At 42.0% G+C, this 55,272-nt stretch overlaps 1 protein-coding gene across 2 annotated transcripts; it reads left to right on the forward strand.

The window, feature by feature from the left end:
* The first annotated feature begins 6,498 nt into the window (after positions 1-6,498).
* Positions 6,499-48,932, forward strand: LOC307171459 (lysozyme g-like). Of its 2 annotated transcripts, none has more exons than XM_079893072.1 (5): positions 6,499-7,122; positions 7,206-7,325; positions 7,503-7,628; positions 47,791-47,929; positions 48,381-48,932. In XM_079893072.1, exons 3-5 carry the CDS (start codon positions 7,620-7,622, stop codon positions 48,515-48,517), a joined length of 285 nt encoding a protein of 94 aa, XP_079749198.1. In that variant the 5' UTR covers positions 6,499-7,122; positions 7,206-7,325; positions 7,503-7,619; the 3' UTR covers positions 48,518-48,932. The 2 variants fall into 2 exon arrangements, with proteins under 2 accessions (XP_079749198.1, XP_079749197.1); XM_079893071.1 differs by lacking the exons at positions 47,791-47,929; positions 48,381-48,932 and adding exons at positions 27,238-27,301; positions 27,836-30,902 and having other exon boundaries at positions 7,005-7,122.
* The last annotated feature ends 6,340 nt before the right edge of the window (positions 48,933-55,272 follow it).

A 55,272-nucleotide genomic window follows, 5' to 3' on the forward strand; every position in this document is an offset into this window, starting at 1 on the left:
CGTCTCTTTCCTCATCAGGGACCGGTAGGGCTGACAGGGAAATGACCTGCGCCCTAAACGGTGTGTTGAGGGATTTTGGAACATAACCGTGCTTAGGTTTGAGTATAACCCTTGAGTCATTAGGCCCAAATTCCATGCACGTCGCGCTCACTGAGAGCGCGTGCAAGTCCCCTATGCGCTTCACTGAAGCGAGAGCCAGCAGAAACACAGTCTTGAAAGACAGATGTTTCAGATCAATCGTCTGTAAAGGCTCGAATGGGCCACCTTTCATGGCTTCCAGCACCGTAGAAAGGTCCCATATGGGGACTGAGGGAGGTCTGGGAGGATTCAGTCTCTTAGCCCCTCTAAGGAAACAGATGACTAAATCGTTCCTTCCTATTGACTGACCAAGCGTTGTTCTAGAGCAGGGGTTCCCAAACTTTTTAGCCCGCGACCCCCATGATAAATGCGCTGCTGCCCCGCGACCCCGCACCTCCCCCACCCCAGGGTCCAAAATTAACTTTTTGGCTCACCTGCCACGGGGACTGGTAGATGAAAACCAGCCAAGCATATTTTTTACGGCCAAAATAATAAACAGCCTTTTTTTTTTTTTTTTTTTTTAAGGTATAGGCCTATTATGTTGAATACAAACCTAAAAAAAATGTCCAGAGCAAAATTTGAAATGGGTAATAAAAAAATCTATATATATATTGATAAAAATGTGAGAATTATATGAAATATTACTATCATTGGGGTGAAATAGGCTACATTTTTTTTGTCAGTTTTGTTACCTGACTCATGTGGAAGGGAAGGCAGAACGTAACCTCTGTTCCCTGAGAGATAAGGGAACGAGTATTGTGTTGCAAACGCTATGGGAAAACTCCTTTTCTCGAGAAAAGAACGGCCATTGTGTGTAAAGCAGAAGCAGCCTGGCCAGCGGCGGAGTATGCACGATCCGCGAGTGCTGAAGACGTTCTGCACGGCTTAGATGTGTACGCAGCCTTTGCTCTCTAACTGCCAGCAGGACATAAATGGGCGGCGACCGCTTCTTCCAGTGGCGGGAGCTTTTTCCTCAGCGCCGTCAACAGATAGAGCGTTAACTGTACGAACACACCGCCGACGACTTGAGCTGCAAAGAAGCTCTGGCCGTCCTGTCAAGGACGCTTGTCAAAAAGTACGGGGAAGCTTGACGCCTGGCCGCTCTGAATAGTGAGTGCGCGCGCACGGCCGGGGCGCTCTCTCTCTCTCTCTCTGCTCGTTCTTAGAGGCAGAAGAGCGCGTGTGCGCTGCAAATTTCATATTTTGGTATGAACATTCACCCGCCAGTGTGGCGGATAGCCTTTTGAGATTTACTCGCCAAACAGAAAATCTACCCGGTGTGATAGCTTATGTGCGAAAGGGTTAAATTAATTGCAACAAAAATATATAGGGCCTATATATTTTTTCCACTTTTTTTTATAGAAATCATCTCGCGACCCCTGCGCCGGGGCCGGTGGGTCGCGACCCCCACTTTGGGAACCACTGTTCTAGAGAACGCTGCTATAGCCGCCACATAAACTTTGAGCGTGGAAGGGGTCCTGCCCTTATCCAACAGCTCTTGTAGGAAGGAAAGCACCTCCGTCACTCCACAGTCTGTGGGCACCAGCCCGAAAACACTGACCATTTCGAGGAGTAGAGACGTCTCGTAGACAGAGCTCTAGCCTGCATGATCGTGTTTAACACTCCCTTAGGCAGTTCAACATGTACCCGTTGATGGCCCAGACATGAAGGGACCACAATTCCGGGTGAGGATGCCAGATCGAGCCGTGGGCCTGAGAGAGGAGGTCTCTCCTCACTGGCACTGGCCACGGGGCAGTGCTCGCTAGCTGCATCACAACTGGGAACCAAGGTTGGTTTTTCCAGAACGGTGCTACGAGCAGTACTGAGCATCCTTCTTCCCTGATCCGCTCTATTACCTGAGGCAGGAGAGAGACGGGGGGAAAAGCATAGAGCGGGCGGCGGGGCCATACATGAGCCAGCGCGTCCCTGCTCTTGGAGAAAAATTCAGGGCAGTGAGCGTTTTCTTGAGACGCGAACAGGTCTACTTCCGCTCTGCCAAATTTCTTCCACAGCAGTTGGACTGTCTGTGGGTGTAGAGACCATTCGCCTGCCGGAACATTGTTCCAGGACAGTCTGTCTGGTCCTATGTTTAGGAGCCCTGGCACGTGCGCTGCTCTCAGCCAGCGCAGGTTGTGCTGAGCCCATACCAGGAGGCGTTCTGCTAGCCTGTGCAGGTTCCTGGACCTGAGGCCGCCCTGGCGATTTATGTAGGACACCACAGACATGTTGTTCGAGCGGACCAGGACGTGGCGTCCTTTTATTTGGGGACAAAAACGCGTCAGCGTGTTGTCTACTGCCAACATTTCGAGGCAGTTTATGTGCAGAAGCTTCTGACCACTGGCCGAAGAACGGTCTGCCCTCGAGCAGCGCTCCCCATCCCGAGGTGGATGCGTCCGTAGACACCACCCTCACCCTTGAGGAAGTCCCCAGGCTTACACCTGATTGGTACCAGTCGTCCGCTTTCCAAGGTTTCAGAGCTGTGACGCACTTCTGATTGACCTTGAGACGAAGCAGACCGGATGTCCACGCTCGGCGTGGGACTCGCGCTTTCAGCCAGAACTGCAGTGGGCGCATGCGGAGCAGGCCCAGCTGGAGCACTGATGATGCTGAGGCCATGAAACCCAGCATCTTCTGAAATTTCTTGAGCAGGACAGATGCGCCGCAGCGGAAAGAGTTCGCTGCACGCTGAATGTCTACCGCGCGCTGTGGTGATAGTCGCGCTATCATGGACAGCGAGTCCAGCTCTGTGCCCAGGAAAGATATCGTCTGACTGGGGGACAGAGAGCTCTTCGCCCAATTGACTCTGAGACCCAAATTCTCGAGGTGATCGAGTAAAATGGTCGTGTGCTCTATGAGCACTGAGCGAGATTGCGCTAGAATCAGCCAATCGTCCAAATAGTTCAGTACTCGCACGGCCCTCATTCTGAGGGGTGCGAGCGCCGCATCCATGCACTTCGTAAATGTACGGGGTGCCAGGGATAAACCGAACGGCAGGACTGTGTACTGATATGCCTGGCCCTCGAAGGCGAATCTCAAAAATCGCCTGTGACGTGACGCTATCTGTATTTGAAAATACGCGTCTTTCAGATCTATTGACACGAACCAATCTCCTCGGCGAATCTGCGCAAGGATTTTTCTGGTCGTGAGCATCCTGAACTGTCGCTTCACAAGCACTCTGTTCAGTTGCCTTAGATCTAGTATGGGTCTGAGACCCCAGTCTTTTTTCGGTACCAGGAAGTATCTGCTGTATAGCCCTCCTTCGCTCTGAACTTGAGAGAGAGGCTCTATGGCCCCTTTGCTCAATAGTTTCGCCACTTCGGCTCGAAGTAAATGTGCTACTTCTGTTTTTACCGTGGTCTCGACGTGCGCCGTGTAGCGGCGAGGGCGTCGGTGAAACTGCAGCGAATAGCCTCTTTTTATAATGTCTAGCACCCACTTCGAAACCCCAGGAAGCTTTGCCCATGCATCTGCATGAATAGCTAGGGGTTGAATACGAAGCGTTCTCCGTTCGCTCAGCGATGGAGAGGCTTCGGTGTGCTGTAACACAAGCGTCACGCCGTGACATTTGAGGCCGGGGGGTGCGCTGATAACAGCGGGCAGATTGCCCGCGCTCGACTCCTCTGCGGCGGTCAACCGAGAGGGGGAGGGCTGGGCGAGTCCCGTAGGAACTGTCATGTCTGTGTGTGGATGTGGGTGCGGGATAGCGGGCACATTTTCCACACCGAAAGCATTGTTCGCTTGAGTGAAGCCACGCTGGTTTCGTTTTTACAGAAACCGTGAGACATGCATAACGTAGTGTTTGTGGGCACTGGGTAGTGGGCACATTTACCACGTTTGATGCGCAATCGATCTGAGTCGATTTTATGTGCGCGAGCCCTGTGTGACGGGCTGTGCTTGTGTGTAGAGATGGGCACTGGGCAGTGGGCATTCTTTCTACACATAAAACACCATCGGCCGTGGCCGGGACACCAGAAAATACACTCTCTTGGGGATTTATCTGGGTAGCCGTGAAAACGGCATTTGTGTGCAGGCAAGCGGGCGACAGAACCGGCTTGTTGGCTGCAGAAAACACTGGACCAGTCACATTTGCTGGAACTGGACGAGCGAATAGCTTTGGTGAAAGTCCGGCCGCGGCGGGACTCGAACACCGTCGTTTTCCTAGGCGTGCTAGGACGACTTCGGGGCCTCTGGCTTTACCACAATCCTAGGCCGCGGGCCACGCATTGCGGGGCGGCGGCCGGATGAGCGAGAGCGCGCTCTCGCGCTTCGGGCCTGGCGGCGCTGCGAAGTGGCGGCAGTGGGCGGTGGCTGGGGCTGTGAGCTCTGTGCAGACGGTTTCGCACTGCCTGCTGCAGAGCTGGAGTGCTTCATAGCCTGTGACGCTTTCTGTACCGGAGGATCCGAAGAGGCCAGCGGGAGAAAGCGGGGCGTCGAGGAATGCGGTGCGCTCGGACTCGGCCATCTCTGAGAGCGTTAGCCACAGGTGCCTCTCGGTTACAGTGAGAGAGGCCATACTCCGTCCAATAGCCTGTGCTGCAGACTTAGTCGCACGGAGAGCGAGGTCCTTTCTCGTCCAGCTTTCGGAGGAGATCGGCCTGGAAGATCTGCAACGTGGCCATGGTGTGCAGCGCTGACGCAGCTTGCCCGGCGGTGGAGAAAGCGCGGCGGAGCAGGCTTGACGTTGTGCGGCAAGCTTTTGAGGGTAGGGCCAGCTTAGCGCGCCATCCAGCGGAGGCAGCGAATGGTATCCCCTGTTCTTGGCATCGTCAATTGCAGAGAATGCCAAAGAAACAGATGGACGCACTCTAGCTGAATAGGGGGCGTTCCAGGACTTAGCGACTTCTTCATGTAGCTCAGGAAGAAAAGGCGCTGGTTTGGACGCAGGCGAAGCGCGCTCCCCAGGCAGGAAAAAGCCATCCAGCCGGTTGTGAGCGGGCTGCTCGGGCGAAGACCACTCGAGGCCGAGGCTCGCCGCGGCCTGTGCGAGTACTCGCAAGAGCTCCATCTCGATGGACGCTCTCTTGCCTGACGATGTGCGGGCAGGGGGCGCGAGATCCTCAGAGCTCGCCCAATCCTCACTGCCTGACGCCAGGATAGAGCAGGAATCATCCTCTCCCAGCAGGGCTTCTTCGTCAGCGATGTCGACGGAAGTGGCGGCAGACAGCGGCCGCTGTCCGTCAGGAAGAGAGGCTGACGAAGCCGGTGAAGCAGGCGGGCGAACCGGCGAGCTTTGGCGGCTGGGGGAAGGTTCCGCGACCCGCTGGGCACGGCGCTTTTTACGGCGCGACACCGCGGCGGGCGGGGGAGCAGTCTCGGCGAAGAAAGCCAGGCCAGTCCTCAGAGTCGCCATGGGCAATAGCTCGCAGTGAGGGCACCCGCCGTCAGCGAGCGTGAGAGCTGCATGTTCCTCACCCAGGCAGGAAACGCAGATCACGTGGCGGTTCCCGTCGCTGAGTGTGGCTCTGCACGAGCCGCAGGAAAGCATCTTAAAACACACACACACAATACAGAGAGTAAAAGGATATAAGCGCCGGAAAGCGCAGCAGGAAGGCAAGGAAGGCGACGCGGCCAGCGACTTCAGTGACTTGTCCCGCTGAAGGTGCTCTCTCTCAGACGGCGCGGCTTCTCTCCAGCTCCAGCGATGTGTGTGCTTCACTTGAAGGATGAAAAATCAGATAATAGCTGCCTGTGAGCGGTATTTATAGGCCTAGACCACGCCCGTTTCGGCGGGATGTGACGCAGCGGGCGCGAAGCACCCTCATTGGGTCTGGCGTCACGCCAGGCCTCGATCGATAGGCTGCTGCAGTTGCCGCAGAGCAGCCAATAGGCGCGCGTGCTGCCTCGCCTATGTCTGTATGCTGCCGCAACGCGTTTTGCATTATTGAAAAATTAAGGATAATTTTTGGCTTCAATATCTCGCGGAAAAAGGATTTTCCCCTAGCGTAAGATATCTTACGCAGTACGAGAGACCTCTCGTAAGAGAACGTGAAGATTTCTACTTTACGAAAAGTGTGGTGTGCTCTGATTGGCCAGCTGACCCAGTGTGTTGTCATTGGTCGAACTCGAACACCTCGAGTCTGTTTTGGAAATGTAACATCCCTTACCATAGAGCTGGTAAGTCCCGCCCATCCGTAAAACCCCAAGCGTAAAACTTTTTGCTAAGGTCGATATTGTCCCCACCACTTTTGAAACATCTCGCGGCACGAATGTACCAATACAAATAAATAAAACATCTCCAATTAACTAACAGAGCATTCATTTTGTTCGTTTGTTAAATAAGAGGCGATCTATCGCTGAAATGTGCTGTTTTTGAAATCAAGTGCAGTGCTCGTTGCCGCTGCGATCAGTGGCGCATATGTTTGTTTGTGGCTCGCGCACAGTCTTCTCTCGAACGCGCGCTTCAGTCCGTTGTGGAGAGACTCTCTATTCGTTCCGGTGAAATTAAAAAACAAAATGCACACAAACGTTTCCCTGCCTGATATACAACCACTGGTAAATATCGGTTTTGATGAGGAAAAAAAAAACTACACGAGTGTGGATTAGAACCCAGAACCTCTGACAGACTTGGCAAAAGTTCTACCTCTAGACCATTTATATACACGTTTAATATTGTATTTTCAGCACTAACAACATATATTAGACCTCATTAAACGACAAATTAAATCAAATGTACTATTTAAATCGATTGTTGGACATCGTAATGTTATTGTACATCTGATTTATGATTTAGCATTGTGTTAGCAACGCTTTTTTTATTAAACAGTTTTATTTATTTACATTAGTAAGCTACACATCGTCTTTCAAAACATGACCTGCGCGAAAGAGAAAAAATAAATAAATGCGTCATTGTACCCAGGACTTCTGAAAATGCACTTCCGAATGCCTCTCTGTCTAGCACATTTTGCACAACCCACCCCTTTCTGAACAGACATAATGAAACTGAAGCATTCTTTGTTTCTTTCTGTATAGGCTAGTCACTCAGTTCTTCACACAGGATGAATCTGCAGGTCTCCGTCATTCTTCTTTTCATTTCTCTCACTGGAGGTACAGAAACAGCAAGTACTGAAATGCATTATGTGCTAATCATACTGTAGAGCGCTAACTTAATGTCTCTCTCTGTCTGTAAGGTTATTCTCTCAAGTGTTACTCCTGCGCATCTGCTTTGACGGATTCCTGTGAAGCAAAAGTGGAGATATGTGCAGCTGGAGTTTCTAAATGTTCGAGCACAAGGCTGGAACAATCCATCGGTAAGTCCAGTATAATGTGAAAATCTGCTGTATTTAATACCACTGATTTTCCAGTATAATGTGAAAATCTGCTGTATAAGTAATACCGCTGGAGAGAAAGTATAGGCTACTTGTTAACTGCAAATCTTGGAATTGTTTTATTATTTTATTATATGGACATTTATGTCTTTTTTACAGGTTCCACTAAGCTGTCCATCACAACTAAAGGGTGCGCACCTGAATGTGAACCAGGGACTTTAACGCTACCAACTGGAGGGACAGTGACTAAGAGCTGCTGTAACACTGATCTTTGCAATGCAGCAGGTATTGGCCTTTGTTTGATCATGCGCTAGCAGTTTGATTTCATCCACAGTAACTTAAAATCAGGAAATTATACAAACAATAATTCAATATGAACAAGTGATTGTTAATAAGCAGCACAATATCAAAAGTAGTCAAGAATAGTGTAAAGTTATACCTGCATGAAAAGGAGAAGCTTATGAATTAGTCTAGTACTTTCTAGTACTACTTTAGTCTAGTAGTTTTATTGTTTTAAAAAAAAACTGTGAGAAATTGATCAACAAGGAACATGCAGTTTTCATAACTATTGTTATCATTAGGGGCCAAGCCCCGAAGGGGCTATGGCACCTATTGTATCTGTTAGTTTTCTTATTATTATTATTATTATTATTCTTCTTCCTCCTCTTGAAGTCTATGGCAGCCCTATGAACCATACATAGGAAAATGATGAAATTTGGCACACTTGTAGTGATGGTAATGAAAAGTAATTGTAGCAATTTTTGAGTCTCTAGGACCAACTCTATAGCGCCACCAGCAGTTCAAAAATCCAACATTGAAATGGTTATAACTTTTGAACCCTTTGATCTAGAAAAATGAAACTTAGTACACCTGATTTATCTCATCATGCTGATCAGAACCAATATCTTACATCAAGACTCCGCCCATTACAGTAGTGGCCATTTTGAAAAGTACAGTATGCAGTTTTTTTGCTACTCCTCCTTCAAAATTGGTCTAATTTTGTCCAAACATGTACTCAAATGATCTTCGGACTGAGCCGCATAAAAGTACTGTCCCCGATTTTTTTGCTATATTGGAAAAAAAAAAGTTATGATGTCGCAAACTTAACGAGGTCGACCCAAAATTGGTTCAGAAGCTATAGCTCGGCCAAACTTTGATCAATCGAAACGAAAATTGGTACACTTCATCGGAAGCATGATCTGAGGTTCCATGCCAAAGTTGGGAACAGCGCCACCTACGGGTCATGAGATATGGAAAATGCATATTTTGGCCAATAACTTATGAACAGTTTGTCAGAAAATTATAAACTTGGTGTCTATCGATTCCTTGGGTCATGACAAATCCGTGGATATCGATTTTGCCATGATGGGATGTACCACGTGTCCGCCATTTTGAATGATGTCATAATTTGCAATATCTTTTAAACTATTTGAAATTTCTTCACCAAATTTGGTATGGATCATCATTAGCATGGCCCGAAGGTACCTGAGAAATTTGATCACAGCGCCACCTAGTGTTCCAGAGATATCATTGTTTTTTGAAAAAACGCTTATAACTTTTGCTAACATTGCTTGAAATTTGATTTCTTTATGTCAATATATTCCTTGGCTTATGCCGATTTCAACGATATCTCATATGTTATTTATCAACAATGTGACTGGCCGCCATATTGGAGTGAATGTAAAACAGTTTTTTCGCTACTCCTCCTTCAAAATTGGTCTAATTTTGTCCAAACATGTACTCAAATGATCTTCGGACTGAGCCGCATAAAAGTACTGTCCCCGATTTTTTTGCTATACTGGAAAAAAAAAGTTATGATGTCGCAAACTTAATGAGGTCAACCCATAATTGGTTCAGAGGCTGTAACTTGTGAACAGTTTGTCACAAAATCATAAAATTGGTGTCTATCGATTCCTTGCGTCATGTCGAATCTGAGGATATCTATTTTGCCAGCATTGGATGTACCACATCATAAGCTATATTAGCATTAAGTTAGCTTAGCATGCTAATCTCGTTAACATGATTTTGTGTGCTCATTCACACACTGAAGCCTCTCCTCTGCAGCTTTGTAAAACATGTCCTCTGGGTGGCGCAAGTGGTTCAACCATGCGTCATGAATCCCGAACCATTGTGGTCGTGGGTTCGAGACCAGTGTGGGGCGACTTTGAAATTGTGTATAAAATAATAATTTAAATTCCTTCCGGCTCTGCACTGCTGTTGGTGCTTAAATGCTAGCTGTGCTGCTGTAATTGATGTGCTTACTGTGCTTGATGTACATTAAATTTCTGATGTTTTGCTCTTCTGGCTCCGCATTGCGCTACAGCGGCTGTTGCTTGCTCTGCCTTGCAGGGCTTGGCCCCGTATTGCTGCTTGCAGCTATATTTAGGGGCCAAGCCCCGAAGGGGCTATGGCACCTATTGTATCTGTTAGTTTTCTTATTAGGGGCCAAGCCCCGAAGGGGCTATGGCACCTATTGTATCTGTTAGTTTTCTTATTATTATTATTATTATTATTCTTCTTCCTCCTCTTGAAGTCTATGGCAGCCCTATGAACCATACATAGGAAAATGATGAAATTTGGCACACTTGTAGTGATGGTAATGAAAAGTAATTGTAGCAATTTTTGAGTCTCTAGGACCAACTCTATAGCGCCACCAGCAGTTCAAAAATCCAACATTGAAATGGTTATAACTTTTGAACCCTTTGATCTAGAAAAATGAAACTTAGTACACCTGATTTATCTCATCATGCTGATCAGAACCAATATCTTACATCAAGACTCCGCCCATTACAGTAGTGGCCATTTTGAAAAGTACAGTATGCAGTTTTTTTGCTACTCCTCCTTCAAAATTGGTCTAATTTTGTCCAAACATGTACTCAAATGATCTTCGGACTGAGCCGCATAAAAGTACTGTCCCCGATTTTTTTGCTATATTGGAAAAAAAAAAGTTATGATGTCGCAAACTTAACGAGGTCGACCCAAAATTGGTTCAGAAGCTATAGCTCGGCCAAACTTTGATCAATCGAAACGAAAATTGGTACACTTCATCGGAAGCATGATCTGAGGTTCCATGCCAAAGTTGGGAACAGCGCCACCTACGGGTCATGAGATATGGAAAATGCATATTTTGGCCAATAACTTATGAACAGTTTGTCAGAAAATTATAAACTTGGTGTCTATCGATTCCTTGGGTCATGACAAATCCGTGGATATCGATTTTGCCATGATGGGATGTACCACGTGTCCGCCATTTTGAATGATGTCATAATTTGCAATATCTTTTAAACTATTTGAAATTTCTTCACCAAATTTGGTATGGATCATCATTAGCATGGCCCGAAGGTACCTGAGAAATTTGATCACAGCGCCACCTAGTGTTCCAGAGATATCATTGTTTTTTGAAAAAACGCTTATAACTTTTGCTAACATTGCTTGAAATTTGATTTCTTTATGTCAATATATTCCTTGGCTTATGCCGATTTCAACGATATCTCATATGTTATTTATCAACAATGTGACTGGCCGCCATATTGGAGTGAATGTAAAACAGTTTTTTCGCTACTCCTCCTTCAAAATTGGTCTAATTTTGTCCAAACATGTACTCAAATGATCTTCGGACTGAGCCGCATAAAAGTACTGTCCCCGATTTTTTTGCTATACTGGAAAAAAAAAGTTATGATGTCGCAAACTTAATGAGGTCAACCCATAATTGGTTCAGAGGCTGTAACTTGTGAACAGTTTGTCACAAAATCATAAAATTGGTGTCTATCGATTCCTTGCGTCATGTCGAATCTGAGGATATCTATTTTGCCAGCATTGGATGTACCACATCATAAGCTATATTAGCATTAAGTTAGCTTAGCATGCTAATCTCGTTAACATGATTTTGTGTGCTCATTCACACACTGAAGCCTCTCCTCTGCAGCTTTGTAAAACATGTCCTCTGGGTGGCGCAAGTGGTTCAACCATGCGTCATGAATCCCGAACCATTGTGGTCGTGGGTTCGAGACCAGTGTGGGGCGACTTTGAAATTGTGTATAAAATAATAATTTAAATTCCTTCCGGCTCTGCACTGCTGTTGGTGCTTAAATGCTAGCTGTGCTGCTGTAATTGATGTGCTTACTGTGCTTGATGTACATTAAATTTCTGATGTTTTGCTCTTCTGGCTCCGCATTGCGCTACAGCGGCTGTTGCTTGCTCTGCCTTGCAGGGCTTGGCCCCGTATTGCTGCTTGCAGCTATATTTATTATTATTATTATTATTATTCTTCCTCCTCTTGAAGTCTATGGCAGCCCTATGAACCATACATAGGAAAATGATGAAATTTGGCACACTTGTAGTGATGGTAATGAAAAGTAATTGTAGCAATTTTTGAGTCTCTAGGTCCAACTCTATAGCGCCACCAGCAGTTCAAAAATTCAACATTGAAATGGTTATAACTTTTGAACCCTTTGATCTAGAAAAATGAAACTTAGTACACCTGATTCATCTCATCATGCTGATTAGAACCAATATCTTACATTAAGACTCCGCCCATTACAGTAGTGGCCATTTTGAAAAGTACAGTATGCAGTTTTTTTGCTACTCCTCCTTCAAAATTGGTCTAATTTTGTCCAAACATGTACTCAAATGATCTTCGGACTGAGCCGCATAAAAGTACTGTCCCCGATTTTTTTTATTCTTCTCTGATCAAAAGTTATGACGTCGCAAACTTAACGAGGTCGACCCAAAATTGGTTCAGAAGCTATAGCTCGGCCAAACTTTGATCAATCGAAACGAAAATTGGTACACTTCATCGGAAGCATGATCTGAGGTTCCATGCCAAAGTTGGGAACAGCGCCACCTACGGGTCATGAGATATGGAAAATGCATATTTTGGCCAATAACTTATGAACAGTTTGTCAGAAAATTATAAACTTGGTGTCTATCGATTCCTTGGGTCATGACAAATCCGTGGATATCGATTTTGCCATGATGGGATGTACCACGTGTCCGCCATTTTGAATGATGTCATAATTTGCAATATCTTTTAAACTATTTGAAATTTCTTCACCAAATTTGGTATGGATCATCATTAGCATGGCCCGAAGGTACATGAGAAGTTTGATCACAGCGCCACCTAGTGTTCCAGAGATATCATTGTTTTTTGAAAAAACACTTATAACTTTTGCCAACATTGCTTGAAATTTGATTTCTTTATGTCAATATATTCCTTGGCTTATGCCGATTTCAACGATATCTCATATGTTATTTTTCAACAATGTGACTGGCCGCCATATTGGAGCGAATGTAAAACAGTTTTTTCGCTACTCCTCCTTCAAAATTGGTCTAATTTTGTCCAAATATGTACTCAAATGATCTTCGGACTGAGCCGCATAAAAGTACTGTCCCCGATTTTTTTGCTCTACTGGAAAAAAAAAGTTATGATGTCGCAAACTTAACGAGGTCGACCCATAATTGGTTCAGAGGCTGTAACTTGTGAACAGTTTGTCACAAAATCATAAAATTGGTCTCTATCGATTCCTTGCGTCATGTCGAATCCGAGGATATCTTTTTTGCCAGGATTGGATGTACCACGTCATCATAAGCCATAAGCTACATCAGCATTAAGATAGCTTAGCATGCTAATCTGGTTAACTTGCTTTTGTGTGCTCATTCTTACACTGAAGCCTCTCATCTGAAGTTTGTGATTGTACATCCTCTGAGTGGTGCAGTCTGCTAAACCATGTGCTTCTAATCCTGAGCCGTTCTGGTTGTAGGTTCGAACCCTGTGTTGGATGAGTATAAAAATTGTGTTGATTCCTGTTTTGTTCAGGCATTTTTCTAATCTATTGCGCTAATGCTGCTTGTTTTGATTTCATCCATAAGTACTTCTGAACCTATCTGTTCTTCATGTACATTCTATTTCTGCTCTTTTTGCTCTTCTGGCTCCACATTGGCTAACCATAAGTTACATTAGCATTAAGATATCTTAGCATGCTTAACTGGTTGAGATGCTAAGTAATTCTTTTGTGTGCTTATTGTGTGCTCATTCTTAATCTGAAGCCTCTCCTCTGCAGCTTAAGCGTAAAATGCTAAACCATGTGCCATGAGCCCAAACCATTGTGTTACAGACATAGTGTCTTTCTGAAAAGTAACTCATTAGAATATGATATGTGGCACATTCATATAAAGATTAACGCTTGACTTGATTTATTGAACTTTGGCATCTTGGTAAAAATGTAAAAAAAAAACAGTTTTCCCAATGGTACTACTAGATGAGTAACAGTCACATCACCCAGAGGTTGTGAGTTCGAGTCCTGTCCAACTTCATAAAATGGTTTCTGTATTTTCCAGTTAAGTATTTTTTTAATCTTTCTTCTGGGATTAGAAACATTGTTTATTCTATGTTGAGTCTCACCTGAAGTCTTGAGTATTCAGAAAGTTTTGTGATCAAAAATGATTTCTATAGCAGTCCTTGACAATCTACTATTCTTGCAATGTAAGCATTTTCTTCATATTAATACTTTTTGCCTTTATGTGTTCATTCTCATGTCAATTTCCTTTTATGCATTGTGTGTAGTGAGCTAGAGAGTAGAAGGGTGTGATTTGATGTTGTCATGGTCTAAGTAAACCTATTTTTTTTTAATTAAGCTGGCTTTTATAAATTAAGTTAACTACATAAACTATTATACATGCATTTGTTTGGTTTAAAGCTTTAAGTATTGTTAAAGTTAAAATTAACATTCAGGTTGGACAACGTTTTAACTATTGTCCTGAAGACACTTACTAATTTTAGTATTTCAAAACAATAAAAATTCTTATTATTAGGGGCCAAGCCCCGAAGGGGCTATGGCACCTATTGTATCTGTTAGTTTTCTTATTATTATTATTAGGGGCCAAGCCCCGAAGGGGCTATGGCACCTATTGTATCTGTTAGTTTTCTTATTATTATTAGGGGCCAAGCCCCGAAGGGGCTATGGCACCTATTGTATCTGTTAGTTTTCTTATTAGGGGCCAAGCCCCGAAGGGGCTATGGCACCTATTGTATCTGTTAGTTTTCTTATTAGGGGCCAAGCCCCGAAGGGGCTATGGCACCTATTGTATCTGTTAGTTTTCTTATTAGGGGCCAAGCCCCGAAGGGGCTATGGCACCTATTGTATCTGTTAGTTTTCTTATTATTAGGGGCCAAGCCCCGAAGGGGCTATGGCACCTATTGTATCTGTTAGTTTTCTTATTAGGGGCCAAGCCCCGAAGGGGCTATGGCACCTATTGTATCTGTTAGTTTTCTTATTAGGGGCCAAGCCCCGAAGGGGCTATGGCACCTATTGTATCTGTTAGTTTTCTTATTATTATTATTATTATTATTCTTCTTCCTCCTCTTGAAGTCTATGGCAGCCCTATGAACCATACATAGGAAAATGATGAAATTTGGCACACTTGTAGTGATGGTAATGAAAAGTAATTGTAGCAATTTTTGAGTCTCTAGGTCCAACTCTATAGCGCCACCAGCAGTTCAAAAATTCAACATTGAAATGGTTATAACTTTTGAACCCTTTGATCTAGAAAAATGAAACTTAGTACACCTGATTCATCTCATCATGCTGATTAGAACCAATATCTTACATTAAGACTCCGCCCATTACAGTAGTGGCCATTTTGAAAAGTACAGTATGCAGTTTTTTTGCTACTCCTCCTTCAAAATTGGTCTAATTTTGTCCAAACATGTACTCAAATGATCTTCGGACTGAGCCGCATAAAAGTACTGTCCCCGATTTTTTTTATTCTTCTCTGATCAAAAGTTATGACGTCGCAAACTTAACGAGGTCGACCCAAAATTGGTTCAGAAGCTATAGCTCGGCCAAACTTTGATCAATCGAAACGAAAATTGGTACACTTCATCGGAAGCATGATCTGAGGTTCCATGCCAAAGTTGGGAACAGCGCCACCTACGGGTCATGAGATATGGAAAATGCATATTTTGGCCAATAACTTATGAACAGTTTGTCAGAAAATTATAAACTTGGTGTCTATCGATTCCTTGAGTCATGACAAATCCGTGGATATCGATTTTGCCATGATGGGATGTACCACGTGTCCGCCATTTTGAATGATGTCATAATTTGCAATATCTTTTAAACTATTTGAAATTTCTTCACCAAATTTGGTATGGATCATCATTAGCATGGCCCGAAGGTACCTGAGAAATTTGATCACAGCGCCACCTAGTGTTCCAGAGATATCATTGTTTTTTGAAAAAACGCTTATAACTTTTGCTAACATTGCTTGAAATTTGATTTCTTTATGTCAATATATTCCTTGGCTTATGCCGATTTCAACGATATCTCATATGTTATTTATCAACAATGTGACTGGCCGCCATATTGGAGTGAATGTAAAACAGTTTTTTCGCTACTCCTCCTTCAAAATTGGTCTAATTTTGTCCAAACATGTACTCAAATGATCTTCGGACTGAGCCGCATAAAAGTACTGTCCCCGATTTTTTTGCTATACTGGAAAAAAAAAGTTATGATGTCGCAAACTTAATGAGGTCGACCCATAATTGGTTCAGAGGCTGTAACTTGTGAACAGTTTGTCACAAAATCATAAAATTGGTGTCTATCGATTCCTTGCGTCATGTCGAATCTGAGGATATCTATTTTGCCAGCATTGGATGTACCACATCATAAGCTATATTAGCATTAAGTTAGCTTAGCATGCTAATCTCGTTAACATGATTTTGTGTGCTCATTCACACACTGAAGCCTCTCCTCTGCAGCTTTGTAAAACATGTCCTCTGGGTGGCGCAAGTGGTTCAACCATGCGTCATGAATCCCGAACCATTGTGGTCGTGGGTTCGAGACCAGTGTGGGGCGACTTTGAAATTGTGTATAAAATAATAATTTAAATTCCTTCCGGCTCTGCACTGCTGTTGGTGCTTAAATGCTAGCTGTGCTGCTGTAATTGATGTGCTTACTGTGCTTGATGTACATTAAATTTCTGATGTTTTGCTCTTCTGGCTCCGCATTGCGCTACAGCGGCTGTTGCTTGCTCTGCCTTGCAGGGCTTGGCCCCGTATTGCTGCTTGCAGCTATATTTATTATTATTATTATTATTCTTCTTCCTCCTCTTGAAGTCTATGGCAGCCCTATGAACCATACATAGGAAAATGATGAAATTTGGCACACTTGTAGTGATGGTAATGAAAAGTAATTGTAGCAATTTTTGAGTCTCTAGGTCCAACTCTATAGCGCCACCAGCAGTTCAAAAATTCAACATTGAAATGGTTATAACTTTTGAACCCTTTGATCTAGAAAAATGAAACTTAGTACACCTGATTCATCTCATCATGCTGATTAGAACCAATATCTTACATTAAGACTCCGCCCATTACAGTAGTGGCCATTTTGAAAAGTACAGTATGCAGTTTTTTTGCTACTCCTCCTTCAAAATTGGTCTAATTTTGTCCAAACATGTACTCAAATGATCTTCGGACTGAGCCGCATAAAAGTACTGTCCCCGATTTTTTTTATTCTTCTCTGATCAAAAGTTATGACGTCGCAAACTTAACGAGGTCGACCCAAAATTGGTTCAGAAGCTATAGCTCGGCCAAACTTTGATCAATCGAAACGAAAATTGGTACACTTCATCGGAAGCATGATCTGAGGTTCCATGCCAAAGTTGGGAACAGCGCCACCTACGGGTCATGAGATATGGAAAATGCATATTTTGGCCAATAACTTATGAACAGTTTGTCAGAAAATTATAAACTTGGTGTCTATCGATTCCTTGAGTCATGACAAATCCGTGGATATCGATTTTGCCATGATGGGATGTACCACGTGTCCGCCATTTTGAATGATGTCATAATTTGCAATATCTTTTAAACTATTTGAAATTTCTTCACCAAATTTGGTATGGATCATCATTAGCATGGCCCGAAGGTACCTGAGAAATTTGATCACAGCGCCACCTAGTGTTCCAGAGATATCATTGTTTTTTGAAAAAACGCTTATAACTTTTGCTAACATTGCTTGAAATTTGATTTCTTTATGTCAATATATTCCTTGGCTTATGCCGATTTCAACGATATCTCATATGTTATTTATCAACAATGTGACTGGCCGCCATATTGGAGTGAATGTAAAACAGTTTTTTCGCTACTCCTCCTTCAAAATTGGTCTAATTTTGTCCAAACATGTACTCAAATGATCTTCGGACTGAGCCGCATAAAAGTACTGTCCCCGATTTTTTTGCTATACTGGAAAAAAAAAGTTATGATGTCGCAAACTTAATGAGGTCGACCCATAATTGGTTCAGAGGCTGTAACTTGTGAACAGTTTGTCACAAAATCATAAAATTGGTGTCTATCGATTCCTTGCGTCATGTCGAATCTGAGGATATCTATTTTGCCAGCATTGGATGTACCACATCATAAGCTATATTAGCATTAAGTTAGCTTAGCATGCTAATCTCGTTAACATGATTTTGTGTGCTCATTCACACACTGAAGCCTCTCCTCTGCAGCTTTGTAAAACATGTCCTCTGGGTGGCGCAAGTGGTTCAACCATGCGTCATGAATCCCGAACCATTGTGGTCGTGGGTTCGAGACCAGTGTGGGGCGACTTTGAAATTGTGTATAAAATAATAATTTAAATTCCTTCCGGCTCTGCACTGCTGTTGGTGCTTAAATGCTAGCTGTGCTGCTGTAATTGATGTGCTTACTGTGCTTGATGTACATTAAATTTCTGATGTTTTGCTCTTCTGGCTCCGCATTGCGCTACAGCGGCTGTTGCTTGCTCTGCCTTGCAGGGCTTGGCCCCGTATTGCTGCTTGCAGCTATATTAGCAATTGTTATTGTCAAAATAACAATTCTTCTTCTTCCGCAAATGGGAGTCTATGGCAGCCCTATGAACCGTAAGTAGGAAAATGATGAAATTTGGCACACTTGTAGTGATGGCCATGAATAGTAAATGTAGCAATTTTTGAGTCTCTAGGACCAACTCTATAGCGCCACCAGCAGTTCAAAAATACAACATTGAAATGGTTATAACTTTTGAACCCTTTGATCTAGAAAAATGAAACTTAGTACACCTGATTGCTCTCATCATGCTGATCACAAACAATATCATACATTAAGACTCCACCCATTACAGTAGTAGCCATTTTGAAAAGTACAGTATTCAGTTTTTTCGCTACTCCTCCTTCAAAATTGCTCCAATTTTGTCCAAACATGTGCTCAAATGATCTTTGGACTGAGCCACACAGAAATGACTGAACAGATTTTTTTGCTATACTGGAAAAAAAAAAGTTATGATGTCGCAAATTTAATGAGGTCGACCCAAAATTGGTTCAGAGGCTGTATCTCGGCCAAAAATTGATCAATCGAAACAAAAATTGGTACACTTCATCGGAGCCATGACCTGAGGGTCCATGCCAAAGTTGGGAACAGCGCCACCTATGGGTCATGAGATATGGAAAATGGCTATTTTGGCCAATAACTTTTGAACAGTTTGTCATAAAATCATAAATGTGGTATCTATGGATTCCTTGCGTCATGCCAAATCCGTGGATACTGATTTTGCCAGGATGGGATTTACCACGTGTCCGCCATTTTGAATTTTGACATAATTTGCAATACCTTTTAAACTATTTGAGATTTCTTCACCAAATTTGGTATGAATCGTCATCAGCATGGCCCGAAGGTACCTGAGAAGTTTGAGAACAGCGCCACCTAGTGTTCCAGAGATATCATTGTTTTTTGAAAAAACGCTTATAACTTTTGCTAACATTGCTTGAAATTTGATTTCTTTATGTCAATATATTCCTTGGCTTATGCTGATTTCAACAATATCTCATATGTTATTTTTCAACAATGTGACTGGCCGCCATATTGGAGCGAATGTAAAATAGTTTTTTCGCTACTCCTCCTTCAAAATTGGTCTAATTTTGTCCAAACATGTACTCAAATGATCTTCGGACTGAGCCGCATAAAAGTACTGTCCCCGATTTTTTTGCTATACTGGAAAAAAAAAAGTTATGATGTCGCAAACTTAATGAGGTCGACCCATAATTGGTTCAGAGGCTGTAACTTGTGAACTGTTTGTCACAAAATCATAAAATTGTTGTCTATCGATTCTTTGCGTCATGTCGAATCCGAGGATATCTATTTTGCCAGGATTGAATGTACCACGTCATAAGCCATAAGATACATCAGCATTAAGATATCTTAGCATGCTAATCTGGTTAACTTGCTTTTGTGTGCTCATTCTTACACTGAAGCTCTCCTCTGCAGTTGGTGATTGTATGTCCTCTGAGTGGTGCAATCTGCTAAACCGTGTATCTAGAATCCTGAACCATTCTGGTCGTGGGTTCGAGTCCCATGTGGGACGACTTTAAAGTTGTCATTTAAATTCCTTCCGGCTCTGCACTGCTGTTGGTGCTTAAATGCTCGCTGTGCTTCATTTACATTTATATTTAATTTATGCAGTTTTTGTTCTTGCGGCTCTGCACTGCTGTTGGTGCTTAAATGCTTGCTGCGCTGCTGTGCTTGATGTACATTTACACGTATATTTAATTTCTGCTATTTTTGTTCTTCTGGCTCCGCACTGCTGTTGGTGCTTAAATGCTTGCTGTGCTGCTGTAATTGATGTGCTTACAGAACTTGCTGTGCTTGATGTACATTAAATTTCTGATGTTTTGCTCTTCTGGCTCCGCATTGCGCTACAGCGGCTTTTGCTTGCTGTGCCTTGCAGGGCTTGGCCCCGTATTGCTGCTTGCAGCTATATTTAGGGGCCAAGCCCCGAAGGGGCTATGGCACCTATTGTATCTGTTAGTTTTCTTATTATTATTATTATTATTATTCTTCTTCCTCCTCTTGAAGTCTATGGCAGCCCTATGAACCATACATAGGAAAATGATGAAATTTGGCACACTTGTAGTGATGGTAATGAAAAGTAATTGTAGCAATTTTTGAGTCTCTAGGTCCAACTCTATAGCGCCACCAGCAGTTCAAAAATTCAACATTGAAATGGTTATAACTTTTGAACCCTTTGATCTAGAAAAATGAAACTTAGTACACCTGATTCATCTCATCATGCTGATTAGAACCAATATCTTACATTAAGACTCCGCCCATTACAGTAGTGGCCATTTTGAAAAGTACAGTATGCAGTTTTTTTGCTACTCCTCCTTCAAAATTGGTCTAATTTTGTCCAAACATGTACTCAAATGATCTTCGGACTGAGCCGCATAAAAGTACTGTCCCCGATTTTTTTTATTCTTCTCTGATCAAAAGTTATGACGTCGCAAACTTAACGAGGTCGACCCAAAATTGGTTCAGAAGCTATAGCTCGGCCAAACTTTGATCAATCGAAACGAAAATTGGTACACTTCATCGGAAGCATGATCTGAGGTTCCATGCCAAAGTTGGGAACAGCGCCACCTACGGGTCATGAGATATGGAAAATGCATATTTTGGCCAATAACTTATGAACAGTTTGTCAGAAAATTATAAACTTGGTGTCTATCGATTCCTTGGGTCATGACAAATCCGTGGATATCGATTTTGCCATGATGGGATGTACCACGTGTCCGCCATTTTGAATGATGTCATAATTTGCAATATCTTTTAAACTATTTGAAATTTCTTCACCAAATTTGGTATGGATCATCATTAGCATGGCCCGAAGGTACCTGAGAAATTTGATCACAGCGCCACCTAGTGTTCCAGAGATATCATTGTTTTTTGAAAAAACGCTTATAACTTTTGCTAACATTGCTTGAAATTTGATTTCTTTATGTCAATATATTCCTTGGCTTATGCCGATTTCAACGATATCTCATATGTTATTTATCAACAATGTGACTGGCCGCCATATTGGAGTGAATGTAAAACAGTTTTTTCGCTACTCCTCCTTCAAAATTGGTCTAATTTTGTCCAAACATGTACTCAAATGATCTTCGGACTGAGCCGCATAAAAGTACTGTCCCCGATTTTTTTGCTATACTGGAAAAAAAAAGTTATGATGTCGCAAACTTAATGAGGTCAACCCATAATTGGTTCAGAGGCTGTAACTTGTGAACAGTTTGTCACAAAATCATAAAATTGGTGTCTATCGATTCCTTGCGTCATGTCGAATCTGAGGATATCTATTTTGCCAGCATTGGATGTACCACATCATAAGCTATATTAGCATTAAGTTAGCTTAGCATGCTAATCTCGTTAACATGATTTTGTGTGCTCATTCACACACTGAAGCCTCTCCTCTGCAGCTTTGTAAAACATGTCCTCTGGGTGGCGCAAGTGGTTCAACCATGCGTCATGAATCCCGAACCATTGTGGTCGTGGGTTCGAGACCAGTGTGGGGCGACTTTGAAATTGTGTATAAAATAATAATTTAAATTCCTTCCGGCTCTGCACTGCTGTTGGTGCTTAAATGCTAGCTGTGCTGCTGTAATTGATGTGCTTACTGTGCTTGATGTACATTAAATTTCTGATGTTTTGCTCTTCTGGCTCCGCATTGCGCTACAGCGGCTGTTGCTTGCTCTGCCTTGCAGGGCTTGGCCCCGTATTGCTGCTTGCAGCTATATTAGCAATTGTTATTGTCAAAATAACAATTCTTCTTCTTCCGCAAATGGGAGTCTATGGCAGCCCTATGAACCGTACATAGGAAAATGATGAAATTTGGCACACTTGTATTGATGACCATGAATAGTAAATGTAGCAATTTTTGTGTCTCTAGGACCAACTCTATAGCGCCACCAGCAGTTCAAAAATTCAACATTGAAATGGTTATAACTTTTGAACCCTTTGATCTAGAAAAATGAAACTTAGTACACCTGATTCATCTCATCATGCTGATTAGAACCAATATCTTACATTAAGACTCCGCCCATTACAGTAGTGGCCATTTTGAAAAGTACAGTATGCAGTTTTTTTGCTACTCCTCCTTCAAAATTGGTCTAATTTTGTCCAAACATGTACTCAAATGATCTTCGGACTGAGCCGCATAAAAGTACTGTCCCCGATTTTTTTTATTCTTCTCTGATCAAAAGTTATGACGTCGCAAACTTAACGAGGTCGACCCAAAATTGGTTCAGAAGCTATAGCTCGGCCAAACTTTGATCAATCGAAACGAAAATTGGTACACTTCATCGGAAGCATGATCTGAGGTTCCATGCCAAAGTTGGGAACAGCGCCACCTACGGGTCATGAGATATGGAAAATGCATATTTTGGCCAATAACTTATGAACAGTTTGTCAGAAAATTATAAACTTGGTGTCTATCGATTCCTTGAGTCATGACAAATCCGTGGATATCGATTTTGCCATGATGGGATGTACCACGTGTCCGCCATTTTGAATGATGTCATAATTTGCAATATCTTTTAAACTATTTGAAATTTCTTCACCAAATTTGGTATGGATCATCATTAGCATGGCCCGAAGGTACCTGAGAAATTTGATCACAGCGCCACCTAGTGTTCCAGAGATATCATTGTTTTTTGAAAAAACGCTTATAACTTTTGCTAACATTGCTTGAAATTTGATTTCTTTATGTCAATATATTCCTTGGCTTATGCCGATTTCAACGATATCTCATATGTTATTTATCAACAATGTGACTGGCCGCCATATTGGAGTGAATGTAAAACAGTTTTTTCGCTACTCCTCCTTCAAAATTGGTCTAATTTTGTCCAAACATGTACTCAAATGATCTTCGGACTGAGCCGCATAAAAGTACTGTCCCCGATTTTTTTGCTATACTGGAAAAAAAAAGTTATGATGTCGCAAACTTAATGAGGTCGACCCATAATTGGTTCAGAGGCTGTAACTTGTGAACAGTTTGTCACAAAATCATAAAATTGGTGTCTATCGATTCCTTGCGTCATGTCGAATCTGAGGATATCTATTTTGCCAGCATTGGATGTACCACATCATAAGCTATATTAGCATTAAGTTAGCTTAGCATGCTAATCTCGTTAACATGATTTTGTGTGCTCATTCACACACTGAAGCCTCTCCTCTGCAGCTTTGTAAAACATGTCCTCTGGGTGGCGCAAGTGGTTCAACCATGCGTCATGAATCCCGAACCATTGTGGTCGTGGGTTCGAGACCAGTGTGGGGCGACTTTGAAATTGTGTATAAAATAATAATTTAAATTCCTTCCGGCTCTGCACTGCTGTTGGTGCTTAAATGCTAGCTGTGCTGCTGTAATTGATGTGCTTACTGTGCTTGATGTACATTAAATTTCTGATGTTTTGCTCTTCTGGCTCCGCATTGCGCTACAGCGGCTGTTGCTTGCTCTGCCTTGCAGGGCTTGGCCCCGTATTGCTGCTTGCAGCTATATTTATTATTATTATTATTATTCTTCTTCCTCCTCTTGAAGTCTATGGCAGCCCTATGAACCATACATAGGAAAATGATGAAATTTGGCACACTTGTAGTGATGGTAATGAAAAGTAATTGTAGCAATTTTTGAGTCTCTAGGACCAACTCTATAGCGCCACCAGCAGTTCAAAAATCCAACATTGAAATGGTTATAACTTTTGAACCCTTTGATCTAGAAAAATGAAACTTAGTACACCTGATTTATCTCATCATGCTGATCAGAACCAATATCTTACATCAAGACTCCGCCCATTACAGTAGTGGCCATTTTGAAAAGTACAGTATGCAGTTTTTTTGCTACTCCTCCTTCAAAATTGGTCTAATTTTGTCCAAACATGTACTCAAATGATCTTCGGACTGAGCCGCATAAAAGTACTGTCCCCGATTTTTTTGCTATATTGGAAAAAAAAAAGTTATGATGTCGCAAACTTAACGAGGTCGACCCAAAATTGGTTCAGAAGCTATAGCTCGGCCAAACTTTGATCAATCGAAACGAAAATTGGTACACTTCATCGGAAGCATGATCTGAGGTTCCATGCCAAAGTTGGGAACAGCGCCACCTACGGGTCATGAGATATGGAAAATGCATATTTTGGCCAATAACTTATGAACAGTTTGTCAGAAAATTATAAACTTGGTGTCTATCGATTCCTTGGGTCATGACAAATCCGTGGATATCGATTTTGCCATGATGGGATGTACCACGTGTCCGCCATTTTGAATGATGTCATAATTTGCAATATCTTTTAAACTATTTGAAATTTCTTCACCAAATTTGGTATGGATCATCATTAGCATGGCCCGAAGGTACCTGAGAAATTTGATCACAGCGCCACCTAGTGTTCCAGAGATATCATTGTTTTTTGAAAAAACGCTTATAACTTTTGCTAACATTGCTTGAAATTTGATTTCTTTATGTCAATATATTCCTTGGCTTATGCCGATTTCAACGATATCTCATATGTTATTTATCAACAATGTGACTGGCCGCCATATTGGAGTGAATGTAAAACAGTTTTTTCGCTACTCCTCCTTCAAAATTGGTCTAATTTTGTCCAAACATGTACTCAAATGATCTTCGGACTGAGCCGCATAAAAGTACTGTCCCCGATTTTTTTGCTATACTGGAAAAAAAAAGTTATGATGTCGCAAACTTAATGAGGTCAACCCATAATTGGTTCAGAGGCTGTAACTTGTGAACAGTTTGTCACAAAATCATAAAATTGGTGTCTATCGATTCCTTGCGTCATGTCGAATCTGAGGATATCTATTTTGCCAGCATTGGATGTACCACATCATAAGCTATATTAGCATTAAGTTAGCTTAGCATGCTAATCTCATTAACATGATTTTGTGTGCTCATTCACACACTGAAGCCTCTCCTCTGCAGCTTTGTAAAACATGTCCTCTGGGTGGCGCAAGTGGTTCAACCATGCGTCATGAATCCCGAACCATTGTGGTCGTGGGTTCGAGACCAGTGTGGGGCGACTTTGAAATTGTGTATAAAATAATAATTTAAATTCCTTCCGGCTCTGCACTGCTGTTGGTGCTTAAATGCTAGCTGTGCTGCTGTAATTGATGTGCTTACTGTGCTTGATGTACATTAAATTTCTGATGTTTTGCTCTTCTGGCTCCGCATTGCGCTACAGCGGCTGTTGCTTGCTCTGCCTTGCAGGGCTTGGCCCCGTATTGCTGCTTGCAGCTATATTTATTATTATTATTATTCTTCTTCCTCCTCTTGAAGTCTATGGCAGCCCTATGAACCATACATAGGAAAATGATGAAATTTGGCACACTTGTAGTGATGGTAATGAAAAGTAATTGTAGCAATTTTTGAGTCTCTAGGTCCAACTCTATAGCGCCACCAGCAGTTCAAAAATTCAACATTGAAATGGTTATAACTTTTGAACCCTTTGATCTAGAAAAATGAAACTTAGTACACCTGATTCATCTCATCATGCTGATTAGAACCAATATCTTACATTAAGACTCCGCCCATTACAGTAGTGGCCATTTTGAAAAGTACAGTATGCAGTTTTTTTGCTACTCCTCCTTCAAAATTGGTCTAATTTTGTCCAAACATGTACTCAAATGATCTTCGGACTGAGCCGCATAAAAGTACTGTCCCCGATTTTTTTTATTCTTCTCTGATCAAAAGTTATGACGTCGCAAACTTAACGAGGTCGACCCAAAATTGGTTCAGAAGCTATAGCTCGGCCAAACTTTGATCAATCGAAACGAAAATTGGTACACTTCATCGGAAGCATGATCTGAGGTTCCATGCCAAAGTTGGGAACAGCGCCACCTACGGGTCATGAGATATGGAAAATGCATATTTTGGCCAATAACTTATGAACAGTTTGTCAGAAAATTATAAACTTGGTGTCTATCGATTCCTTGGGTCATGACAAATCCGTGGATATCGATTTTGCCATGATGGGATGTACCACGTGTCCGCCATTTTGAATGATGTCATAATTTGCAATATCTTTTAAACTATTTGAAATTTCTTCACCAAATTTGGTATGGATCATCATTAGCATGGCCCGAAGGTACCTGAGAAATTTGATCACAGCGCCACCTAGTGTTCCAGAGATATCATTGTTTTTTGAAAAAACGCTTATAACTTTTGCTAACATTGCTTGAAATTTGATTTCTTTATGTCAATATATTCCTTGGCTTATGCCGATTTCAACGATATCTCATATGTTATTTATCAACAATGTGACTGGCCGCCATATTGGAGTGAATGTAAAACAGTTTTTTCGCTACTCCTCCTTCAAAATTGGTCTAATTTTGTCCAAACATGTACTCAAATGATCTTCGGACTGAGCCGCATAAAAGTACTGTCCCCGATTTTTTTGCTATACTGGAAAAAAAAAGTTATGATGTCGCAAACTTAATGAGGTCAACCCATAATTGGTTCAGAGGCTGTAACTTGTGAACAGTTTGTCACAAAATCATAAAATTGGTGTCTATCGATTCCTTGCGTCATGTCGAATCTGAGGATATCTATTTTGCCAGCATTGGATGTACCACATCATAAGCTATATTAGCATTAAGTTAGCTTAGCATGCTAATCTCGTTAACATGATTTTGTGTGCTCATTCACACACTGAAGCCTCTCCTCTGCAGCTTTGTAAAACATGTCCTCTGGGTGGCGCAAGTGGTTCAACCATGCGTCATGAATCCCGAACCATTGTGGTCGTGGGTTCGAGACCAGTGTGGGGCGACTTTGAAATTGTGTATAAAATAATAATTTAAATTCCTTCCGGCTCTGCACTGCTGTTGGTGCTTAAATGCTAGCTGTGCTGCTGTAATTGATGTGCTTACTGTGCTTGATGTACATTAAATTTCTGATGTTTTGCTCTTCTGGCTCCGCATTGCGCTACAGCGGCTGTTGCTTGCTCTGCCTTGCAGGGCTTGGCCCCGTATTGCTGCTTGCAGCTATATTTATTATTATTATTGTAAGTTTTAGTAATGGAGTGTTAATAATACTAATTTCCTTCCTGTTTTGATTAGATGGAGTGTATAAGGGAAGCTTCCTCTTGCTCGTGTTTCCTCTGCTCTTCTACTTATTGTTTCAGTGAGTCCAGCTGAACTTCAGATTCTACAGCAAAGACTCATGTTACACAATCTGAATAAAGCTTGTTTGTTGCTCTGCTGTTAAGGAACTGAAAATGTACTTTTTTAACATAAAAAAATACTGCATTAAAACTACCACATTAATTTTATTTGCATAAAGGAAAAGTTATTATAGAATGTAATAAAGAATTTTCTTTAATAAAGAAACCTTTGCCATTTTAAAAAGTGTGAGGAACGTCTGTAATAAAATATTTACTTATGTGTATTATGTGTATCTCAGTAAGTGACCGGAAAATTGTTTAACTTTTGGTTCAATTAGTAAGTGTCACGGGTGGTAGTATATAAATAGAACATGAAGACAAATACTGCAAGAACACAAGCCCTGTGTTAGACCTGTTGCTACCGCGATTTACAAGCTTAGATGTGGGCCAAGGAAGGATGTCGAAACTCATGAGCTGAAAGGGAACAGCAACTGGATAGTGGTCTAAATCAGAGTTCAACACTGTGTGACAGAATATATCTCGTTGATTGAAAGGGCTGATGAGGCTGGCACCTCAGGGATGCGTCGTTGATGGGTCCAGGCGCAGGTCCACCATCTGATCTGGATACGGCCCGGATCCGGCTGACTTCAGCAAACCTCGGAATAAACAGAAAGACTAACATTAGCGTATATTTCATTCTTCTTAAGATGTAACGAGTACATCGGGTGTTATAAGAAGTGTCCCCAGTTCCGGCTGACCTAATCTATGCAGCCTAATAATCAATTAACTGATTTGAATAATAGAAATGTATAATGTTCTATATGAATGCCAGGTAAAAGAGATGCGTTTTTAGTCTAGATTTAAACTGACAGAGTGTGTCTGCTTCCCGGACAACGTTTGGAAGACTGTTCCAAAGTTTTGGTGCTAAATAGGAAAAGGATCTACCGCCTGCAGTCAATTTTGATATTCTAAGTATTATTAACTGGCCAGAATTTTGAGATTGCAATAGATGTGAAGGACTATAATGCGTTAAGCGCTCGCTCAAGGACTGCGGAGCTAAATCATTTAGTGCTTTGTAAGTAGTCAGCAATATTTTAAAAAGTATGCAATGTTTAATACGGAGCCAGTGCAGTGTTGACAGAACGGGGCTAATACGGTCATACTTTCTGGTTCTAGTGAGAACTCTAGCTACTGCATTTTGGACCAACTGGACTTTGTTTATAAAGCGTTGTGAATGAATTTTAATTAATCAACTTTAATTAATCAACTAACATTTGTTTTTCTTGCAGGAACAACATTCATATGCTTTTAATGTGTCAAAACTCTTTGGGGAAAAACTTGTGACTTTGAGTGTATGTGTCTATGGGTAAAAATAACATAGTTTTGGGAAGTGAAACTAGACAGTCTGTTAGAACAAATTAAGTCATCATTAAAACATTGTGATAAGTAATCACAAGATCAGAGTTTGCTTTACCTAGTAACAGAGGGGTTTGCATATGAAGAACCAATCAAATAGTGGGGAAATTATGTAATGCAGCCTGACATTTATGACATACCTCTATACTATAAAAACTGTTGTATATGTATTTTTCGGGGGGATTCTCAATGGAATTTGTCTGAGATCCTCCGGCCTTGCTTCTTGGGAGAGATTCCCTGAGAACTGCTCAGGAAGATCTCCTGGCCATTATTAAAGCATTTAAAGGACATTTGCAGGTCTGTTTGTCGATTTATTCCTGCGCAGGAAGCTAGTTTAGGAAGCTAGTTTAGGAAGCTAGTTTAGGAAGTAAGTTAGTTTAGGGGAACAAGTTAATACTGAGTTTAGGGAAAAATCTACAAGTGAGGACGTCGCCAGGAGACGAGACTCAGGTATCAGGTACCCAAGTGGGAATGTCGCCAGGAGACGAGACCCAGGTACAGAGTTGGGTGTCCATTTGGAGACACCCCAGATAGTTAGTTTTAGGAAAAATCTACCACAGCATGCAGGGCAAAACTGGTCAAACATGATTACGTGATTAGCAACATATTTCTGCTTCAAATCTTATGCGTAGTTAACAGTGAGTGGTGGTTTCAGACATTATTTTATTAAAGTGCATTTGTCAGTGACTCGTACTGACTCCTATTCTGCCTGACAGAAAGAAAAGCTTGTACTGAAGGCAGAGCAGTTTGACCAATCAGATGAAAGGGGCGTTTCAGTGCCGCCCACCTGTGCAAATGATATATTGAACCAATAAACCGATTTGTAAACCACGAACGAAAAATGAAAAATCGAGCCAGAATCTCATTTTTCGTTTTTTAAACTAAACTAAAAAACGAATAAACGAGCTGGTTTTCATTTCTCGTTATTTCATTACAAACAGGAAATGAAATGATCAAAAAGTACACGGACCGTATGGAATTATTTTATGATATTTGAATCCTCTTTAAAAAGTAATAAATAAACTGCATGAAAGCGCAGCAGGGTTTTTTTTTTTTTTTTTTTTTACAGTTTTTTACAATCGCTATGACAGTTTTTTCAATACATTTAACAAGTTTCCTAAACTCTTAACGCACCAACACACCTAAAACACACAATTGGCAAAACGGTTAATTTCATGCTCAAAATCACACATTGTAAACTAAACTCCAAAACTAATTTTCAAAATACAATAATACACTAACACAATACACTATGTCTAACAAAACACTGCAAACATGTTTCAAAATCAAATAATTATTCAAAACACTAACACATGTTCTCTTCCAACAGGAACATTTAGTCAATCATAACACAATGACAAAAAAAAAAAAAAAACACTAACATCAGATGGAATTACAGAAACTGCATTATTTTATATGTGTCAGGTCTGCCCTTATACAACAGACAGTATATTGTATTGATCATAGATTGTGTTTCGCACTGCAGTTTTTTTTTTGAAGTCTCTCTACATTTTTGTTTTGTTTGTAATGTAAATGCATGCATTTTGTTGTTGTTGTTTTTTTTTTGCAGCAGCAGCAGAAATTCAATACAACAAAATGAATGACCCTTCTTAGAGTAGCTTTATAGAATGTATGGTTTATGAAAAAAAGAAGACAGAGACAGAATTGCTGCAGTAACGACTTTATTTGCAACAGGACATTTCTGCAAGATAACAAAAATATGCATACAGCTGCCATTTACAGTATTACTGTATGTGAAAATACAAAATATACAAACAGAAAAAGCCATCTTCTAATCTGCCCGGTCTTCTGCATTTGTCCACGTTCTCATCCACATCACACCTGATATCTTCCCTGGCAAGGCATCTTGGGAAGAATCTTTTGGCTTGCCTTTCTGTATCCTGGCAGTGTTCAGCTGTGATGTCTTGTATGCAGCATCTTTTGCATACAGGAGGGACATTTGGTCCTGTGGACTATGGTCAAAAACCTTTCATCTCCATGCTGAGAATACTCTTCAATGGGGTTGAGGAAAGGGAAGTAAGGGGCAAGGAAAATGGACATCATCCTCTGATGGGCGTCAAACCAGGCTGTGACTAGACGGGAATGGTGGAATGCCACATTGTCCCATATTTGCATAACTTCAATCAGCTGTTTCTCACTAGCAATGGAATAATGTGAAAATACAAAATATACGAACAGAAAAATCACCAGAAGAATAAAAAAAGAAATAAAAAAAAGAGTCATCTTCTAATTATTTGCATAATTCAATCAGCTGTTTCTCAGTAAGAATAGAATAAAATACAGGGGATATATTTGTGTTTCAATTCACAATATAAGCAGCTGTTCACCTTGACTTTAGCCTGTAAGGTTAGGTTTAGAACATGGTGTTATCTGTTCTGACATACTGTCACGGTTCATGAATCGGCTGTCTCTCACTGATGTGTCTGCGTGAGTGTATTGTGTGGGTGTGGTTACTCGTTGTGTTAATTAGTGTCACCAGCTGTCATCAATCCCAGGTTCCTTTATATGCCCAGTAACTTCACTCTCATGTTGTCAGATCGTTGTGGTTGTTTCCCGGTGTGTGTCCTGTGTTCGTGCCTCGTCTACAAGGTTCCTCGTCTGGATTTCGTCAGTTCTTCGTGTCGTCTGGATTTCGTCAGTTCCTCGTGTCGTCTGGATGTTCCACGGTTCCTGGGTTTCACTCGAGCACGCTTACCACTGCACCACCACCGGATCGCCATCTCGTCCCTGCTTCAACAGCCACCTGAGTGTTTGTCCCCGACCTGTGTGTTTACATCTTACCACCAACAATAAACTGAGTTTTACTTGCATCTTGCATCCTCCTATTATTTCCTCACAGAACGATCTGACCAATCATGGACGCAGCAAGCACAACTCAACTCAACGATTTCATCGCTCACTGCATCACACGTATGGACCAACAAGAGGAGAACGTCTCGGGCACAGGTCGTGCGGTACAAGCACTCATGAAGCAGGTGTCCGAGCTCTCCCAACAGGTACAACAGCTACGGATTCCCACTGCGCCCCCCACACCGCCCGTTCCCCCACCACCAGCGCCCGCAGCAGCGGAAGGACCGGAGCCACGCCTACCTACACCTGAGGGGTATTCCGGTGAGCCTGAATATTGCAGAGCATTCCTCACGAGATGTTCCATGCATTTTGCCTTGCAGCCACGCACTTTCCAGAGTGAACATGCAAAGGTGGCATTTGTATTGACCCTGCTGTCAGGGAAAGCAGCGCTTTGGGGAACGGCGGTGTGGGAGAACGGAAACAACTGCTGCACCTCGTTCCAGGCACTCTCCGAGGAGATGAGGAGAGTGTTCGACCGTGCAGTGGCGGGTAAGGAGGCGGCCAGATTACTCGCCGAACTGCGACAGGGGGAAGGCTCGGTGGCGGACTATTCCATTCAGTTCCGCACCCTGGCCGCAGAGTGCCGTTGGAACGAGGAGGCGCAGTGGGATATGTTCCTGCATGGGCTGGCTGACCGCGTTCAAAAGGAGATATATACTTTGGACTTACCTGAGTCATTGAACGGACTGGTGGATCTTGCTCTGAGAGTGGACGCTCGACTGAATCGTGTGACCAGATTGACGCATCCCAGCCGTCCACAGCCCGACTCGGGGGACCACCAGCCCGGTGGTGTGAGCGCGGTCAGCCCCGCATTCGACCACGAGCCCATGCAGGTGGGGAGAGCTCGGCTTTCCCGGGAGGAGAGGGAAAGGCGGAGATCCCAAGGACTCTGCCTATACTGTGGCCGGGCGGGCCATTTCATCCACTCCTGCCCGGCAAAAGAAGCAAGCCCGGTAGTAAGTATGAGGCTACTATCGGGTGGGATCTCCGCCGAAAAGACCTCATCACCATCATCGACCCTCCTCCCGGTAAGACTGAGATGGCGAACGTCGACGCACTGCACCAATGCACTACTGGATTCGGGAGCGGAGGGTAATTTCATGGACTCCAAACTTGCACTTAAACTTCAGATTCCCGTCACTCCCCTCCCGCACCAGATTATCGTCAACGCACTCAATGGACAGGAACTTCCCCGGATTACGCATTCTACTGAAAACATCACCCTCATCACTTCTGGCAATCACACAGAACTCATCTCATTTTTACTCATGGACTCACCACTTGCACCAGTGGTTTTGGGACACCCGTGGCTTTCAAGACACAACCCCCGTGTCGACTGGTGCACTAATACTGTTTCCACATGGAGTAACCACTGTCATGAGTCCTGTTTAGTGTCTGCCTGTCCCTCTGTGTCTGGTTCTGTGTTTCAGGGTGAGGCAGCGGATTTGTCTAACGTGCCCGCGGAGTACCTCGACCTGAAGGAAGTGTTCAGTAAGTCTCGTGCTGCTTCTCTCCCTCCGCATCGTTCCTATGACTGTGCGATAGATCTACTGCCAGGTAAATCTCCGCCTAAGGGCAAACTTTACTCTCTTTCTGTTCCCGAGAGGGAGGCCATGGAGAAATATATTTCTGATTCTCTAGCCTCTGGATTCATCCAGCCTTCCTCTTCTCCTGCGGGGGCGGGGTTCTTTTTCGTTGGGAAGAAGGATGGTTCTCTGCGACCTTGCATTGATTACCGAGAGCTGAACAACATCACGGTAAAGAATTCTTATCCTTTGCCGTTGATGTCTTCAGCTTTCGAGAGGTTGCAGGGAGCATCCATTTTCACGAAACTGGACTTACGCAATGCATATCATTTGGTTCGCATCAGGAAGGGGGATGAATGGAAAACCGCTTTTAATACCCCCAGGGGGCACTTTGAATATTTGGTTATGCCTTTCGGGCTTTCCAACAGCCCAGCGATTTTCCAGGCACTCGTCAATGACGTGTTGAGAGACATGGTAGATCAGTTCATATATGTTTACCTGGATGACATATTGATTTTTTCTTCGTCTCTCCAGGAACACGTTCAACACGTCAGACGAGTGCTCCAGAGACTGTTAGAGAATGGGCTTTTTGTCAAGGCGGAGAAATGCGCGTTTCATGCACAGTCTGTTCCCTTCCTAGGGTACATCATCTCTTCTGAGGGAGTGCGCATGGATCCTGACAAGGTTAAGGCTGTGGTTGATTGGCCAAGTCCAGATTCCCGTAAGGCCCTACAGCGGTTTCTGGGGTTCGCCAATTTTTACCGGCGTTTCATTCGCAATTTCAGCCAACTAGTCGCACCTCTGACTGCCTTGACCTCCCCCCGAACGACGTTCAGGTGGTCGAACACTGCCGAGGCAGTGTTCACCAACCTCAAGAGTCGCTTCGTTTCGGCTCCAATTCTTGTCACCCCTGATCCCACACGTCAGTTCGTGGTGGAGGTCGACGCGTCAGAGGTGGGAGTAGGAGCAGTGCTTTCACAACGCGCTTCCTCAGACGACAAGATGCATCCCTGCGCGTTTTTTTCTCATCGACTATCGCCTGCCGAACGTAATTATGACATTGGTAACAGAGAGTTGTTGGCGGTCAAGTTAGCGTTGGAGGAGTGGCGTCATTGGTTAGAGGGTTCGGGGGTACCCTTTATCGTTTGGACCGATCACAAGAATCTTGAATACATCAGATCTGCTAAAAGACTCAACTCCAGGCAAGCTCGGTGGGCTCTTTTTTTCGGACGTTTTGATTTTGTTCTCTCGTACCGCCCGGGTTCCAAGAACATCAAACCCGACTCTTTATCTCGTATTTTTGATCCATCCGAACGCCCGGTGACTCCCGAGTGTATTTTACCTGAGAAGGTTGTCATCTCCACTCTGGTATGGGAGGTCGAATCGAGGGTCAAGACAGCCCTAGAAGGGGTAACGCCTCCGCCTGGTTGCCCACCGAGTCGTTTGTTTGTTCCGGAGGGGTTACGGTCCGACGTTATTCGATGGGGTCATTGCTCCAACGTGGCGTGTCATCCAGGAGTGACTCGCACGAGTTTTCTAGTTAAGCAACGATTCTGGTGGCCATTAATGGCTCGCGACATTCACGATTTTGTTTTGGCTTGCTCAGTCTGTGCCACTGGTAAGACGTCTAACCAACCCCCAGACGGGTTACTTCGACCGCTGCCTGTCCCTTCGAGACCCTGGTCCCATATCGCTCTAGATTTTGTCACCGCCCTCCCGCCCTCCAAAGGCATGACGGTTGTTTTAACCGTAGTGGACCGGTTCTCGAAGGCGGCACATTTCATCCCCTTGCCCAAATTACCTTCAGCCAAGGAGACAGCGGTCACAGTCATAGATCACGTCTTTCGGTTACATGGCCTCCCGATGGACGTGGTCTCTGACAGAGGTTCCCAATTCGTATCCAAATTTTGGCGAGAATTTTGTAAGTTACTGGGGGCCACGGTCAGTCTGTCCTCGGGCTATCATCCACAGAGCAATGGTCAGTCTGAACGAGCCAACCAGGACCTCGAGAGAATGTTGCGATGTTTGGTTGCCAAGAATCCGTCGTCCTGGAGCCAACAGCTTTCTATGGTGGAGTACGCCCACAATTCATTACCAGTGTCATCCACGGGCCTTTCGCCATTTAAGTGTAGTTTAGGTTACCAGCCACCAATTTTTCCGAGTCTGGAATCCGAGGTCGCGGTCCCCTCCGCTCACGCATTCGTCCAGAGGTGCCGCCGTACTTGGACTGGAGCCCGTGAGACTCTACTCCAAGCGGGGGGGCGCATGAAGGCCAAGGCCGATCGCCACCGGTCAAAGCCTCCCGTCTACGTCGTGGGTCAAAAAGTGTGGCTTTCTACCAAGAATATTCCGCTCCGCTCCGTGTCTAACAAGTTAGCTCCCAAATTCATTGGCCCGTTTCCTGTCACCAAGATTATTAGTCCGGTGACAGTCCGACTCAAACTCCCTCCTGCGTACAGGAGAATTCACCCCGCCTTCCATGTGTCTAAAGTCAAGCCCGTGTTTTATTCTCACTTTAATCCGCCTGCCCCGGTTCCCCCCCCCGCCGCGACTCGTAGATGGGGAACCTACGTATTTGGTACACCGTATTCTGGACTCGAGACGGAGGGGACGCGGATTTCAGTACTTGGTGGACTGGGAGGGTTACGGTCCGGAGGAGAGAAGTTGGGTACCTGCTAGAGACATTCTGGATCACTCCCTTATCGATGATTACAATCGACAGGTAAGGTTGTCTGGGAACGCCAGGAGGCGTTCCTAGGGAGGGGGGTACTGTCACGGTTCATGAATCGGCTGTCTCTCACTGATGTGTCTGCGTGAGTGTATTGTGTGGGTGTGGTTACTCGTTGTGTTAATTAGTGTCACCAGCTGTCATCAATCCCAGGTTCCTTTATATGCCCAGTAACTTCACTCTCATGTTGTCAGATCGTTGTGGTTGTTTCCCGGTGTGTGTCCTGTGTTCGTGCCTCGTCTACAAGGTTCCTCGTCTGGATTTCGTCAGTTCTTCGTGTCGTCTGGATTTCGTCAGTTCCTCGTGTCGTCTGGATGTTCCACGGTTCCTGGGTTTCACTCGAGCACGCTTACCACTGCACCACCACCGGATCGCCATCTCGTCCCTGCTTCAACAGCCACCTGAGTGTTTGTCCCCGACCTGTGTGTTTACATCTTACCACCAACAATAAACTGAGTTTTACTTGCATCTTGCATCCTCCTATTATTTCCTCACACATACAGTGTTCAAACATTGGTAAATTTGGCTGTAAAAATCCATTGTTTTGGTCTTGTTTGAGCTTGTGTGTAAAAGAAGTTCAAGCATTTTAAAATTGTGTTAATTGTATGCATTTTGTGTTAAAGCAACAAGAAATGTGTTAATAGTATAGCTTACACAGACGGATGTAGTGCTAACTGTGTTAAGAGTTTTGGAAAATTGTTAAATGTATTGAAAAATCTGTCATAGCAATCGTAAAAAACTGTAAATAAGGCAATAAGGCTTTACAACATCAAGGTGAGTAAATAAATACTGAAATTGCATTTTTGTTTTAACTGTCCCGAAGACAGTGACAGAAAAATAGTGAAGGGGTAAATAAACTTTAAAGGGTAACTAAACCCTGTTGTTTGATCAATAAATGATAAGAATGAAAGTTTGATTCTTCTTTATTAACGTCCACAATAACAGAGTCATTCAGTTCCTGCTGCACACACATTCCCGTTCTTTTTTACCCGCCCCTCTCGCGAGATTTACTCCTGGTACGGTAACACTTTAGGGTCAAAACAGTGCAACAGTACCACTATCTACAAACCCACAGACAGTAAAAGAAATAGAAAAGTGAAGTCAATTAGAAGCACTCACTTCCTGATGGCTGAGCGTACTGCGCAGACTCAAACTGAGCTTGACGACGTAGATGTGACGTGAGCAACCTGTCTGTCTTCTAGTAGCTGTGCCAAGAGAAATCTGAATCATTCCCTTCCGAAACTTGCAGAGACGGAGAGTGTGAGTAGGAGCTGTCCATGAGCTAGGAGCAGGAGCAACTTTTGCTAAGTATTCTGATTAATTATTTTGTCATTTTGCCTCCATGCCCGCGAGCTTCTCCTCCTGTCTATACGGTAATTTCTCTACTGTGCGACAGAGAGTCGCGTGGTTACGACGCAATCGTTAGCCTATTTTTTACAAAAACTGCTTCTACGAGGCCATAACGTAAGATACAGGTAATGGAGCCTTTTATACATTTTCGTGTTTCTTTAGAAATAAATAATGGACAAATGGAGTCTTAAAACGCCTCAGATGTAAAGTTATTCGCTGTCAAAGTGACGCCAAAATGAATGGGAGTGCTAACAGCAGGTGATGGTCTGCTAATCAATGGCGGCCCCCGGGGAAGCTTCAGTTTCCGGCCGATAGATTACTCCCTTGACTAAACCCCTGGTCAGAGCCTGACTCCACCCACTGTCAACACTTGAAAAATGCTGGAAAAATGGGCAGACCCCAGCGGCGATAGAGGGGATGAACTGAGGGCGGGGCTGAGCAGGGGAGAGTGCACCTGAGACCCGCAGTGACGGATTAATTCAGCTGCTGTCAGACTCTAAAATGGAGAGTGACTGGAGTGATGCAAGTAGCTTTGCAACAGAGCTGTCATTTGAAGTCGAGGACTTTTCTCCCCCACCTTCACCTGAAGTGGAGGAGGGTGAATTGTCTGTGGACACAGGGCCAGAGCCATATCAATTCGAGCCGCTGGCTCAAACTGCGGTCTTAACTCCCGCATCGCGATCGGCATCCGACGATGCTAGCGAAGCAGCCACGCAAGGGAGAATGGGAGAGTGTCAGAGTGGTAAAACATTAGCATTATGGCTAAATTAGGCTAACGCTCATAGCAAATGCTAACAGAACTATCAAAAATTTAAAACCCATGCATTTAAGGCTAATTTTGGTATGATTTAGTGTTAATAATTAAGCAAAAAACAGATATTTCAAGTCTCCCTCTACAATTACAAATTATTCTGTCTCAACAGGTGCACCTGTGGGCACTGCAGTTCACGTCCTGGTAGAGAATGTCTGTTGTAGGGAGATACCCAAGGTATAGCTATGAAATATGACAAGACCAGAGTGTTAAGTCCAGTTAATTCATTTAATAAGTACTATACACAAAACCAGGGTTCATACCCTGCTATTGGCATATCATGTACACAATCATTTCGATCTTCGAAGTACCAATTTAACGAGACTAAACATGGTATAAGTGGGGTTACATTGACCGTTGGTCCTGTAATAACTACATAGTATCAAAGAGATCATAGTATCAACAGAATTATTAAAAGACAAAACACACAACAGTAAATCATTCTCAAAATGTTCTGGAATGCATGTTAATTTCATGTTAGTCAATTCATCAATAAATGAATGCAGGAGAGTCTGTTTTGCAGATTGTTTCTGTCTTTTCATGGTCTCTCTCTTGCATTTGGCCACATTCTTTAACACCCATAAAACCTTATCTGATCGTTGTCAGGGTAACTGAAGACCGTCTTGTCCTGTTTGGAGGATGGGACGCAGATCCCAGAGAAGTTGGAAAGTTTTTATGGTACATGTACCAAATAAGTGTGTCTGATTTGGTCTCATTCATTACAAGGCAGAAGGTTTTCCTTTTTGATCGAATAACTGGGGAATGGATAAATGAGGTAAAATGTGGTCTGTTAGGCTGCTTTCTTGTCTAAATGACTGATTCTGACCTTTCAAAGATAATAAAACAATATGTTATGCCCTATTCAGTGATTGCTTAAACAGTTCAAATAAGCATTATTCGTGTTTGTGTGTGTAGGGGAAAGCCGAATTGAAAGTCCACTGGTTGCCATGCACTGTGTGGTAAGTCATATTTTATTAATTATTTAATTCTCAGTACTCAGAAGCAAATAGCGATGAGGTGGAGGCATTTGGAAGAGCTAGATCCGGCAGGTAGGCCCTGAAAAATTATGGATTAGTCTTCCGAGCATTCCAAAATCAGAAACACTCTCTCAGTCCAGACTAAAGACAAATATCTGGACTGTCTTTAGTCTGGACTGAGAGAGTGTGTCTGAATTTGGAATGCTTGGAAGACTATTCCATAATTTTAAAGACAAATGGGAGAATGACCTCCTTGTCTTTATTTAGAATATTCTATTTGTAAGATCATGATATTTTGTGATTAACACAATGGATTGTAGGTAATGAGGCAATAAGGTAATAAGACCATTCAGTACTTGCTGAGTAATTAATAGAACTCTAAAATTAGCTGACAGACAGCCAATGTATGGACAATAAAATGGTCCTGATGTGATCAGTTTTTCTGTTTCTAGTAAGTTCTCTAGTGGCTAGCTCTAGCTCTGAACTATCTTATTTATTGAGCCTGCAGGACATCCACTTGGTAATGCATTACAAAAGTAGCAGTGTTTCATGCACACATAAATTAATCTTTCAGCATCTGAAACACTTATGTGTCATAATTTAGTTGTTTCCTGTTGTACATGTGTTGGAAATGTGATTTTCCTCATCCCTATAATGACAACTTAACCCCTCAGTTTATCAGAAACATTTTGAAATCAGTCAATTTTGTGATACATGGCTTTCAATGTATAGGAACTGTATGGAACATTGTGTAACTAGAGCTGCCAGACAATTGTAGTTTAGTAGTACAATATTTTCCTGTGAGATGCAATATTGTATAAAAATGTGTAAAATGAAAAAACACCAATTAAATCCAAGTACCTCAAATTTGTTATTAAGTAAATTGAGTAAATGTACTCAGTTGCATTCCACCACTGGGCTTAACCAGAGTTAATGCTTTAGGTACTCCTATAAAAATGCAATATTTCCCAGATTTAACAGCTGCTCATACAGTATGTCATATGCTTCTCTAAAAACAAACACACACCTGTGGGATTCTGAAAGGAATATGAGGCTTATAGAAACCAACAGCCAGGAAGAATGGATTCTGGGAGTCCTTCATGGAGTCCAGGGGCCCGTTTCAATAAGGAGGTTCAACCAACTCTGAGTTGAAACTTGAACTCTGAGTTGACTTACCCTGAGATGGGAAACTCTGAGTTTTTGGTTTCAGAACAGCTGAAATGAGTTAGTTCAGTCAACTCTGAGTTGACTGACTCTGAGTTAAGCGCGTGCACCACAACTATAAAAAGCCATTATCAGTGGAGCGCAGATATTATGAGTCACCATGGCAACAGCGCCAGCCAAAAAGAGGTCTTCATATTTCTCACCAGTACAAACATTATTACTGTAATTTTACAGTATTAGAACATTAATACTGTAATTTAATTAAAGGGATTACTCTTAATTCATCTGTAATTTAAAGTAAAATCTGATGCAATTGCATTAGACTAGAACAATTCTGTATATTTAACATACATTTTTAAAAGGTATATTTTTAATGTAACCTTCTCCCTCTACACACTTTGGTCAATTCAAGAATAATTCATGCAACTGTATATTGTTTAATTGAAAGCATTAAAAGTGCAGTTTCTTGTCTCTCCTTGTATTGTTCAAGTGGTTGAGGTTGATTTAGTAATAAGTAGACCAATACTTTCTAAAGATAGTCATTATTATATTAATCTAATTACACTGTTGAAGATGTCATTTGTAGTTAGTAATACAAGTAACTTACCCAACTGTTATAATATCAGAGGTGAAACTGGAAGAACAGTATGTTATTCAACCTAATTTTAATTTTCATGTGCAATCCTGCAGACATTAAAAGAACATGGCAGCAGCTGAAAATGAAATATAAAAACATAATTCAATCAAGTTAGGCTTGAGCATATCATGGGTGTAGGCTACCTGACTTTACAAACATTTGACATATTAAATAACTAAATAGCATCCAGTGTCTAGCAGTGCAACAGCATTTTTGGCTGAGGGAATTCCTGGAGGGACTTCAGAGCCACTCCCGAAGATCCAAGGGCCTCATAAAAAAGAGGTTTACATATGTGTTATTTTTTGTATAGGCTATTTTAGATATTTCCATTTATTTTACTTTGGGTTGGGTTTTTTGTTGGTCCCAACAGATTCTGATGGTAATATCTGTCTTTTGGAGCCTCCTGTCCCAACAGAACCCCAGGCAGTTGTAAGTCGCCTACTCAATACACCAGAAATTATGACAAATAGTGTTATAAAGTGTACTCAACCAAATGCTCATCTTGACAGGACGATGGGGATAAAGAGTTTCTGCTGTCACAGAGAGGCCTACAGAGGTAATGTTACAGTTTTTTTCGATTGCTAAACGACAGTGAGCATAACTGGAGCTACATGTGCAAAACTACAGTCTGCACTACCAACAGTCACCTGAGCTAAACAGTTCACATCACCTGCAAAACTCATTCCAAGCAACACAACTCTTACTGTAACACATGGCTCAAAACAGGCTCAGTGCAGCCAAACACTATGCACAACCCTCACTGAGATAACACACACTGTCACTCAGAACACACTGAGAGGAAAAACACTAGCATCAAACACCAATACAGAAAATACAAACTTTTCATCTTTACAGTTTGAACAATTTCAGTGACTTCATACAAAGTAATATTTTCTTCAAAGAAAAGAGTGACATTATTTCACATGATTTATTTAAATTTTTAGAACATAACAATTCTTTAAGGTAAATGAAAATTAGCAGTTTGCTTCAATAGTCTGTAGTAATTTACGGAATTACAGTAATGAGGGGAAAAAAAGGTAGAAACTAAAAGTACATACTGTAATTCGAACAAATAATTGAGGGGCTAATCCTGCCTCTCTCTAGCATCAGGCCACAGGTTTTCATCAACATCAGTTCCCATCAAAACCTGTCTTCCTTGTTCCATTTCCAAAATGTATTCTTTCTGAGCTCTACCTATATACAGTATATCTATATCTATATATATATGTGTGTGTGTGTTCACTAACAAGTCTAAAACAAGACACCTGCTTAGCCTTTCAGCTGAAATTGCAATCAGCAGTGTTTGAAAGGCACAAGGCTGAAATCTATTCTGTTTTGAATGTGTGGTTCACAGTTTTGACAGCAGTGTGTTAGCATTTGAACAAAGTGCTGTAAATCCACAGTGTTGTGCAGGTTGTGGTTAAAGTCATGGGATAAGTGTGTAGAGTTTTGAAAACTGTGTTCAAGCAATGAAAAACAAACTAGAGTTTGGTCCACATGAACTGCTGCTGTGCAGACTGTAGTTAGAGTTTTGCACATGTGACTCCAGTTGTGCTCACTGTCGTTTAGCAATCGAAAAAAACTGTAAGTGCTACAAGATGGCTGCCAAATTTGATACATTTGTATTGGGGCCCATAACTAAACAAACAACCATTTGATCAAGGAAGTTGAAATTTGGCATGCTTTTACACTGGTACGAGTGCCAACATTTCCATTCCAGATAAAAATACTTTTTACCACTACCTTTTATTTTTCTTCACTTTCTTCTCCTGCCTAATAGTAAAGTTAGGGATTCACTTGTCATCAAGTTGGTTCATCAAAAGTAGCTAAACCTTTTTGAGGTGAATGAAGCCTCCACCTGATAAATCTGCCAGCTTATGATTCACTGCACTCTTCACATAGCAAATGTTGTAACCTTACATTTCTCCACACCTCAGTGGAAGATCATCTGAGAAAAAAAAGAGAGACCACACCCTCTGTGATCGTATATAATCACGTCCTGCAGCGGTCTGATTTAGTGACAGGACTCATCAAACTCATGACAATCTCACACAGCAGGCCCCGTCCTTAGCACGCAATGCGAGGGTAGCGGAAGCTGCATATCCTGCCTGAAGATGAAGGCAGGGGCGCAGCGGACCCCCTGGAGGTAAAGGAAGGGACCATCCTGGTGGTGGTGGGGAGGATGAAGGGGAAGGTACCATCTTGGTGGAGGTTGGGGAGGATGGAGGTAATTGGCAGCGTCAGCATCTGCGAACTCAGACAAATGTAAGTACCAATCTTTTATACTGCGAGTGTTAGCACATGATTGATTAGAAGTGAGATAATATATGACGCGCTGATTGAGTCTTCCTGATAGAACTTATGCTAAAGCTTTCATTTCTAAGTCATGGGTAAGTTATAAAATATCAGGTACTGCATGTTTTTATCTGATATTGTCTGAATTATGAGGAACTTTTTGTGATTGTGTGCATAAATGTATTGTGTGCATAGTTACTTAATGATTGAAAGAACTTCAGGACATATTTTCCATGTTGTTTCTAGCATGCATTTATGGAGACGTCATGAAGATAGACACCACCGGTGCATCAGAGAAGACAGCAAAACAGGATAAATTAACCATAAAGTCAAGTCAAGTCAAGTATATTTGTATAGCGCTTTTCACAATACAGATTGTATCAAAGCAGCTTCACAGTATTAAATCAAAATAACACAACAGGGTTTGGTTCTAGTGGAAAAAACCTAGGTTATATCCTAGGTATGACCAAAAGCCTAGAATTTAGTGATCTTAAAGAGCGCGATGGATTATAAGGTGATAGAAGATCCGTTAAATAAACTGGAGCTAAGCCGTTTAGGGCTTTATAAGTCAATAGCAGTACCTTGTAATTAATACAGAACTTTATAGGTAACCAATGTAGTGATGATAAAATCGGTGTTATATGATCATATTTTCTTGATCTAGTAAGAACTCTATAGCGGCTGCATTTTGGACTAACTGTAGCTTGTTTATTGAGGATGCAGGACAACCTGCTAATAAAGCATTACAGTAATCTAGTCTCGAGGTCATGAATGCATGAACTAACTTTTCTGCATCAGAAACAGATAGCATATTACGTAGCTTAGCAATGTTTCTAAGGTGGAAAAAGGCTGTTCTTGTAACATATGAAATATGATTTTCAAAAGAGAGGTTGCAGTCTAGTATAACACCCAGGTCTTTTACTGTAGAGGATAAAGTAACAGGGCATCCTACTATGTTAAAGTTGTATTGTGAGAGGTTTTGTGGGTGGTTTTTTGAACCGATAAGTAGTACCTCTGTCTTGTCTGGATTTAATAAAAGAAAATTACGTGTCATCCAATCTTTTATATCTTTAACACACTCTGTCAGTTTGGATAATTTAGCGTTTTCATCCGGCCGTGATGAAATATATAATTGAGTGTCATCAGCATAACAATGGAAACTAATTCCATGTTTCCTTATAATATTTCCAAGTGGCAGCATATATATTGAGAATAGCAGAGGGCCTAACACAGATCCCTGCGGCACTCCATGGTTTACTGAAGTTATGATCGATTTTTCTCCATTTAAATAGACAAAATGGTAGCGGTCAGATAGGTATGATCTGAACCAGCTTAATGCTTGTCCTTGAACACCAGTATAATTTTGTAGTCGATCTAAGAGTATTGTGTGATCTATAGTATCGAACACAGCACTAAGATCAAGTAAAACTAATATTGAGATACAGCCTTGGTCAGAAGCTAAAAGTAAATCATTTGTGACTTTAACAAGCACAGTTTCAGTGCTATGGTGCGGCCTGAATCCAGACTGAAACTTTTCATAGATGTCATTTTCTTGCAAGAAAGAGCCCAGTTGAGCGGACACAACTTTTTCTAATATTTTAGACATAAATGGAAGATTTGAAATGGGTCTATAATTTGCTCAGCCCTGGCCGCTTTTAGGGCCTTTTTATAACGTGACATACTGTCTTTCCACGCGATTCTAAAGACCTCTAAATTAGTTTGTTTCCATTTACGCTCTAAATTACGGGTTTCTCTCTTTAGAACACGCGTAGTATTGTTGTACCATGGTGCTTTAATTTTCTCTCTGACCTTTTTTAATCTACTGGGTGCAACAATATCCAGTGTTCCAGAGAGAATGGTGCTCATAGTGCTAGTTAGTTCTTCTAATTCGTCTGTTTGTTTGGGTTCAGGCAGCAGCTGAGACAGATTAGATAAGCAATTTGAGAAATTATCTATGGTGGATGGAAGGATTGTTCTGCCTGGTCGATAACGCGGCGCCGCATGACATATTACAGCAGTACGTAATATGCAAGTTACCATATAATGGTCAGTGACATCATCACTTTGTGGAATGATATCTATATCGGTTGGATCGGTTCCATATGTGGTGAAACGCAAATTATTGCTGTGGTCCTTTTTGACCATGCCCCCCCCTCGGGTAATATTTGCGAGGGAGCGTGTATATAAGGCGAGCGGTACGGTAAAACGGGTATTGCGTCATACCTGGCGATCTCACTTCCAGCGTCTCGTTGTCCTGCACGAGGAGTATGTATGAGTGTTTTCTCCGTGGTTTTCCGTGTGGTAGATGCTAAAAGTCCTTTTTACATGTTTGTTGTTTGCTAACAGTAATTTCGGTTGGGCTGGCGTTCGGTTGAGTGCTTGTTGCACCCATAGATGATCAACAACCGTTGCTTTGCCGTTGCGCTCCGCTGTATGTGCGAACTGCATGTGATGCCTTTGTGGGTGAATTCTGCCGTCGGCATGTGATTGAATAGAGTGGTGGCTGCCGGATAGATGATGCGTTTTGCACGATTTGGTATGTATAACCTTCTATTTCCCTTTGGCCCTCATAAAGGTAAATTGGGTTATAATTCTTTTATGTGTTTTAGGAGTTGAAACCATTCTGTGAGTGGGCCTGTTTGGCTTCCAGTTTGCATCCTGCAACAACTTGATTTCAGCATGGCTTGCACCTTCAACACTGCTGTTTTGCTTTAATTCTGTTTTGTTTAATGATTTGGGTTGTATTTATTAATTTTGCTTAATCATTTTGTTTTCTATTCTTTTGTGTTCTCATTTCTTTCTTTATTTACTTCTGTCTTTAACATTCGCTTTGCTTTTGTTAAATGCATGCTTTGCATCCGTTAAGTTTGCATTGCATTCGGTAACGCTTGTTTTGCCTTTATTGTGTTTTCTTATATTCATTTGTTTTGTATTTATTGTGTTTGTTTTGGCTTCATTTATTTTGCTTTATATTTGGTAACGCCGGCTTGGTATTTAATAATTTGTCCTGTTATTTTGTTTTGTTTATTCCTTTATTTTAATCAGTAACGTTATTTTTCTTATGGTTTTGGTTTTGTTTTCCTTGATTTGTTGCAAACAGTAGGGCTTGTTTGCGATTGGTCAGTGTTGCTCTCATTGATTTTGTTTTGCCAAATTGATGTTTGGTTTGCTGTAATTGATTATTTGGGGCCTGGAGAGGGCAGGCTGACCCTTCCCGTGTGGTTATCTCACTGTTCACCAGAGTGGCATGGAGTTGCTGTGAATCCTTTGGAGGGTGTGAGTGGTTTGGGGCACGTGTGTGGTTATTATCATCATTATTACTACTACGGGCATTCTTGAAGCCCGGTGTCAAGCCTGCCGCCCTAGTGGTAAGCCCCAGCTCTTTTGTTGTGGTGTTTGTTTTTGTTTCTCTTTTCTTGTTTGTTTTGCAGCAGGTGGTGTTGCTTGCTGGGTGAAATCTCCTTGCTGTTACGTGTGATTCATTGAACGAGACAATTTTTAATTATTTTTGTTTAATAAAGATGTACAAGTTTTATACAAGGTACCCATGCCTCTTGGTCATTTTCTGAGAACTCGAACCTGTGCCCCTTGGGCTTTTCCCAGAGTTAGTTCTGGGTGGCATAGTTATTACCTTTTTGGAATCAGTAATAATTTAGAAATTTAAGAGCTGCTGTGCGCCCTTGTGATACCTCTAATTGCCACACATATGATATAATTAAATCGAGTGTATGATTAAGACGATGAGTTGGTCCGGTGACGTTTTGCTTGACCCCAAAGGAATTTAATAAATCTGTAAACGCAGCCCCTAACGCATCATTTGGATTATCTACGTTAGACACACAAACTTCACTTTGACTATGTTAAAATCTCCAACAATTAATGCTTTATCGACATTGACCAATAGATCTGAGAGAAAATCTGCAAACTCTTTTAGGAAATCAGCGTAAGGCCCAGGCGGTCTATATACGGTAGCCAAGGCTAGAGATAATAGGGATTTTTTTCTAACATCTAAGAGCGTAACATTTAGTAAAAGTACTTCAAATGAAATAAACTTATAACCTGTTTTCTGAGTAACATTGAGAATATCTCTATAGATTGTTGCAACACCGCCGCCACGACCAATCAGACGGGGCTCATGCTTATAGGAGTATCCAGATGGAGTAGACTCATTTAGACCGAAATAATAATTTGGTTTAAGCCAGGTTTCAGTAAGGCAAAGTACATCGAAGCTATTATCTGTGACTATTTCATTTACAATAACTGCCTTAGGTGTGAGTGATCTAATGTTTAGAAGACCTAGCTTTAGAAATTGTTTTTGTTTACTTATAGCAACATTTTCTGTTTTAATAACAATTAGATTTTTCCTAGATCCTGCAGTAGATTTATTATTTGATCTCACTAAACGAGGAATAGACACAGTCATCTAACGGTATTTAACATTTTGGAGATGTTATCCGACAGAAGATCCACTCCGAATCTGTTTGGGTGTAAACCATCGGCACAAATTTACTGAAGAATGGATTGGATTCTACAGGCAATGGCTTTGGCCTCGTGCAGGTTTAGATCTAATCTATTTGAAAATAATTCACAGATAGACTTTATGAGGTTCATGTAAGAGTTTACATAAAACAAGGTTCAAACTAAAGGTTTAGTATAAACATAGTCTGAACATAAGTGTTTAAACTAAAGTTTACTAATCACCCATGCAACCAATTACCTTTTTTCTTCTTCCAGGTTGACAAACGCCACCACACTCCAGCAGGTGAATGGGACAGTGAGCAGCATATCATGCAAGCTACTGAGATTCTCATTGGCTTCATTAAAGATATTAAAGCAAAGTTTTCCCAGTGGACTCCAGAGCAATGCTTTAAAGGTAGGCTATATTTACTCAAGAGATAAATAAAGATAAACAGCATTACAAAAAGACGAATAAATGCAGATAGCTAATTGTACCATCCAGTCTTGAATGGGTTACATATTGAATCTCCTGTAAAGTGCTAAATGTATGTTTATGTGTGAGCATGTTAAAGGTAAAAAATTCAACTCAGAGAAACCACAGATGCAACTTGTTTTAGAAACTACATACATCAGACATATATCACCAAAGAAGTGCAAAATATTATGATTTGATAGCTTTTCATAGATGAATATTGATGAATTAATTGATTGATAAATGTATTTATTTTGATGCATTAACTGAAAACCTTTATTATAAAACTTACAAAAAAAATGTAAATAGAATGTCATCTATTCATCTATCTATTCTCTAACTTCTGGTTAAGTTAGTGTTTCATGTCTCAGTTATAGTATAATGTTTGTTCCAGGTGGAATAGCAGCCTACAACAAAGGTGTGAGTAGAGTCACTGCTCAATATGAGAATATTGATGTGAAAACGTCACACCTTGATTACTCCAATGATGTTGTTGCCAGAGCCCAGTGGTTCCGAAGCAAGGGTTACTGAAGAACAGCGGTTTCTGAGCTGTTAAACTCTAACATTTATTAAATAGACCCAGTATATTAACTTCACTTGATTACTCCTCTTTATTGCAGTTTATGATCAGTAAAATACACAGGTCAAAAGTTTGGAATAATTAAGATTTGTTAATATTTTTGAAAAATGTGTTATGCTCAACATGGCTGCATGTATTTGATTAAAAATACAGTAAAAACTGTAATCTGAAATATTATTAGTATTACCATTTAAAATAACTGTTTTCTATTGTAATACATCTTAAAATGTATTGATTCTTGTGATGAAAAAGCTGAATTTCCAGCAGCCATTATATTTCTTTCAGTATTTTTTTATTTCCAGTAATCTAGCCAAATTGCATATGGCATTGCATATGGCATGATGAAATAAACAAATCTTTCACTCAAATCATCATTGTTATGAACATTCTTTCCATATCCACATTAAAATGACCTCATATTCTACATTACTCTCGGAAGTCAATAGTATCCAACTGGAGAGCTATAAACTACATCAGTTTCTGACCGGCAGAGACAGGCCAGCAGGTTCACATTAGGAAGTACATTAGGATGCTTTCATTGCTTGGTTCAAAGCTACCCCTCCCCTGCCTCCACTAGATTCTATTCAAACTCTGTTTTTGGGTCAGAACTGTACATATGCATCATCAAACATTCAGATTTCAAAAGCAGTTTGCTTTCATTGTGACTGGCTGGGTTGATTACATTAAATAGACAAGTATCTTTACACTGGGAATTCCAACATGAGATCTTGACATCTAGTTTCCCCTATTTGGACCTAATAGGTGGAGTTTGAAGGTTTAGCCAGACCTTAACTTTACCCCTAAACCTAACTGTGTCAAGCTCCACACATTTGGCACTGCATTGAGCACCACTTGATTTCAGCAGAACTGATTACAACATGATTACAATGGGAAATACGCAAGCTTTGTTTCCAAATGTCCAAAGTACAGGTACTGTGACAATGGTGAAATTATTACACGCACAATTGAACAGGATGTAACTATCAACTCTGCAGTAGATATTAATACCCAAGCTATAGTGAAAACACTATTTATTGGTATGGTAACAAGATCAGCAGTTTAAGACATTAAATTCGTAAGCACATAACACAAGACACTTCTCTTTAAATACAAACAAGACTTTGACTATTCTAACACATAAAATAATATCTAACATATAAACACTCGCACATACACATTCAAACGAGTTGCAAAAAAGTGAGGAAAGAATGAATTTTAACAGAGTGAAATGATGAAATCCCAAGTTATTAGCAATGCAATTTATAAGACCTAACCTGAATGAGCCATAAATCATAAATTTAACCCTTCTATCTTTTCTTAGGTGGGGCTATTGAAATTTTATATCAATGCACCAGTTCGGAGACGTTACTTGCTTTTGTTGTTTGTGTCTTTGATGGGAATTCCCTTCTGTGGCGTCCATCTGGAGTGATGACTTGGGAAGCCAATCACGTTGTTATGTGTTGCCAGATGAATGGAAAAGGAGGCTGTGTCCCAATGCAAAGGCCACGCCTTCGAAGGCCGTGAAGGTCGGACTGTGTTGTTATGCTCCAGTCTAGCATACGGAGGATTGTACTTGTCGCCTATCAACTGTGACAGCTACCGTTGATGAGTGACAGTAATGTTTAGACTTTTTTGGTGTTTTTTGAAACTTTTTGGAAAGTTTGTACTAGACTTAAACAAAACAGGGTTCACAAACTCTCTAAATATGTTCAGCATGGTCCGTTTCTGTATATAATAAAGATATAAACATAACTAGTATAAGTATATAACTATATAGTATAAACTATATATATAATCGCATCTTAGTAAGATATTATTAAAGATTTTTTTACATTTGTATCATTAGATATTTGAGTAAGTTGAAACTCAATTCTTACATTTAAAAGTGTAATTCGGCAATTTCTCTCAAATAAATCCCGTCGTCACTGGCGCGCAATGAATTTTGGAGTAGACAAGGCCACGAAGGAACCATCTGTTGTATCCTTCATTTACAAGAAATGAAGGACACATTTAGAGGCTGAATTTGATAGAGCCTTCAAATTGGGACAGCCTTCGTCGCGCTGCGGTTACGGAATCAGCCTTCAAATGCAGCTTTCGAAGGATGCAGCCTCTGAATTGAGACGCAGCAGCAGTCTCGTGGCTAAAGTTTGAAGTTTGAGGCGAGGAAAGACTATAGAGTCATTGAATGAAGCTTTGCGACAAAAAAGCAATACATAAATTTTATTTAAATATATATATATAGGTTATATGTGTTTGGGCACGTAATATCAGGAAGCAACATAATACACACATGACGACTTGAGGGTGATGACGGTGCGCATATCGAGTTTCCCCTCCCACTTCTGCTGGTTTTACTGAGATCTCTTATCCCATGCAAATTGGCCATTATTATTACAGACCTCCTGTGGTAAAATTACATTACTCCATCTACCCTTGTAAAGTTAATCCTGTCCGAATAGGGCTTTAGAAAGCGAGAAAATAAAAATAAGTGAGGCTAGATCAGTCGGCTTGTTTCTTCATGATGGTGTTCTGACCAATTAGGTATCGTCTTTGGTTCAAGAAGTGACTATTTCTCCTCCTCTTACATAAGGGGGAGAAGTCAATTAGACTGCGATCAGGCACGGCACGCATTAGCCATCATTTTAAGTTCATCATCAACAGCAATCATAATGGAGCTCATTTTAATATCAAGCAAAAGACAGAGGCTTCAAACACATCTCAGAATAGCTCACAAGATAACAACATACTTACTGTTCTCTTGTAATCTTCCATTGGTGAGTAGCTACTTTGGGGGCTTAAAAGCCCCCATAAACTCACAGTGAAGTTCTTTTTTGTTCTTTGCTTAGGAGTCAAAAGAAGTTCTAAATACCCGAGCAGCAGTACACTGTTAGCAAACATCCCAGCGCTCCCCACACTGCCGAGAGTAGCAATTAGTAAAAGTGCTGCAAGCTTTCCTCTCATCAACAAAACTGTCACATTAGCATGGTAAAGCAAGGAGGTGAATGAAGAGAGAATAGTCACGGTAATCCATTTACTAAAAAGGGTCCAGGAAGTAGGGTCCAGTCCTCCAATAAGCAGAGTCCATCTGGGAGCCGGCAGAGGAGGCCACAGCCGTACAGGCCAAGTAGGGTGCTCTTACAGAGCCAGAGGTCTGAAGATCCATGGTAGAGCCTTGAGAGGTGTGGACTAGGGTGATGCCAGTGGGCAGAAGACCAAGGCAGAGTCAGGAAGGTTGGAGACCAAAGTTTGGAGGACCAAGTTGGAGCCGGGACCAGCGAAGATGAAGGACCTTGGAGGCTATGTATATCGTTCGAGTGTATGACACCTGAGTGTGGTTCTACAATAAACAAATAAATCTAACTCATAACATAAAAACAACATAAATGTGCAATTAACATAAACAGCTCAACAAAAAATGTTGAGTCATGACAGCTCTATAATGGGCTTCAGGCTTGCCACAATTAAAAAAATATTTCACGTAATATAGAAACCACACTGTAATATTACATGAAATATAACTTAGCAGCAGTTTAACAAGCTAAACAGTGAATGATTTACATAATAATAATATAATTAACCGTCAAATGACACTCATTTTTAATGATGCACATTCAAGAATCTTCACGAAGCATCAGCGAGAAATTAATAATTATGCACCATCAGCTGTCAATCAAGATCACAAATATTCTCCCCGTAGTTCACAATGTGTAGGAGCTGCAGAAAGAGATATTATTCTGTCTTAATTTGCTGCTTTCATATGTAAGATTGCAGGACCTCATGCTTTCACTCTGCTATTACCAAACTTGAGCTACTTCACTCTAATCACAATCTCTGATTAGACCACACCTCCTCAAGTCAAATCAATGACCAACCTAATAACTGCACAGCCCTTATAGTAAAAGAAAACAAAATGAACATGGACTTTGGGCCGCCCCCAAATCTGGTAGACAAAAAAACAGTGCCCACTCCTCAGAGCACTCTCTGCAATTGTCTGTGTCTCCACCTCTTCTAACTGAGTAGATCAGACTCGGGATAGACCATCTGAGGTAGGGAGGAGTTAGGCCACCCAATAAGCAAGGAATTCAGAATCATGGGATCAGGATCTGGATCTGCCACATCACTAGAGACATAACCCCAAGGGTTTTGAATTTAAGAGACCATCAACCTCGACTAAGATGTTTCTCCATACCTATTCGGTGATACTCTGAGCACCCAGTGTCATCCGTAGGGCTGATTTCATTCACCTCTCACTTCTCTTTCCTAGGACTGACCAAAGTGAGGTGCGCTGTGAGGATTGAAATGGAACCTGATCTGTTCTTTGGCAAGCTGATCTCTAGGGTGGGTTTGTATCTGAGTAAATAATTCTACCAACAACAACTTCCCCCTGTGAAATTGTTTCCTTGATCGGATAGAAGCTTGTAGCTGTTCCCCTGCATAAAATCAAGCATTGGAGAGAAATCAAGAATAAATTAGTATCCATATGGACCAGAAGAAGTGGACTGCTCGAGTGGTGTGGCACTAAAAGAGGATATCCCACCTTTTCTCTGTACAACGAAACACTTTGATAATAAAGGAGACGGAACAATCCTCCCCAGTGGAGTAAAAGGGGGGTTTGAATAAAATTGAAAAGGAATTTCTGGTTGGCCTCTCCACTTTTGGCATTATGGACAATAGCGCTGATGTTTCTAAACTGCCTCACTTTTGCCGTAGCTCAGAATATACCCATCAAGGTCCTATATGGTGTTATAGTGCTGAATTATTAAATGAACAGGATGTAAAATGTCTTTGTCCAGGTTGTCAAATATTCTGAATCTGCCACCCACTCTGATCAGGTCGAAGTCTTTGTCATATTCAGGTGCAAGTTTTATCAGTTGACTGCTGGTTGGGAGAGGCTTTGCAATCCTGAAGGAAATGAGGAGGGTAACAAGGGAGAGCAGGTGGGGCAAACAAACCAAATCAGGTAACAAGAAGTGCATGGTTAAGACAATGGACAGAGGAGCTCATGGCACACAAACAAACAAAACAAAGCCACTTGGCCCCACAAAACATGACACAAATGCAGCCAATGAGAGCTCTTACCAACTGCGCGTCCACACATAACATGACATGAAAGCACACGGCCGATGAAAATATGAGCCGCATGCTACATAGAACAAAACAACCTGTGCAACCTGTGCAACTATTCCAATTCTGATTGCCGTTACATCACCCTGTGGGGCAGTGAGGTGGAACGCAGGGACCCGACTCAGATAGCATAGCGGCCCGAAGTGGGATCTGAGTGTGCGTTGCAACACTTACTTGGTTCCATGAATTGGCATGGGGTGTATGAGAAAGCTTGATTGTGTCCTCAAAGCACACGCTGCTGCTCGCTGGCGATAAAAGAGGGCGCTGAGGGTGCCAAGGCATAGCGTTGCGCACCGCCACCCGCGCCTTCTTGGGACCCAGAGAAAGAGGAAACTGTCAGCAGCGGAACAAAAAACGCAGGGGAACAGACACCTTTGGCGTCGAGCAGGCTGAGGGACAGCTTACGATGGCCTGGTAGCATTTCAGAGCGAGCTCTTGATTTCCTCAGCCTGCTTCTGGACTGTCGAGAAACCTTTGGGCACACTCCCCGACAGCGTCGCCGAAAAGGTCACCCTGTGAAATGGGAACATCGAGAAAGCTCGATGGCCTTGTGGAGATCTCGCACCCCTACAAGGTTTAGCCAGGGGACACTTCTCAACCACCAAGGTGGACATCATCCAACTGGGGGCCTGCGCTGTGACTTGATCAAGGTCAGTTATCAACCCCAGCTCAGAACTACCCTTGTGCATATGAGTGATTTGGCTTAGTAGACTTGCGCCATCGCATGCATGGCAGAGGTGGCCTGACCAGCAGCACTATAAGCCCCAGCAGCGAGCTGCTGTTGTCTCACAGGTACTGGATGGGAGCTGTGGATGGGTGCCACCACTAGGTGTCAGGGCATTGCGAGCATGCACCGCAACTGCACACTCCACCTGGGGAATCCCCACGAACCCCCTGACTGCCCCGACATTGAGGGTAGCAAGAGAGCAAAAACTTTTGAAGCCAATCTTGGCATCTTTGGCATTCCTTTTTTTTTTTTTTTTTTAACCAATATGCTTCCATACTGTCAAAGTTCTTCACACACATCTGGGAAGAAGGCAAGGGGGCTGGGCAAGGCGATTTATGTGTTGCGCTGTGTCCCCAGACAACAGCCACGAAGCTCAGATTCAGCATGAGCACACAGTGGGAAGCTTAGCATGCCGTGACAACCCACGCTGAGGAGCGGGAGGTCCACGGGGATTTTGTCTGTCGGATAAACTCTCGCTGAGATCCTCGACCTCCCAACAGTGTCAAGCAGACCCACGGCTGTGCTTTTACACACATGCCCACGACTGGTCAACAGCAGGGGGGAAAAACTCGATTGTGTAAGCGATTGTGGTCGTCAGATAAGGACATAAGAACGAGTGCATTCACAAATGCACAGGTGGAATAATATCTTTAAAAAAGATGCCGTGTCACACCCGTGTTTGTTCTTTTTAGGGAAATAAGATCTTTAAATGCTGAAGCGCACATGGAAACGGGAAACGGTCGCAGCACAGCTTGCAGGAATTAGTGCAGCCTGCAGTATGCAAGGAAAGCTCTTTTAGGCTGTCATTGAAACAGCAGGAAATGCTCTCGAAGATCGTGACCACCGCTATAGCGT

Source organism: Squalius cephalus (assembly GCF_949319135.1).
Source record: "Squalius cephalus genome assembly, chromosome: 14".
NCBI classification, from domain to species: domain Eukaryota; kingdom Metazoa; phylum Chordata; class Actinopteri; order Cypriniformes; family Leuciscidae; genus Squalius; species Squalius cephalus.

Excerpts from the sequence above, each read along its gene's own strand:
- LOC307171459 (XM_079893071.1), top strand. The coding sequence starts at position 7,074 with ATGAATCTGCAGGTCTCCGTCATTCTTCTTTTCATTTCTCTCACTGGA. Across the intron at positions 7,326-7,502 it reads AAGGCTGGAACAATCCATCG|GTTCCACTAAGCTGTCCATC; the intron begins GTAAGTCCAGTA and ends TCTTTTTTACAG. Across the intron at positions 27,302-27,835 it reads CTCTTCTACTTATTGTTTCA|GGCTGATGAGGCTGGCACCT; the intron begins GTGAGTCCAGCT and ends GTTGATTGAAAG.